Source organism: Scyliorhinus canicula, chromosome 5, assembly GCF_902713615.1.
Source record: "Scyliorhinus canicula chromosome 5, sScyCan1.1, whole genome shotgun sequence".
Taxonomy (NCBI): Eukaryota; Metazoa; Chordata; class Chondrichthyes; order Carcharhiniformes; family Scyliorhinidae; genus Scyliorhinus; species Scyliorhinus canicula.
The window spans coordinates 5,936,078-6,008,166 of NC_052150.1; positions in this window are offsets into that span (position 1 = coordinate 5,936,078).

The following is a 72,089-nucleotide window of genomic DNA, read 5'->3' on the forward strand; positions in this document are numbered from 1 at the left end:
TATAATGGCCATTATGATACAAAGCCAGGTTGAAAATAAGATAATTTTATTAACCTTGTACCAGATTATCAGCTACTTTTGCGTGTTTGAAATTTAATCATGGATTCCAATTTGGTGGGATAATAACATTCAAAAACATCCACGATATCAAGAGAAAATGTGCTCTCTACAATAGATTAGGATTATTTGAACCTGTGGGTTTCAAATTCATTGCACACTACTCCTCCTCATTTGCATCGTGAATTGTTTCGGGAAGTATGCAGTTAATCAGCTCCTGTAAAATCTTCATTCAGGCTATCGTCAATCAGTGTTTAAACACACTCATCTGCTATTTTTTACAAAGTCCTGTGGGGAATACGTACGCCTGGGAAAAGAGGTACACCAGTTTGGGAATGGAATGGCAGTGGAAAGGAAAACACAAAGAGGTCGATTTTAACTATTGGATGCGAATTGGATGCGAAACCAGAATTCTGCAGTTCAATGCAAAGAAAAATTTACCTCAGCATAAAACACCGGCTCAAGCCTTTGCTGCTAATGGGGTTAGTTCAAATTGACCCCAAAGTCCACTTCCCTGGTTGACAAACATTGTAGTTGAGGGTGATAAATATTTTGCACTGGTAGTTAAATATTATGTCACATATAAACATAGTTATTCATAAATACTTTTCTAGCCTTGCCTGACTCAGTTGGTGGAACTCTCAACTCTGATTCAGAAGGTTGTGTGTTCAAATCCCACTCCAGTGCCCTGAGCACAAAAATCAAGGTTGACACTCCATTGCATTGTGTCTGTCCAGTGAGATGCTAAACAAAAGCCCCATCTGCCCTCTGTGGTGGACATGGCATTATTCCCAAGTGGAGCAAGGGAGCCATCCTTTGTGTCCTGGCCAATATCTACCCCTCAATCAATGTCACAAAAAACACGTTGTGACAATAATTAAGATTATTATAATTGGGTGATTATCACATTGCTGTGTGTGGGAGCTTGCTGTGCACAAACTGGCTGCTGTATTTCCTGCATTGTAACAGTGATGTTACTTCAACACTCCATCAATGGCTGAAACGTGTTTGCGATAACCAGTGGTTGCGAAAAGCGCGATAGAAATGCAAGTTGTCAATGTTGCTGAAGTCAAATGTCGTTTCAGATGTTTGGAGAGTGCCCACAGGAAGTGTGGGGTATCGAGCAATAACTTTCCCCGTGCAGAGCCCCGCTCAACGTATCAGAAAGCCACTAGGGGGGAGGTGCAATGCTTTTTTTGTTGATTAAAATGAGTGAATAGAAAAGAACGGGGCGTCCTATTGCCTGATGTGGCACACCTGACCAGCTAAACTCTGGAAACCATTCCCAAGACTTATCCGTTTCGAGGCACTATATATAATTGTTCTGTGAGCTGTATATAAGTGACTCTTATTCAGTGGGCGGCACAGTGGCGCAGTGGTTAGCACTGCTGCCTCGCGGTGCTGAGGTCCCGGGTTCAATCCCGGCCCTGGGTCACTGTCCATGTGGAGTTTTCACATTCTCCCCGTTTCTGCGTGGGTTTCACCCCCACAACCCAAAGACGTGCAGGGTAGGTGGATTGGCCACACTAAATTGCCCCTTAATTGGAAAAAAATAACTGGGTACTCTAAAATTTAAAAAAATAACTGGCTGTCATGCACAAAACAATTGGGCCAGTGCTTAGATATCCATTATAAACAGCTCATCATCCCCTGAAAAATGGGTATTATTCCATTTAGTTACCAGTAAATGAGTTGAGAGAATGGAATTCATCACTGGAGATGGAGCTTTGATTTTCTTTTGTTCAACACAAGAGGTTCAACACCGCTTTAAGAGCTGCACCGCTTTAAGAGCTGATGCCTTGTGTTTGGAGCATTAGGGGATGAGCAATAACCTTGTAATCCTTTGTCAAAACAACATACTACAATGCAAATTTAGATTTCCAATGGTGTTCCTAATTAATTAGCGATATTTATTCATTTGGTTTGGCTCTAATGGCCATAATGATGCAAAAAAGGCCAGACTGAAAACAAGATAATTTTATTAACCTTGTACCAGATTATCAGCTACTTTGCACGTGTTTCAAAGACCTTTAAATATGGATTGCTATTTGAAAGGATAACATTCAAAAACATTAAAGTTAGCAAAAGAAAATGTGCTTTCTAAAATACAGTCAGATTATTTGAACCTATGGATATCAATTTCATTGTATCTCATCCCTTATCTCACTCTTTGTATTGCAAATTGTTTTGTAAAGTATGAACAAAAGATGATACCCGGACAAACCAAATTGGATGACATGAATGTACAAAGGTGTAAAAGTTTGGGAATGATGTGACAGTGGAAAGGAAAACACAAAGGGGATGATTTTAATTGATCCATTTGGGTGGAAAACTGATTGGGCAATGACTGGGGACCAAAACCATTGCTGTTGTTTGGAAAATTTGAAATCAACTCCAAAGTGTACTTCTTTCTCAGGCAGTCATAGCAATTGATGATAAATATTGTGTGGAAGTCTGAATCTAAATACTAGTTAGATATTTTGTCAGCTGTGGTTCAGTTGGTATCACTATGTCACAGAAAGCGGGATTAGACTATTGAGTTGGATGACTAGCCATGATCCTAATGAATGGCAGAGCAGGCTCGACGTGCCGAATGTCCTCCCGTTCTACTCTCTCTGTCACCCCCTTGAAATAAGGGCCAACATTCCATTTGCCTTCCTGATTATTTGGTGCAGCTTTGTGTTAGCTTTCTGTGCAGCTCCTGGGGGTCTATCCTCTGCTCCTACTTTCCCCTCGGGATTTTTATAGAATCACTGCAATGCAGAAGGAGACCATTTGGCGCATTAAATCCAATCCGACCATCTCAAAGAGCTCCCCACCCAGGTCTATTTGCTCATCCTTAGTAACCTACCCTGCACTAAGGGACAATTGATCGTGGCCAATCCAACTAACCTGCACATCTTTAGACTGTGGGAGGAAACCAGAGAGCCCGGAGGAAACCCATGCAGGCAGGAAATTTTCACAGTAATTTCATTGCAGTGTTACTATAAGCCGACTTGTGACAATAATAAAGATTATTATTATTATTGCAAAGGGAGAGTGTGCAAACTCCAGTCACCCAAGACCAGAATTGAATCTGGGTCCCTGGCATTGTGAGACAGCAGTGCTAAACACTATGCCACCGTGCTGCCCTTAACAATGGCACCCAACATTTTTGCCTGCACCCAAATGGATTCTACAACATCCGAGTCTCGACCGTCTCTCAATCTGTCCTCATTTAAAAGCGCTACCCCACCACCTTTTCCTTTCCTCCTCTCATTTCTAAAGGTCAACTATCCCTGAATATTAAGTTCCCAGTTTTGATCCCCTTGTAATCATGTTTCTTTAATGACAACGAGATCATATCCATTCATCTCGATTTGTGCCGCCAGTTCGTTTACCTTATTCTGAATTCTTTGAGCATTAAGCGACAAAAGGTTGCCTTTTTGTCATTTTTTATACCCTTAACTTTCTTTGTACTGTGGTCCTATTTGCCTCTCGCGCTTGATTACCAGGGCTACCATTTTTACATTTTACTGTTCTTTATTTAATTACTGTCCTAGCTTCTCTTTCCCTTGTCACCCAGCTTAGATTCGCAGCCCCTGACGCTCTAGTTTAAACCCTCGCAAACCACACTCAGAGCTCTTCCGGGGCAGGTGTGACTTGTATAAGAAGGACGGGTTGCATCTAAACTGGAGAGGCATAAATATCCTGGCCGCAAGGTTTGCTAGTGTCACACGGGAGGGTTTAAACTCGTATGGCAGTGGGGTGGGTACCGGAGCAATAGGTCAGAAGGGGCAGCACGGTAGCATGGTGGTTAGCATAAATGCTTCACAGCTCCAGGGTCCGAGGTTCAATTCCCGGCTGGGTCACTGTCTGTGCGGAGTCAGCACGTCCAACCCCGTGTGTGCATGGGTTTCCTCCGGGTGCTCCGGTTTCCTCCCACAGTCCAAAGATATGCGGGTTAGGTGGATTGGCCATGCTAAATTGCCCGTAGTGTCCTATAAAAAAAGTAAGGTTAAGAGGGGGGGTTGTTGGGTTACGGGTATAGGGTGGATACGTGGGTTTGAGTAGGGTGATCATTGCTCGGCACAACATTGAGGGCCGAAGGGCCTGTTCTGTGCTGTACTGTTCTGTGTTCTGTGTGAAAGCATGGAGGGAGAACTAGGAAATAGGGCCAGTATGGCTCTGAGGCAGACAGGGAGATATTACTGAAAACAGCGGGTCTGGTGGCCTGAAGTACATATGTTTTAATGCAAGAAGTATTACGGGTAAGGCAGATGAACGTAGAGCTTGGATTAGTACTTGGAACTATGATGTTGTTGCCAGAGACCTGGTTGAGGGAAGGACAGGATTGACAGCTAAACGTTCCAGGATTTAGATGTTTCAGGAGGGATAGAGGGGGATATAAAAGGGGTGGCCGAGTTGCGCTACTGGCTAGGGAGAATATCACAGCTGTACTGCGGGAGGACACCTCAGAGGGCAGCAAGGCTATATGGGTCGAGATCAGGAATAAGAAGGGTGCAGTCACAATGTTGGGGGTTTAATACAGGCCTCCCAACAGCCAGTGGGAGATAGAGGAGCAGATAGGTAGACAGATTTTGGAAACGAGTAAAAACAACAGGGTTGTTGTGATGGGAGACTTCAACTTCCCCAATATTGACTGGGCCTCGCTTAGTGCTGGAGGCCTGGACGGGGCAGAGTTTGTAAGGAGAATCCAGGAAGGCTTCTTAAAACAATATGTAGACAGTCCAACTAGGGAAGGGGCTGTACTGGACCTGGTATTGGGGAATGAGCCCGGACAGGTGGTAGAAGTTTCAGTAGGGGAGCATTTCGGGAACAGTGACCACAATTCAGTAAGTTTTAAAGTGCTGGTGGACAAGGATAAGAGTGGTCGTAGGGTGAATGTGCTAAATTGGGGGAAGGCTAATTATAACAATATTAGGCAGGAACCGAAGAACCTAGATTGGGGGCGGATGGTTGAGGGTAAATCAACATCTGACATGTGGGAGGCTTTCAAATGTCAGTTGGAAGGAATTCAGGACCGGCATGTTCTTGTGTGGAAGATGGATAAATACGGGAAATTTCAGGAACCTTGGATAACGAGAGATATTGTAGGCCTCGTCAAAAAGAAAAAGGAGGCATTTGTCAGGGCTAGAAGGCTGGGAACAGACAAAGCCTGTGTAGAATATAAGGAAAGTAGGAAGGACCTTAAGCAAGGAGTCAGGAGGGCTAGAAGAGGTCACGAAAAGTCATTGGCAAATAGGGTTAAGGAAAATCCCAAGGCTTTTTACACGTACATAAAAAACAAGAGGGTAGCCAGGGAAAGGGTTGGCCCACTGAAGGATAGGCAAGAGAATCTATGTGTGGAGCCAGAGGAAATGGGCGAGGTACTAAATGAATACTTTGCATCAGTATTCACCAAAGAGAAGGAATTGGTGGATGTTGAGTCTGGAGAAGGGTGTGTAGATAGCCTGGGTCACATTGAGATCCAAAAAGACGAGGTGTTGGGCGTCTTGAAAAATATTAAGGTAGGTAAGTCCCCAGGGCCGGATGGGCTCTACCCCAGAATACTGAAGGAGGCTAGAGAGGAAATTGCTGAGGCCTTGACAGAAATCTTTGGATCCTCACTGTCTTCAGGTGATGTCCCGGCGGACTGGACAATAGCCAATGTTGTTCCTTTGTTTAAGAAGGGTAGCAAGGATAATCCAGGGAACTACAGGCCGGTGAGCCTTACGTCAGTGGTAGGGAAATTACTGGAGAGAATTCTTCGAGACAGGATCTACTCCCATTTGGAAGCAAATGGACGTATTGGTGAGAAGCAGCATGGTTTTGTGAAGGGGAGGTTGTGTCTCACTAACTTGATAGAGTTTTTTGAAGAGGTCACAAAGGTGATTGATGCAGGGAGGACAGTGGATATTGTCTATATGGACTTCAGTAAGGCCTTTGACAAGGTCCCTCATGGTAGACTGGTACAAAAGGTGAAGTCACGCGGGATCAGGGGTGAGCTGGCAAGGTGGATACAGAATTGGCTAGGTCATAGAAGGCAGAGAGTAGCAATGGAAGGGTGCTTTTCTAATTGGAGGGCTGTGACTAGTGGTATTCCGCAGGGATCAGTGCTGGCACCTTTGCTGTTCATAGTATATATAAATGATTTGGAGGAAAATGTAACTGGTCTGATTAGTAGGTTTGCTGACGACACAAAGGTAGGTGGAATTGCAGATAGCGATGAGGACTGTAAGAGAATACAGTAGGATTTAGATCGTTTGGAGACTTGGGCGGAGAGATGGCAGATGGAGTTTAATCTGGACAACTGTGAGGTAAGGCATTTTGGAAGGTCTAATACAGGTTGGGAATATACAGTAAATGGTAGAACCCTCAAGAGTATTGAAAGTCAGATAGATCTAGATGTACAGGTCCACAGGTCACTGAAAGGGGCAACACGGGTGGAGAAGGCATATGGCATGCTTGCCTTCATTGGCCGGGGCATTGAGTATAAGAATTGGCAAGTCATGTTGCAGCTATATAGAAACTTAGTTAGGCCACACTTGGAGTATAGTGTTCAATTCTGGTCGCCACACTACCAGAAGGATGTGGAGGCTTTAGAGAGTGTGCAGAAGAGATTTACCAGGATGTTGCCTGGTATGTGGGGCATTAGCTATGAGGAGCGGTTGAATAAACTCGGTTTATTCTCACTGGAACGACGGAGGTTGAGGATCAACCTGATAGAAGTCTACAAAAGTATGAGGGGCATAGACAGAGTGGATAGTCAGAGGCTTTTCCCCAGGGTAGAGGGGTCAATTACTCGGGGGCATATGTTTAAGGTGCGAGGGGCAAGGTTTAGAGGAGATGTACGAGGCAAGTATTTTTACACAGAGGGTTGTGGGTGCCTGGAACACGCTGCCGGAGGAGGTGGTGGAAGCAGGGATGATAGTAACATTTAAGGGGCATCTTGACAAATACATGAATAGGATGGGAATCGAGGGATACGGACCCAGGAAGTGTAGAGGATTTTAGTTTAGACAGGCAGCATGGTCGGCACAGGCTTGGAGGGCCGAAGGGCCTGTTCCTGTGCTGTACTTTTCTTTGTTCTTTGTTCTTTTATTCAAACAGTCGCCCACGACCATCAGTCCTCGTCCTGCCCATGTGTAACCAACCCAATTTGTGCTGTTCCCACCTCCCCAGAACCGGCCTCAATGTCCCAGGAATCTGAAACCTTCCCTCTCACACCATCTCTTCAGCCACGTATTTGTGCACTTTATCTAGTTATTCCTGGATGGAATAGCACGTGGCACTGGTAGTAATCCTGAGATCAGTGCCTTTGAGATCCAACTTTTCAACTTTCTTCCAAACTCCCTATATTCAACTTTTAGGAACTCAGCCCTTTTTTAACCTATGTCGTTGGTACTGATGTGTACCACGACCACTGGATGTTCACCCTCCTCCTCCAGAATGTCATGCAACCGTTCCGAGACATCCTTGACCCCAACACCAGGGAAGCAATTTACCTTCCTGGAGTCTCATTTCCGGCCACAATTGAATCCCATTACAATCGAATATCGTATAACTATTGCATTCCAAAACTTTTTACTCGTCACCTCTGGAGCAGAACCAACAGTGATGCCACGAGTTTGGTTGTTGCTGCTTTCCACTGTGAGGCCATTCCCCTCAACAGTATCCAAAGCGGTAGATCTGTTTTGCAGAGGAATGGCCACAGGAGATTGCTGCACTGCCTGCCTAGCTCTCTTGCTCTGTCTAGTGGTTACCCATTCCCTTCCTGCCTGTGGAGTCTGGGCCTGTGGTGTGACTACCTCTCAATATGTGCTATCCACAACACTTTCCGCCTCGCGGATGCTCCACAGTGTCCCTCACCACTGCTCCAAAACCGGAGCTGCAGTGGAGACACTTCCTGTACACATGCTGGCCCCGGGCACTGGAAATGTTCCCGGCTTCCCACATGGAGCATGAGGAGCACGCTCCAGCTTGGAGCTCTCCTGCCATGATTTACCCCTTTGAACTAAACCTTTGGACAATGCTGAGGGGGTAAGTGCTATCTTTTTGGTAAGATCCTAAACCGAAGCCACATCTGACTTTTCAGATGAACATAAACGATCCCTTTGCACGAAGAGCAGGGGAATTATTCTTGGTGTCCCTCAATCAGCATGACAAACATAAATCTGGTCATTATCGCATTGCTGTTTGTGGAATCTTGCTGTGCGCAGATTGGATATCAGATAAGCTACTTTACAATGCTGATGACATTTCAAAACTCCTACATTGGCTGGAAAGCAGTTTGGGAGGCCGAGTGGTCATGATGCAAGCCACGCATTCCTCTCACAGTCCAGAAGTAACGTAAAGGATGTTATAAAGGCCAAGTTTCCTTAACAGCAGTTACTAAAACAAAGAAAACCATTCATAAAAATATTGATGCTTTAAAACAATCTGATAAAGTAGAGAAAGTGTCCAACACGTGAACTAATGATGTTCTAAATAAAACAAAATGACCTTCCTAGAAAAGAGAAAGAAGTTCAGCGTGAAACAGGCAGCGTTTTAAATGAATATGGGGTTGAATTTGAGGCACATGTTGGGAAATTTGGATACGGAACTTCGTACTACAAATAAATCTTTTTTTTCTGGGTATAGTTGTAGCGGTCGGGCTTGTGGAGGAGGGGCAACTGTTGTGTTGGTGCCAAGGATCAGGTGTGTCATGATTCTTCATGAAATGAGACTTCTAATACCATGGGAATTAAGTCTCACGAGACATTGGGATCAGTAAACCGGCCACAATCGGCATGACCAAGCCGCGCTTGCGTAAGTAGGCCTTCAACCAATAAGGCCTTCTCACCCAGGATCTACCGGCCACCCGGCATCTAACAGCCTCCCCAGGGAGTCCCCAGCTGGATGTCCACGTATAAATGTAGACCAGGCGGAATGGCCCCTGGAGGATCTCCCAGGCCATCGGAGGCCCCTGGGTGGTCAGGGATAGGGGAGGATGGCCCCCTGGACCTCCTCCTCGAACGTGGGCACCTTGGAACTGCTCACCTGGCACATTGGCACTGTCACCTTGGCAGGTGGGGTAACACCCATGTGCGTGGGGATGACATTGTCCATGAAATCACTTTAAAAGTTAAAGAGAAGATCATTGTTGAGGCTGTCAATGTTGTTGTGACACAATAATGGTCTGACTGCAGAGAGACTCTTCAAAGAAGATGGTTGAATTATTTTGTGTGCACAGTATCGGTCTCCTGATTTAAGGAAGGATGTATATGCGGTGGAAGCAGTTCAGAGAAGGAATACCCAGGTTGTCTTGTGAGGAAAGGTTGGAAAGGCTAAGCTTGTATCCGCTGGAGTTTAGAAGAATAATAATTGACTTGACTGAGGCAGATAGGATCCCGAGAGGTCTTGAAAGACTGGATGTGGAATAGATGTTTCTTCATGTGGGTGAATCCATAGCTTACAGTCACTGTTTAAAAATACGGAGTCATCCATTGAAGACAGAAATTAGAAATTTGTTTTCTCCCAGAGGGTTGAGAGTCCTTGGAAATCTTGTTTCTTGCCCGAAGCCAATAAATTGGATATGGGCCTTCTGACGTTTTTCCTCCCAGCGAGCAGTGAGTCGCTGGGATTCTATCCCTCAGGAGGCAGTGGAAGCAGGGTCATTGAATGTTTTTAAGGTCGGGTAGACAGATTCTTGATATACAAAGGGGTTAAAGGTTATCGGAGGTAGGCGGGAGGTTACAGTCAGATTAGCCATGATCTTATTGAATAGTGGAGCAGGCTCGAGGGGGCGAATCGCCTCCTGCTAATTCCTACTTGTATGTTCTATTTTGGTATTTTCTGATGCGGAGCACCTAAATATTTTTAAGTCAACATGCATTCTGCCTTGAATCAATTCCATGGCTGTTAAATCATTCCTTAGTGATTGTTTTCCTATTTAATTCTTGATCAATTGTATGGCTTTAGGCTGCGGTTGATTAGTCCTATACTAAAACTTAATGGAGTATGCTCATAACAACTTGAATTCGCATAATGTCTTTAATGTAGTCAACATCCTCAGGCAATTGGCATATATTTCCCGATCATATTTTTCCCAAATTTCACAGAATGTTTTATAGAGTGGAAGGAGGCCGTTCGGCCCATCGTATCTGCACGGGCTGCCCGAACGGGCAATTACCTTTGTGTCATTCTGCCACCTTCTCCCCATATCCCTACACAGTTTTTCCTCTTCAGATAACAATCTAATTCCCATTTGAGGATCTCAATCGAATCTGCCTCCATCACTCTCTCAGGCAGTATCTTACAGACCTTAACAACTCGCTGCGTGGAAATGTTTCCCCCTCATGTTGGTGTTGTTTCTTTGCCAATTACTTTAAGGGCCGGATTGTCCCATCCCGTTGTGGCCAACGTTGATCCCGTTACGCCGGGTGTATAGTGAGAGAGGGCAAAAATGGGACTTGTGCCCGGGGCCAACCAGTTTGCCATTAACCCGGCTCGCCCCCGATGGCGTCATCAGGATTTTGCCCAGAAATGGCAAGAACGCGATTAAAGCTAATTTGCATTCATTTTAATCTCATTAGTGAGTTCAATGTCGAATGCAGTGGCCTCCCGGGAGTCACTCGCCCCCCCCCCCCCCCCCCCCCCCCCCCCCCAGCGAGACGTTGCGCAGGTTTCATTTACCACTCCTCTAGTAGTAGTAAAAACGAGGACCTGCAGCATTGGCCACCGAGGGGAAGTGAGGACGTGAGTAGCTGTCTCCAGTTACTGGCATGCAGCTGAAGGGCACCAGAGCTGATGCACCAATGCTGTGGGGGGGGAGGGGGGGGGGGGCAGCGCTTCAAGGAGCTGGAGTTGTTTGGTGGGCTGGAGGGACCCTGGTTGTGGGGGGGGGGGGGGGGGGTCACGCTGAGCTGAGGATGGGGGTTCAGGTATGTGAGGCATTCAAAACATCTATAACTCATGTGGAGATCCATACCAGAGCCAGACACAGCTACAGCTTGTCTGTCCCACCAAACGCTCCCTGCTGCATCCTGTCTCATGAAGGTCCATTTCACCCCCCTTGACGGTGACTGGCCTCGAACTTCACAGCTGAAGGTTATCTCAAAGGGAAGGCCCGTCTTGTCAGCTGTGATAGCACTTCACGGTCCACGAACTCTGATGCGTCTCTTCAAAAGAACAGGTGGCCTGTCTGAGAGAATGATTGGTGGACTGGATGTACAGCAACCTCTGATGCCCGGGTCCTTTTTGAGTCTGAACGCGTTGCTCCTTTGTCCAGTTATGAGTTTGCTTGCGAGCGAGCTTGACATGCAAATACAGAGCATCAAAGGTATCCTGCTGATAAAGTCCATCCTGATGATATTATTGTTCACTGTGTATGGTGAGTCAGAGGCATGGGTTGGCACCGAGTTGGAATAGAGAGTTTATTGAGGGTCTGGAAGGGGTATTAGGGGGGCATGGGTAAGCGCCTTTGAACTTACCTTTTAAGAATTTCACAAATCCAAACTATGGTTCACGACCCCTCTGACGGGTTATCCCGAAACTGGCCGGACTCCACAAAGTTTGCCTGGGGTTTAGGAGATGTCTTCCCCGACAGTGGAGCTGGTCAGCTTGTGAATCTAGGCAATGGGATCATGCTAACACTCCTATTCCCTTGCCAGTGACATCAGGAAGGGGAAAACCAGGTTGTGACCGCCATTGTTATATGTATCCAGAGTCTTCCAACTCTGTGAAAATTTGGGCCAATATTTTTCTCATTTTTGACTGTGATATTATGAACATTCTTGTTTTTTTCCCGAAATGTGTTTAAGTGGGAAGTCAAAGCAATGTGAGATATCAACTTAGGGACTACGGCATCAGCTAATTTAAAAAAAAAACCTGCTTAAACTGTTTAAGTGCTCCAACATTAAATATAGTCTCAGTAGTATTGCTTCATAAGCCAGTCTTAATACATCCCAGTCGCGTATACTGTCCCTCTAAAAGATCAATTTAAAAGGATTTACACTGCTTCATTCCACTCTCAAGGTTTACTTTAGATTGAAACAGAATTGTTAACTTGCTGTAACATGTGGAAGAGAGGCCAAAAATAATTCCATCAAAATCCTTCTCCAAAAGCAATTTAACCAAATCATTAAAGTCTATAATTTCCATTTCCACCTTTTGTGGCAGAACATTGAAGTTCTAAGTGCTGCAGTTCAAGCATTGACTATGATTGTTAAATAGAACATGGCCATCACGCTTATCCTCCGAAGCTTAACGATTTGCCAAGTCCACGTGACAAGATTTGGAACATATTCATTTATTTATTAGAATCTCTTTTTTTTTGGTAGCAGCGACATTGGCATTTTCTTTTCTCTCTTGGTTTTCTGTTATCGTTGGAAAAATTCTCCCAAAGGTTCTCCCTCTCACCTCTTGAAAGGAAGTCATTCGAAGCCCCAAATTGTAATTCCTCTTCCGCCAATGGAATGGTGAAGTTATCAGACAGACTTCTATCAAATGGCTATTTCTCAGCCCTAATCCCATCTTGCCCTGCTTAGAGCAATCTTGTAGAAGCAAAACAAACCTAAGCATTCCGACAAAATAAAATCAATCACGTGGGAACCAGTTAAATTACCTCCTTGTGTTTCCTGCTGCATAATAACCCTGCAAACAATTGCTTCAGTGTCAATAACCGTGGCCACTGTTCTAACATTTAGCTCAGTTAGCTGGATGGCTGCTTTGTGAGACACCAAGCAGGGGTTCAATTCCCCTGCCGGCTGAGGTTATTTATGAATGCAACACCGTAGCACAGTGGTTAGCACAGCTCCAGGGTCTCAGGTTCGATTCCTGGCTTGGGCCACTGTCTATGTGGAGTCTGCACGTTCTGCCCGTGTCTCCATGTGTTTCCACCGGATGCTCCTGTTTCCTCCCACAGTCCAAAGGTGCGCAGGTTAGGTGGATTGGCCATGACAAATTGTCCATAGTGTCCAAAAAAGGTTCGGTAGGGTTACTGCGTTACGGGGATGGGTGGGGTTGTGGGCTTATGTAGGGTGCTCTTTCCAAGGGCTGGTGCAGACCCGATGGGCCGAATGGCCTCCTTCTGCACTGTAAATTCTATGATGCTATGACCACCTTCTCAGCCTTGCCCCTCGCCTGAGATGTGGTGACCCTAAGGTAAAGTCACCACCAGCCTATGTTCCTCTGGGACTGTGGTGACCTTTGCATAATTTACATTAATTGGTACACCCACAATGCTGTTAAGAAGAGAGTTCCAGGATTTTGACCCAGTAACAATGAAGAAATGGTGATATAATTCCAAGTCAGGCTGGTGTGTGACTCAGGGGGAACTTGCAGGTGATGGTGTTCCCAAGTGTTTGCTGCCCTTGTCCTTCTAGGTTTTTGAGGTTCTAGCTTTGGGATGCATGCAGATAATTTGCTTCTACTCGTGAATATAGCAGGAGCTATCTTGGCTGCACGGTAGCATAGTGCTTAGCACTGTGGCTTGTTGCTCATTCTGGGTGAGTGTGCTTAACACTCGATTTGGCTCTGTTTCGTTATTTAGCTCTGGAGTCGCCAGGTATCGTTAAGATACCGCCACAAGTTTCAAGGTCAAGTTCAAAGCAATAAAACCATACATCAATTAGTAAGTTCAAACAAATGAGTTTATTATAATACAATTATAATCTACCCATGCACAGGCTAAGATGACTAAACTATTCCTGCCACTAAATAAACCAATACTTATCTTAAAGGGAACTGCCGGATCAGGGGACAAGGCCACTTGCTCTGCACTGGTCTGCAGACTTCAGGTTGGTACGGGTTAAAAAGGGGTCAGGAGTGTCTATCTCTGGTAGCGATCATTGTGAGACACATACTTGCTGGCGGCTGCTGTCCCAAACCTCTCCTCTCTCTCGGTCAAGGTCTTCTTCGGTAAAAGGCTGGTCGAGGGGGCTGGTCCAGAGAGGAGGGCTGGTCAAGAAGAACGAACTAAGTTCGGGACCTGTCTTTTATAGGTCCTAGGGCTTCGCGCCCTTTTGGGCCATCCCTCTACCTGCTGGGAATCGATTGGGTCACTTCCCAATCGATTTGTTTGAATCTCCCCAATACTGAGGCTGTCCCTCGGCTACTGGGCGGGCCTTCAGGTGCTTTGTTTTCGAACCCCGCAGGTGCCGGGGTGTCTGGTTTCCCATACACTGTTGCAATCACTTCCCTATTTATAGAACATAGAACATAGAACGATACAGCGCAGTACAGGCCCTTCGGCCCTCGATGTTGCACCGACATGAAAAAAAAACTAAAGGCCATCTAACCTACACTATGCCCTTATCATCCATATGCTTATCCAATAAATTTTTAAATGCCCTCAATGTTGGCGAGTTCACTACTGTTGCAGGTAGGGCATTCCACGGCCTCACCACTCTTTGCGTAAAAAACCCACCTCTGACCTCTGTCCTATATCTATTACCCCTCAATTTAAGGCTATGTCCCCTCGTGCTAGCCACCTCCATCCGCGGGAGAAGGCTCTCGCTGTCCACTCTATCTAACCCTCTGATCATTTTGTATGCCTCTATTAAGTCACCTCTTAACCTTCTTCTCTCTAACGAAAACAACCTCAAGTCCATCAGCCTTTCCTCATAAGATTTTCCCTCCATACCAGGCAACATCCTGGTAAATCTCCTCTGCACCCGTTCCAAAGCTTCCACGTCCTTCCTATAATGAGGCGACCAGAACTGTACGCAATACTCCAAATGCGGCCGTACCAGAGTTTGGTACAGCTGCATCATGACCTCATGGCTCCGGAACTCAATCCCTCTACCAATAAAGGCCAACACGCCATAGGCCTTGTGTCCATTGTCCCTGGGATCGTACCATTGCTATGTTAACAATCCCGGAGAGTGCCTCATTAGTATGCGGAATGTTCGTTTCGGTGCTGTCTGCTCCCTTAGCAGACAGAATACATATTGGCTTGGTGCAGCCTGCTTGTGCTGCAAACTTTGTCCATTTTAACCTGCAAGCTTTGCGTTCCTCCATTTTGTATTGAGGGAATGGCCAACTTCGGTGGCTACAGGCTTCATAGCACCAGGGTCCCAGGTTCGATTCCCTGCTGGGTACTGTTAGGTGAATTGGACGTTTTGAATTCTCCCTCAGTGTACCCGAACAGGCGCCGAGTGTGGTGACTAAGGAATTTTCGCAGTAACGTAATTGCAGTGTTAATGTAAGCCCACTTGTGACAATAAAGGTTATTGTTATTATCTAAGCAAACCATTCCCTTGTAGTACATGGCTGTAGTCACACAAAATAGTCTAACTTGTTTTTGATATGAAAAAAACTCCTACATAGACATTATGGTCTTGGCTTTCGTACTTGGTGGTGTGTCTGCTGGGACACTATACCATTTCTATCTCCTAATGACAGCAAAGCCCAGTGTTAAAGTACAATAATAAGAAGAATCTTTATTAGTGTCACAAGTAGGCTTACATTAACACTGCAATGAAGTTACTGTGAAAAGCCCCTAGTCACCACCCTCCGGCACCTGTTCGGGTACACAGAGGGAGAATTCAGAATGTCCAATTCACCTAACAGACCCAATGGGCCGAATGGCCTCCTTCTGTTCTGCAAATTCTATGATGATTCTACCATAATTCCGTAACTGACATTAAAGTAATCAAAATGAGTCTAAGAGCGGGCATCCTGCGGACTTCAATCATTGGGCCAAGCTTCTGTTACAGCCAGCCAATTTATTGGCCTCCTTTAGCAAGAAAGAATATCCCTCCTGCACTATCCACAAAGGGCAGGTAATAATGGACAATGATCATGTGGCCTGCACATGTTCTTTCCTCTGATGCTGTTCAGTTGATGAACAGAAACAGGCTCAACTTCAGGTAACTTATCTACAATCAGAGAAACAATATGTGAATGTTTTTTTTATATTGGCAGTCCCCATGACGATTATTTATGCTGAGAGATGATAAACATGCACTCAAGGCTGGTGTTGCCATGTCATAATACAAGGATAAAACCGATGGATAGGTACAATGAGGTACGTGCTTCTACCAGTTGAAAATACCATTGGCATCCTCCAAGAGAAACCTAGATTCCTGGACAGGGTAGATATACCCACGGTAAAGCCGGGCTATTTCTCCACAGTTATTGTAACCTACCATATTCTACACCACAGAACACCACGGCCTCAATTTTAAAGCCCCCAATCTCACATTACCTGTCAGAAACCAGATAGAGCTACGTTAAAATGGGATAACTACTTCTATCCTGCTCCAATGTGACCACAGCAATTTAAAATTGGAGAGAATAGGTTTTCAGAATTTTCTATCAAGTTTGCCACCTCCAGAGCTCCGGAAAGATTGCATTTCGAACGGCACAAGAATTTCTCTCAAACATTTATTCGGGGAATGTATTGAGTGTTGTTCCTAATGGAGAGGGTCTGACATGTTGTGATGACCTTCTCATTTTGATCTGAAAGGTCAGGTGTCAGCCTATTTATGGCCCATTGAGTGTTTACATTCTAAACAATGTTTTAGAATACGTATAGGTTTATATTCCTTTTGCAGGAAGTTGCTACTGAAAGCTGACAAAATGGATAGAAGAATGAAGGATTGTATCCGTGGCAGGAGAAGGAAAAATTGAAATTTCAGTTCAAATATGCCAGCATTTATTGTCCATCCCTAATTAACCTGGAAGTTATGAGTCAACCACATTGCTGTGGGTCTGGAGTCACATGTATGCCAGACCGGGTAAGGACAGCAGATTTCCTTACCTAAAGGACACGAGTGAGCCAGATGGGTTTTTTCGCCAATGGTTTCATGGTCATCATTAGACTTTTCAATTCCAGATATTTTATTGAGTTTAAATTCCATCGCCAGCCATGGTAGGATTTGAACCTGGGTCCCCAGAGCATTATTCTGGGTTGCTGGATTACTACTTCAGTGACAATACCACTATTCCACCGCCACCCCATATCAGGGGCTAGATTCTCCCGTCGGCGATGGGCTGGAGAATCCAAATTCCTGACAGAATCGGGAGCGGCGCCGCTTTCGTGATGCTCCGCCCCCTCCAAAGCGACAACATGCCACGTATCCATGGCTTCAGGTCAATGCCTGAGGCCTGCCCCCGATGCTCCTCCCCCAACCGGCCGAGTTCCGGACGGTGTGGTCTCACCCGTCGGGAACATAGCGCGGCGGCTGCGGATTCAGTCCAGCGCCGCCACAGTTGAGGGAGGGCCAAGACGCGGGTAGGAGGGACAGTATGTGGAGATGGAGGCACTGGTGGGGCGGTTCGGGACGTGTGAGACGGTCGAAGGAGGGGACTATTTCGCGGGCTGTGTCCGCGAGCTGCATCCACCATGAAGCACAGCGCGACCGCTACAGGTTGTCGCCGCGCACATTCGCGGCCACGGACCCGGCAATTCTCCAGGCCATATCGGCAGCTAGGGCCAGGTGCTCTACCCTGCCTTCCTGCTAGCCCCCAGCAAAACGGGGGATCGGTGGCCGTTTTGCGCCAGTTTTCCGCCACCATTCCCACGCCGGCGTGGGGACATAGCCCCATAATCGGAAAATCCAGCCCAGAAGTCCAAGTGTCTGGATGTTATCTTCCAATCTAAACGGATGGAAAAGTTTGAGCAGTATGTGCCCTCATTTGTGTCCATTATGTGTTCATGACAGTGGACTCCCGATCAGGAATGTGAAGCTGACAAATTCTCCCACTTTGAGGGCAGTGAGCAAACTGTAATCAGAACAGCAACAACAGGACCAACGACAGAAGCATCAATTTAACTGTCACAATTTACTTTGTATATCACATTAGAGTTTAACATTTTGCATTTATTTTATGACATCCAGTGACAGGAATCCTGCCATTTAAATAATTTTGCATATGGTTCATTTTCCATTGCAAAAACTGCCTCTGCATTCCACGATAAAAAAACTCAGTACAATTATCGGAAAGGAGTATAGATGGAGCTCTTACTCAGACAGTGAGCAGGAAGGGATCGGGCAAAGTAATGCTTAGGATTCCCAAATCATTTCAAAGATGTCTGGGTCACAGTGCGAGTGAAATTGATGACATGGAAATCAGAGCCCAGAGAAACATTTATAATAAGATTCTGAAACATGCACTGAAAGTGGTAATATCATTTCCTTTCTGGAAAGCAGCCACAAGAGTCTTCTCCCCTCCGTCTAAATCAACCAAGTTATCTCTGCCCAGAAAATGTCCACTTACCCTTCTCTAATTTGCATCTGGGAGCTACATGAACTTCTTTTTTTCGAAGTACAGCTTGACAAGCCTTTTAATTTATTGATTTATTTTTTGCATCCTTAGGTCTTTGCACCATGTCATTTCCAGAGCATGTCAGCCCACAATCTTTGCTTTCAGCTGCAATTTCAGCAACTTCCTTTCACAGACTAAATAAACACGAGAGAATAAGTTGGACTGAACAGCGAGGGGTGATTAAAACTCAAGGCTAGCCAACATCACTGACCTCTAAATGCTGGGGACTGAATTCCGTAAGGTGTTAGTGTTAACATTTCACCGTTGATTTTGGTTATCAGTAAAGAAGACATCTTTATGCAGTGGCTGTAACTGGAATACTACTTTCCACAACAAAAATAAATCCCTTTTTCTTCGCAACAGCAAATTCGAAGATCTTGTCAAAATTGGCCTTCCCCATGACCTAACAATCACTCGTTATTTCTGGCAGCGTACGAAACAATTCCACGGTAAACATTCTATTCATTATTCCCAACGGATTTTATCTTTCGTCTTTCGACCAAATTTCCGAAGACCACGTGAATAAGTGAGAAAATGCTTCTTGTACTAATGGCTATTGAGCTATATATGTAACTGAGTTCAGTAACAAGGCAGCTTGTTTAATTCAGTCTCAGTCCTCAACAGCAAGGAATAATCAATGCAGTTTCAGAGCACAGGTTCCGATTGGGGCATTTGGGGAAGCGAGGGGCATTATTATATTGGCCATTAATTTAGTAACTGGAGTGTCATGCTCGCTGAAATTAGCCACATGAGGTCCTTTTGGACAAAGTTCCCCACTGGGAACGCCAGGTTTGAATTTTCTGTTGTTGTTAGGCTAATACTCAACCTCTTGAGTTTTAAATTGTTTGGAGAATCTTTGCAGCATTCCTATTTTTCTTTCTATTAAATAAATTTAAAGTACCCAATTCATTTTTTCACCGATTAAGCGGCAATTAAGCTTGGCCAATCCACCTACCCTGCATATCTTTGGGTTGTGGGGAGATGCCCATGCAGACACGGGGGCAATGTGCAAACTCCACACGGACAGTGACCCGGGGCCGGGATTAAACCCGGGTCCTCAGCGCCGTGAGGCAGCAGTGCTAACCGCTGCGCCACCGTGTCGTCCATCTTTGCACCATTCCCGGTCAAAGAATAAAAGGCGTGTCAGTTGGAGGAATATGAGTCCACACCCAGTGTGTACCTTATTGCCATGGGTCGTTTAGGAGATCAGCATACAGCGGTCCAGATCTTCCAGTCTCCAGATCATCGGAGACTGGACACATGACCCAAGACACCAAGGAAGGTCCAACTTAGTGATCTGTGGAAATTCACACGGAAGTTTCGCCCCTGACAGGCAATTCCCCTACTCCCTGGCATTCCCCCTAAAACACTCATACTAAACCCCGACTCCCCAATTGTCCATGCAACTACCCCTTCATCTACCCAACTACCCCCCACTGACCAACTCTGACCATACACAACCATTCTTCCACCAATCTGGCCTGACTAGTTGCCAATCTGAGTACCACCTAAACTTACCTGACTACCCTGACCCACCAACCACTTTGCCAACCTACCACCCCATCTGTCAACCTTCCTACCCACCTGCCACCCTATTCACCTACCACCATACCTACATATTTAGCACTATGGCTTCACAGTTCCAGGGTCCCAGGTTCGATTCCCGGCTTGGTCACTGTCTGTGTGGAGTCTACACGTTGTCCCCGTGTCTGCGTGGGTTTCCTCTGGGGGCTCAGGTTTCTTCCCACAGTCCAAAGATTGTGCAGGTTAGGTGGAGTGGCCATGCTAAATTGCCCTTTGGTTAGATGGGTTGCTTGGTTACAGGAATAGGGTGGATGTGTGGGCTTAAGTTGGGTGCTCTTTCCAAGAGCCAGTGCAGACTCGTTGGGCTGAATGGACTCCATCTGCACTGTAAATTCTATGTCTATACCTACCTCCCTCACTGACCTACCCAAGCCCACCACTTTACCCATTTACACATTCATCCACTCACCTATTCACCCATTCACTAACTTCGGTCTGGGCATTTAAACTTACCTAACTGCAGATCGTGCTTAAGAAAGTGTCTTTTCTTGCACCCAACACGACAGCAATTCCAGTCTCCGAGTAACTGCTTCAACGCTTTGAAGAGGTCATTTTGATCTTTGAGCAACAGGACAATGTCATCCTTTCTCAACAATTCCCTAAGCGATGAAGAATTTAGAGTGAAATTGGGAATGTCTGGAGACAGGAAACTAAATAGACCTCGACATCTTCAAGGATTGTCCTCATCCTGAGAGGTTGGCTAGACCTTAATATCTTTTATTGTATTTGGGTCAGGACACATGTCAGCACTGGAATAAATAGAACTGAAGAAATTGACTTTCTGCACCTTGATTATGCTTTTCAGACTATTGAAATCCAATCCTTCATTACTTGCCGTTCACATCAATAAGTGCAGACTATGAACATGTTCACGCTTTGTTCTTCCCACAACATCTATGTCATTTGCAATGCAGATGCACCTTGGCACGGTGCATGTAATGCGGTCCATTTGAGCTTGAAACAGAGCCTGACTAACAGATAGCCCCATTGAAAAGAATTGAAAGTAGTATCATTCGAATGGGGTATATTATGATCTCCCGACCAGACCCCAACAGTGGCTCGGATACTGGAGAGAAACCCCAATATTGTATTTTAATTGCCTAAGACTGTGAGGAAAGGACACTTTACTCCAGGATTTGGTGAGGTGCAAAGAGAGGGAAGAACTGGGAATGTGCGCAAGGTGTTGTATATTTTATATCTCAGATCTATGCAGCAATGCCACAAACAGCTTATATGTTTGATAGGAAATTTATTGTTAGTGCTTCAAAATGTCTGCATCCTTCTTTTGGCTCGAGGTACCAGCTTTCCCCAGCTTTGTTCACTTTTCCCCAAGTCTGTGCCCAAGCCTAACTCGTCAAGCACAGTGAGCATCAACAGCAAGCAGACTCACATAATCAAACGTAGAGCAATTAAACACTGCACAGGGTATGGCAGTTGTGGGTCCTCCATGGTATCCAGGAGAAGCACAATTGCATAACGTGCAACAAGGCAATCGGGCCGGACAATTCCCTTGCTTAGATAGCAATTGGCTATACTCTAAAACATCAACACTCAAGAGTGTACTCACCTAAGGGTGAGGGCACAGGCATAGTGTGAAAATTGAATGGTGGGTGATTATCTGCAGAGCCAGTCGAAAGAGACAAGACTCAGGGATGGAGGGAAGTCTGGAATTATTCTGGCCATTCGATAGATACTTAGGACTGGAAAGCTATGAAGTGAACGATGACAGTGATTCAGTGAAGGGTGGTTCTGAGTAACACGATAGCACTGTGGAGAAGATGCAAACCTAAGGGTGGAAAATCAGTTCAATCACAAGGATGGGAGATTGGGAGTCATGGAGAATTCGATAGTCAGCGAAAACGAATGCCTAATGCTATTCGATTTGATTTGATTTAGTGTCACATGTACTGAAGTACAGTGAAAAGTATTTTTCTGCGGCCAAGAGAACGTACACAGTATGTACATAGCAGACAAAAGCATAATTAACGAAGAGGATTGACAAATGTAAATCGACAAACAGTGATTGGTTACAGTGCGGAACAAGGGGCCAAACAAAGCAAATACATGAGCAAGAGCAGCATAGGGTGTCGTGAATAGTGCTCTTACAGGGAACAGATCAGTCTGAGGGGGAGTCGTTGAGGAGTCTAGTAGCTGTGGGGAAGAAGCTGTTCCTATGTCTGGATGTGCAGGTCTTCAGACTTCTGTACCTTCCGCCTGATGGAAGGGTCTGTAAGAAGGCAAAGCCTGGGTGTGAGGGGTCTCTGATAATGCTGTCTGCCTTCCTGAAGCAGTGGGAGGTGTAGACAGAATCAATGTGGGGGTGGCAAGCTTGTGAGATACGTTGGGCTGAGTTTACCACATTCTGCAGTTTCTTGCGATCTTGGACCGAGCAGTTGCCATACCAGGCTGTGATGCAGCCGGATAGGATGCTCTGTATCGCACATCTGTAGAAATTTGTCAGAGTCGATGCAGACATGCCAAATTTCTTTAGCTTCCTTAGGAAGTAGAGGTGTTGATGGGCTTTCTTGACTGTTGCATTAATGTGAGTGGACCAGGACAGACTGTTGGTGATGGTGACTCCCAGGAGTCACTATCGACTGTCTCCACTTTGGAGCCATTGATGCAGACGGGAGTGTGTTGTGCTGTGCTTCCTGAAGTTGATGATCAGTTCCTTGGTCTTTCCAACGTTTAGAGAGATTGTTTTCAGTGCACCATGCAATCAAGTGATTTATCTCCCCGCTGTAGTCTGATTCGTCATTGTTTAAGATACGGCCCACCATAGTTGTATCATCCGCAAATTTATAGATTGAATTGGAGTTAAATCCTGCCACAGTCATGTGTGTATTGGGAGTACAGTAGAGGACTGAGCACACATCCTTGTGGATTTCTAGTGCTGAGGACTATTGTAGTGGAGGTGCTGTTGTCTATCCTGATATATTGCAGTCCGTTGGTGAGGTAGTCGAGGATCCAGCTGCACAGGCAGGGGTCAAGTCCAAGATTGCAGAGTTTGGTTATTAGTCTTGTCGGGATAATGGTGTTGAAGATGGAGCTGTAGTCAATAAACAGCAGTCTGATGTAGGTGCCCTTGTTGTTGAGGTGTTCGAGTGTTGATTGTAGAGCCAGGGAGATGGAATCTGCTGTGTACCAGTTGCGGTGATAGGCAAACTGCAGTGGATCGAGACCGTCTGGGAGGCTGGCAGTGATCCGTCTCATGACTAGCCGCTTGAAGCATTTCCTGATTACAGATGTCAGAGCCACCGGTTGGTAGTCATTGAAACAGGCTATCTTGTTCTTCTTTGGTACTGGTATTATGACAGTCTTCTTGAAGGAGGTGGGGACCTCAGAGCGGAGGAGTGAAGTGGTGAAGATATCTACGAATACACTCGCCAGGTTCGTGGAGGTTGCGCAAGATACAGAATGAAAGACAGTGAACAGGTAATGGAAATAGTTTGTGATTTTTCTAGTCAAGAACCAGCACAGAAGTTATAGACTGAGTGGCCTCCTTGTGTGCTGTAAATGTTTCTGATTCTTCCCATTTTACTATTGGCTCAGAAAGATTGTTCACAGGCATGTTTTATACACAAATCGAATTAGGTACATGAATGTATTTCCTCAACGTCTCCGTCCCCAGCTCTCAGGTATTTTACATTTCATTCCACTAGACTTGGCACTTTCAAAATTGTTGTGCTGACATTGGTTCTCTTTGTAAAGTTTACATCTCAAGTGATGCAGACTCTTTTGTTCTTTATAGAAGGAGGCTATCTTTAGCAATGGCCACTGATCCATGGTTTAATGTCGATAATCAAGCAATAGCCCCCACCTACCCCTCTCCTCGCCAGCAGTTGTGATGAGGACATCATGGAGATCATTGGCTAGCAGACCATACAACGCCAAGGGGATACTGAACATTGTGGAGGCAACAATTCTGCTGGTTTCTGTGAGAATAATCCTATTTGTTCACTGTGAAAACGATTTTCACTGTTTTCAGGGCTGGAGTGACGTTTGTGCTGATTTTAAAACATTGCCTGTGTTCTCAATGGTACAGTAACATGCTTAACAATGGACGTGCTATTAGAATTCTCTGCATATGAAGGCAACACGGTGATGCAGTGGTATGGATTGGCTACGCTAAATTGCCCCTGAATTGGAAAAAAAGAATTGGGTACTCAAACTTTATATTAAAAATAAATAAATAAAAATAAATGTCTGCATAATACTATAGACAGAGGCTTCCAAACTTTGACAATGTATGAGAGATAACACCCCAGGACTCGACAGTGAAACAGTAGCAGTTTGTTAGGCGTTAAATGTGATATCCTCACTGCTGCCAACACATCGCAGTGTTAACATGTAGATGTCCAACATTACGGTCAGTTAAACTCAACCTTCCAGATCATCTCTTCCCTTCTGCTTTCTATCGTAACCTTCTTACAGTAAGAAGTCTCACAACACCAGGCTAAAGCCCAACAGGACTCACCTGATGAAGGAGCTGCGCTCCAAAAGCTAGTGATTCCAAACAAACCTGTTGGACTTTAACCTGGTGTTGTAAGACTTCTTACTGTGCTCAACCCAGTCCAACACCTGCATAACGTTCTTGCAACAGTGCTCCCACTGAAGCTGACCTAAAAGGCTTTCATGTTACTTTTTTCAAGGTCTTCACTCTTGATTTTACGTTGGGTATCTTTAGGTCAGTGTGCCAAAGAACAAAAAGTCTCCACAGCACAACCTCGGAACGCAACATAAACCATGGGGCGGGATTCTCCGCTCCCCTAGCCACCTGTTTCTTGGCCGCGCGCCATTCGCCGGTGGCAGGATTCTATCTTCCCGCCGCTTGTCAATATTGTAACACACTTGCCCCATTTTAACAGCCCCACTCCGCCATGAAACCCATTGGCAGGGATGCGCACCCAGCAGGAAAAGTGAATCATAACGATTGGAGTATTGCGGCCATCTCATCGAACAAAACATGCAGAATAGACAAAACATGTAGAAGTCTCCATGACAAGATTAGGACCATCCATTCAGCAGTATTTTCCATGATGACAGATTCAGCCTTACAGATGTGCTGATCGACAGATATCTCATGGTTCAATGCACCCGAAGAAGCTTCCAATTACCCACAAAATCGAGTCTCCGATTCAAATTGGAATTTGAATGCAACTGCACATGAGTAACTTCTCCAACAATTTGTGCCATTTTTTTGAACAGCGAGATCCAAGTCTTGATAGAGGAAGTGAGTAATTCGTACCCACCACAGCGGAATTCTACGATCCTGAGGCTGATTGTTGACGCCGTTGTAAATGGCGGAACGCTTTACAGCGGCATTGTCTGGCCCTGAGGATCAGCAATCCTGTGCTGCCCAGGGTACCAGTGCAGCATTGGAGCGCTTCACACAGCTCCAGCTGGCGATACGGGTGTCAGCACGGCCGGCGCGAGTTTTCGCATCGCGCCATGGCCGGCACGAGTTCGCGCATGCGTGTGGGTTGCCTTCTCCACGCTGGCCCCTTGGCAACATGTCGGAGCCCTACAGGGGCCCGACGCGGAGGAACATAGGCCATCCCCGGGATAAGCCCGCCCGCCAATCGGTAGGCCCCGATTGCGGGTCAGGCCACCGTGGAGCCCCCCCCCCCCCCTTCCCCGGAGTCGGATCTCCCCTCCCACACACCAGGACAGCTGCCCGCAGCATGAATGCCAAGGTCCCGCCGGGTAGGACAACACGCAAATGGCGCCGGCGGGACTCGGCTGAACTCAGCTGGCATTCGGCCCATCGACCGCGGAGAATTGCCGTGGGGGGGTGTTGAGAATCGCTGGGGCGGTTGGGGGTGCGGCCCAGGGTCAGAGAATCCCGCCCAGGGTACGGGACTGTTACCATCCCAACTAATACAGGACAAAGTCAGAACCCAAAGTGAAACCTGGCTTGGTGGATTCTAACTTCTTTTGTTCTTTGTGAAAGTTACTGAATAAATTCACAGGGATCTGTCGATGAACTTTTACCACAAAGAATGAAACATTTATTAAACAAGAAAAATTAACAATATCCTCCCAGGTGAAAAGTTTGCAAAGATCTCAATACAAACACAAGAAAATGATCCATATGTTCTTGATTCCTTCACCCCAGCTATATCTTTACGGGCATATACAAATTTGCAAAGATAAAACTATTTACCATACCTATATTATACTCGAATATTCAGGTTAAATGTGGTAAATGTAAAATAACTGGCAAACTGTGGTTAAACACACAACACTCCAGAGTAAATGACAGATGCAATCCAAGCAGATTCTGTTGATTTCTCAGCAACTCACCCAGATATTTGTCACACTGTGAGTCAACCAGACTCACTGAAATTCTGTCTTTCTCTTGAGGATTTCCAGTTTCCAGAACTCGCCATGGAATTCTCTCCCACTTGGACAGCTTCAACAAGGATCCACCTCCAGGGTTTCAGTCTATCCTTCCGAGATTCCTCTCCCCTGCATCCCCAAGTACATTCAAGCTCCAACATCCAAGCACACATTCAGATCTTAGGCCAAGCTGAATACCACTGCTCCAAAGGATCCCTTTGCCCTCATGGCCCATAGCAAGGGGTCACCAACCTTCAACTGCCTTCTTGGACCTCCAGGACTCCTCTTGAGCCCACTTCATTACAAGTCCGCTTCCCGCATCTCTCACTCGATAACGTGGAGACATTTTCTCTGCTCCAGCCGTTTACCAAGATTTTCTTTGGGGGCTTCTTTCTGTCCCACTCTTTGGCTTCAGACCTTTTCCCAATACCCCACACCATGCCCTGCACCCTCAGACACCTTCCACCTGATGGCGCTCCAGTTCAGGTTACCTGGCCTGCAGCTTCATGCATTTTATTTCTTTCTGCACAGGTTTGTAGGACCTTCCGCAGCCAAAAGAAAGTTAAAAAAACCCAAACTGCCCTTCGGAGGTCATCTCTCGGCGGGTCTAGGACAACTCATCGCGGCCGACTCATCGCCGCCGACTCACCGCCGCCGACTCAGCGCCAGCCCAACTCATCGCCAACCCAACTCATCGCCAGCCCTCAATAATAATAAAAACAAATACATAACAAGTAATTACCGACTAACTAGATCCACAAATTACTCAATTACCAACGCAACGCCTCTTCATACATTGTATGTGATTTTGAACTCGCGGCATTTAGTGCAATCAAAGAAATATTTCCAAACGTAGAATTAAAAGGGTGCTTCTTTCACCTTAGTCAAAATATGCAGAAGCACATTGCGGCTTCGGGTCTAACTTCTCGTTACAATAACGACAGCAAGTTTTCGTTACAAGTCAAGATGATACTGGCTCTTGCATTTGTCCCTGTCGAACATATAGATTCCTATATTGATGCCTTAGTTGACGAATTATCTACAGAGCATTTGCCAATCCTGATTTGGCTTGAAAACAATTATATAGGTCGGTCAAACAGACGCGGAAATAGCAGACGTGCCCCACTCTTCCCAATGGAAATGTGGAATTTGTATGTTCGAACTTTAAAGACAGAACCAACAACCACCCAGAAGCAGCAAACAGAAGACTACAAATGGAATTAGGGATGGAACATCCTACAATATGGAAATTCATTAATGCACTCAGAAAAGTTCAAAAAGGACGAGACTGTTATTTGGAATTGCTTATAGCTGGCAGTGCACCACCAGCAAAATTAAAAAGATACCTAGATACTGATAACCGCATTCTTAGGATAGTCCAAAATTTTAATGAAAGGATTCCTATTGAATATTTACGCGGTATTTCTCATAACATAAAATAAGTCTTTTCACCTCCATTAATTTTTATTGAGCACACCATGAATTTCAATTTTTAGTTGGGCTGGCGATGAGTTGGGCTGGCGATGAGTTGGGCTGGCGATGAGTTGGGCTGGCGATGAGTTGGGCTGGCGATGTGTCGGCGGCGATGAGTCGGCGGCGATGAGTTATCCCAATCCCCTCTCGGCTGGCGTACGTACAGAAGGCCCAATGTTTATTGCAAGGTAAGTACTTGCGTTTCATCGCAGATACCATAACTATTAATAATCTAGAGGCCCAAATAGTCATTAATAATTAATTATTATTATATCACCTCATCAAGATTCATGAGGACAGGGACCGAACTTGCAGGGGGACATCACTCTCTGAATGAGAGGGTGGGGAGTTGGATAGGGTACAGTGTGTGTGAGGGTGGGGAGTTGGATGGGGAGTAGTGTGTGAGGGTGGGGAGGTGGATAGGGTACAGTGTGTGTGAAGGTAGGAAGTTTGGATGGGGTACAGTGTGTGTGATGGTGGGGAGTTTGGATGGGGTACAGTGTGTGTGCGTGGGGAGTTGGATGGGGTACAGTGTGTGTGTGAGGGCGGGGAGTTGGATGGGGTACAGTGTGTGTGTGAGGGTGGGGAGTTGGATGGGGTACAGTGTGTGTGTGAGGGTGGGGAGTGGGATGTGGTACAGTGTGTGTGAGGGTGAGGAGATAGGATGGGGTACAGTGTGTGTGAGGGTGGGGAGTGGGATGGGGTACAGTGTGTGTGAGGGTGAGGAGATTGGATGGGGTACAGTGTGTGTGAGGGTGGGGAGTTTGGATGGGTACAGTGTGTGTGTGTGGGGAGTTTGGATGGGGTACAGTGTGCGTGAGGTAGGGGAGTTGGATGGAGTACAGTGTGTGTCTGTGAGGGTGGGGAGTTGGATGGGGTACAGTGTGTGTCTGTGTGTGGGGAGTTGGATGGGGTACAGTGTGTGTGAGGGTGGGGAGTTTGGATGGGGTACAGTGTGTGTGAGGGTGGGGGGAGTTGGATGGGGTACAGTGTGTGAGGGTGGGACGTTGGATGGGGTACAGTGTGTGTGAGGGTGGGGAGTTGGATGGGGTACAGTGTGTGTGTGAGGTAGGGGAGCTGGATGGGGTACAGTGTGTGTGAGGGTGGGGGGAGTTGGATGGGGTACAGTGTGTGAGGGTGGGACGTTGGATGGGGTACAGTGTGTGTGAGGGTGGGAAGTGGGATGGGGTACAGTGTGTGTGTGAGATAGGGGAGTTGGATGGGGTACAGCGTGTGTGTGAGGGTGGGGAGTTGGATGGGGTACAGTGTGTGTCTGTGTGTGGGGAGTTGGATGGGGTACAGTGTGTGTGAGAGTGGGGAGTTTGGATGGGGTACAGTGTGGGTCTGTGAGGGTGGGAAGTTGGATGGGGTACAGTGTGCGTGTGAGGATGGGAAGTTGGATGGGGTACAGTGTGTGTGTGTGGGGGGAGTTGGATGGGGTACAGTTTCTGTGAGGGTGGGAAGTTTGATGGGGTACAGTGTGTGTGTCAGGGTGGGGAGTTGGATGGGGTTGTGTGTGTGTGAGGGTTGGGAGTTGGATGGGGTAGTGTGTGTGAGGGTGGGGGGTTGAATGGGGTACAGTATGAGTGTGAGGGTGGGGAGTTGGATAGGGTACAGTGTGTGTGTGAGGGTGAGGGTGGGGAGTTCGATGGGACACAGTGTGCGTGTGAGGGTTGGGGGTTGGATGTGGTTCAGTGTGTGTGTGAGGGTGAGGGTGGGGAGTTGGATGGGACACAGTGTGTGTGTGAGGGTGGGGGGTTGGATGGGGTTCAGTGTGTGTGTCTGAGAGTGGGGATCTGGACGGGGTAGAGTATGTGTGGGGGTGGGGAGTTGGATGGGGCACAGTGTGTGTGTGAGGGTGGGGAGTTGGATGGGGTACAGTGTGTGTGCGTGAGTGTGGGGAGTTGGATGGGGTGGAGTGTGTGTGGGGGGTGGGGAGTTGGATGGGCTACAGTGTGTGTGTGAGGGTGGGGAGTTGGATGGGGTACAGTGTGTGTGAGGGTGGGGAGTTGGATGGGGTACAGTGTGTGTGTAAGGGTGTGGCGTTGGGTGGGTCACAGTGTATGTGAGGGTATGGACTTGGATGGGGTACAGTGTGTGTGTGAAGGTGGGGAGTTGGATAGGGTACAGTGTGTGTGTGTGAGGGTGGGGAGTTTGAAGGGGTACAGTGTGTGTGAGGGTGGGGAGTGGGATGGGGTACAGTGTGTGTGTGAAGGTGGGGAGTTGGATAGGGTACAGTGTGTGTGTGTGAGGGTGGGGAGTTTGAAGGGGTACAGTGTGTGTGAGGGTGGGGAGTCGAATGCGGTACAGGGTGTGTGAGGGTGGGGAGTTGGATGGAGTACAGGGTGTGTGTGAGGGTATGGAGTTGGATGGGGTATAGTGTGAGTGTGAGGGTGGGGAGTGGGATGGGGCACAGTGTGTGTGTGAGGGTGGGAAGTTGGATGGGGTACAGTGTGTGTGTGAGGGTGGGGAGTGGGATGGGGTACAGTGGGTGTGAGGGTGGGGAGTGGGATGGGGTACAGTGTGTGTGAGGGTGGGAAGTTGGATGGGGTACAGTGTGTGTGTGAGGGTGGGGAGTTGGATGGGTACAGTGTGTGTGAGGGTGGGGAGTGGGATGGGGTACAGTGTGTGTGTGAGGGTGGGGAGTGGGATGGGGGTACAGTGTGTGTGTGAGGGTGGGGAGTGGGATGGGGTTACAGTGTGTGTGTGAGGGTGGGGAGGTGGGATGGTGTACAGTGTGTGTGTGAGGGTGGGGAGTTGGATGGGGTACAGTGTGTGTGTGAGGGTGGGGAGTGGGATGGGGTACAGTGTGTGTGAGGGTGGGGAGTTGGAATGGGGTACAGTGTGTGTGAGGGTGGGGAGTGGATGGGGTACAGTGTGTGTGTGAGGGTGGGGAGTGGGATGGGGTACAGTGTGTGTGAGGGTGGGGAGTGGGATGGGGTACAGTGTTGTGTGAGGGTGGGGAGTTGGATGGGGTACAGTGTTGTGTGAGGGTGGGGAGTGGATGGGGTACAGTGTGTGTGTGAGGGTGGGGAGTTGGATGGGGTACAGTTGTGTGTGAGGGTGGGGAGTTGGATGGGGTACAGTGTGTGTGAGGGTGGGAAGTGGGATGGGGTACAGTGTGTGTGAGGTAGGGGAGCTGGATGGGGTACAGTGTGTGTGTGAGATAGGGGAGTTGGATGGGGTACAGCGTGTGTGAGGTAGGGGAGTTGGATGGGGTACAGTGTGTCTGTGAGGGTGGGAAGTTGGATGGGGTACAGTGTGTGTGAGGGTGGGGAGTTGGATGGGGTACAGTGTGTGTGAGGGTGGGGAGTGGGATGGGGTACAGTGTGTGTGAGGGTGGGGAGTGGGATGGGGTACAGTGTGTGTGAGGGTGGGGAGTGGGATGGGGTACAGTGTGTGTGAGGGTGGGGAGTGGGATGGGGTACAGTGTGTGTGTGAGGGTGGGGAGTTGGATGGGGCACAGTGTGTGTGAGGGTGGGGAGTTGGATGGGGTACAGTGTGTGTGTGAGGGTGGGGAGTGGGATGGGGTACAGTGTGTGTGAGGGTGGGGAGTTGGATGGGGTACAGTGTGTGTGCGTGAGTGTGGGGAGTTGGATGGGGTGGAGTGTGTGTGTGAGGGTGGGGGGTGGGATGGGGTACAGTGTGTGTGTGAGGGTGGGGGGTGGGATGGGGTACAGTGTGTGTGTGAGGGTGGGGAGTTGGATGGGGTACAGTGTGTGTGTGAGGGTGGGGAGTGGGATGGGGTACAGTGTGTGTGTGAGGGTGGGGATTTGGATGGGGTACAGTGTGTGTGAGGGTGGGGAGTGGGATGGGGTACAGTGTGTGTGTGAGGGTGGGGAGTGGGATGGGGTACAGTGTGTGTGTGAGGGTGGGGAGTGGGATGGGGTACAGTGTGTGTGTGAGGGTGGGGAGTTGGATGGGGTACAGTGTGTGTGTGAGGGTGGGGAGTTGGATGGGGTACAGTGTGTGTGTGAGGGTGGGGAGTTGGATGGGGTACAGTGTGTGTGTGAGGGTGGGGGTGGGATGGGGTACAGTGTGTGTGTGAGGGTGGGGAGTTGGATGGGGCACAGTGTGTGTGTGAGGGTGGGGAGTTGGATGGGGTACAGTGTGTGTGCGTGAGTGTGGGGAGTTGGATGGGGTGGAGTGTGTGTGGGGGTGGGGAGTTGGATGGGCTACAGTGTGTGTGTGAGAGTGGGGAGTTGGATGGGGTACAGTGTGTGTGAGGGTGGGGAGTGGGATGGGGTACAGTGTGTGTGTGAGGGTGGGGAGTTTGAAGGGGTACAGTGTGTGTGAGGGTGGGGAGTGGGATGGGGTACAGTGTGTGTGTGAAGGTGTGGAGTTGGATAGGGTACAGTGTGTGTCTGTGAGGGTGGGGAGTTTGATGGGGTACAGTGTGTGTCTGTGTGTGGGGAGTTGGATGGGGTACAGTGTGTGAGGGTGGGGAGTTTGGATGGGGTACAGTGTGTGTGAGGGTGGGGGGAGTTGGATGGGTACAGTGTGTGTGTGAGGTAGGGGAGCTGGATGGGGTACAGTGTGTGTGAGGGTGGGGAGTTGGATGGGGTACAGTGTGTGAGGGTGGGACGTTGGATGGGGTACAGTGTGTGTGTGAGGGTGGGGAGTGGGATGGGGTACAGTGTGTGTGAGGGTGGGAAGTGGGATGGGGTACAGTGTGTGTGAGGGTGGGGAGTGGGATGGGGTACAGTGTGTGTGTGAGGTAGGGGAGCTGGATGGGGTACAGTGTGTGTGTGAGATAGGGGAGTTGGATGGGGTACAGTGTGTGTCTGTGAGGGTGGGAAGTTGGATGGGGTTCAGTGTGTCTGTGTGTGGGGAGTTGGATGGGGTACAGTGTGTGTGAGGGTGGGGAGTGGGATGGGGTACAGTGTGTGTGAGGGTGGGGAGTGGGATGGGGTACAGTGTGTGTGAGGGTGGGGAGTGGGATGGGGTACAGTGTGTGTGAGGGTGGGAAGTTGGATGGGGTACAGTGTGTGTGTGAGGGTGGGGAGTGAGATGGGGTACAGTGTGTGTGTGAGGGTGGGGAGTTGGATGGGGTACAGTGTGTGTGTGAGGTGGGGAGTTGGATGGGGTACAGTGTGTGTGTGAGGGTGGGGGGTGGGATGGGGTACAGTGTGTGTGTGAGGGTGGGGAGTGGGATGGGGTACAGTGTATGTGAGGGTGGGGAGTGGGATGGGGTACAGTGTGTGTGTGAGGGTGGGGAGTGGGATGGGGTACAGTGTGTGTGTGAGGGTGGGGAGTGGGATGGGGTACAGTGTGTGTGTGAGGGTGGGGAGTGGGATGGGGTACAGTGTGTGTGAGGGTGGGGAGTGGGATGGGGTACAGTGTGTGTGTGAGGGTGGGGAATGGGATGGGGTACAGTGTGTGTGTGAGGGTGGGGAGTTGGATGGGGTACAGTGTGTGTGAGGGTGGGGAGTGGGATGGGGTACAATGTGTGTTTGAGGGTGAGGGTGGGGAGTTGGATGGGACACAGTGTGTGTGTGAGGGTGGGGAGTGGGATGGGGTGGAGTGTGTGTGAGGGTGGGGAGTTGGATGGGGTACAATATGTGTGAGGGTGGGGAGTTGGATGGGGTACAATATGTGTGAGGGCGGGGAGTTGGATGGGGTACAGTGTGTGTGTAAGGGTGTGGCGTTGGGTGGGTCACAGTGTATGTGAGGGTATGGACTTGGATGGGGTACAGTGTGTGTGTGAAGGTGGGGAGTTTGAAGGGGTACAGTGTGTGAGGGTGGGGAGTGGAATGGGGTACAGGGTGTGTGAGGGTGGGGAGTTGGATGGAGTACAGGGTGTGTGTGAGGGTGGGGAGTGGGATGGGGTATAATGTGCGTGTGTGGGTGGGGAGTTGTATGGGGTACAGTATGTGTGTGAGGGTGGGGAGTTGTAGGGCTACAGTGTGTGTGTGAGGGTGGGGAGTGGGATCGGGTACAGTGTGTGTGTGAGGTGGGGAGTTGGATGGGGTACAGTGTGTGTGAGGGTATGGAGTTGGATGGGGTATAGTGTGTGTGTGAGGGTGGGGAGTGGGATGGGGCACAGTGTGTGTGAGGGTGGGAGGTTGGATGGGGTACAGTGTGTGTGTGAGGGTGGGGAGTGGGATGGGGTACAGTGTGTGTGAGGGTGGGAAGTTGGATGGGGTACAGTGTGTGTGTGAGGGTGGGGAGTTGTAGGGGTACAGTGTGTGTGTGAGTGTGGGGAGTGGGATGGGGTACAATGTGCGTGTGTGGGTGGGGAGTTGTATGGGGTACAGTATGTGTGTGAGGGTGGGGAGTTGTAGGGCTACAGTGTGTGTGTGAGGGTGGGGAGTGGGATGGGGTACAGTGTGTGTGTGAGGTGGGGAGTGGATGGGGTACAGTGTGTGTGTGAGGGTATGGAGTTGGATGGGGTATAGTGTGTGTGTGAGGGTGGGGAGTTGGATGGGGCTACAGTGTGTGTGAGGGTGGGAGGTTGGATGGGGTACAGTGTGTGTGTGAGGGTGGGGAGTGGGATGGGGTACAGTGTGTGTGAGGGTGGGGAAGTTGGATGGGGTACAGTGTGTGTGTGAGGGTGGGGAGTTGTAGGGGTACAGTGTGTGTGTGAGTGTGGGGAGTGGGATGGGGTACAATGTGCGTGTGTGGGTGGGGAGTTGTATGGGGTACAGTATGTGTGTGAGGGTGGGGAGTTGTAGGGCTACAGTGTGTGTGTGAGGGTGGGGAGTGGGATGGGGCACAGTGTGTGTGAGGGTGGGGAGTGGGATGGGGTACAGTGTGTGTGTGAGGGTGGGGAGTGGGATGGGGTACAGTGTGTGTGTGAGGTGGGGAGTTGGATGGGGTACAGTGTGTGTGTGAGGGTGGGGAATGGGATGGGGTACAATGTGTGTTTGAGGGCGGGGAGTTGGATGGGGTACAGTGTGTGTGTGAGGGTGGGGAGTGGGATGGGGTACAGTGTGTGTGAGGGTGGGGAGTGGGATGGGGTACAATGTGTGTTTGAGGGTGGGGAGTTGGATGGGGTACAGTGTGTGTGAGGGTGAGGAGTTTGGTGGGGTACAGTGTGTGTGAGGGTGGGGAGTGGGATGGGGACAGTGTGTGTGTGATGGTGGGGAGTTGGTTGAGGTACAATGTGTGTGTGTGAGGGTATGGAGTTGGATGGGGCACAGTGTGTGGATGAGGGTGGTGAGTGGGATGGGGTACAGTGTGTGCGTGTGAGGGTGGGGAGTTGGATAGGGTACAGTGTGTGTGTGGGTGGGGAGTGGGTTGGGGTACAGTGTGTGTGTGAGTGTGGGGAGTTGGATGGGGCACTGTGTGTGTGTGAGGGTGGGGACTGTGATGGGGTAAAGTTTGTGTGTGAGGGTGGGGAGTTGGTTGAGGTACAGTGTGTGTGTGTGAGGGCGGGGAGTTGGATGGGGTACAGTATGTGTGTGAGGATGGGGACTGTGATGGGGTACAGTGTGTGAGGGTGGGGAGTTGGATGGGGTACAGTGTGTGTGAGGGTGGGGAGTTGGATGGGGTACAGTGTGTGTGTGAGGATGGGGAGTTGGATAGGGTACAGTTTGTGTGAGGGTGGGGAGTTGGATGGGGTACAGGGTGTGTGAGGGTGGGGAGTTGGATGGGGTACAGTTTGTGTGAGGGTGGGGAGTTGGATGGGGTACAGTGTGTGTGTGAGGGTGGGGAGTAGGATGGGGCACAGTGTGTGTGTGAGGGTGGGGAGTGGGATGTGGTACAGTGTGTGTGTGAGGGTGGGGAGTGGGATGGGGTGCAGTGTGTGTGTGAGGGTGGGGAGTGGGATGGGGTGCAGTGTGTGTGTGAGGGTGGGGAGTGGGATGGGGTACAATGTATGTGTGAGGGTGAGGAGTTGGATGGGGTACAGTGTGTGTGTGATGGTGGGGTGTTGGGTGGGTCACAGTGTATGTGAGGGTATGGACTTGGATGGGGTACAGTGTGTGTGTGAAGGTGGGGAGTTGGATAGGGTACAGTGTGTGTGTGTGAGGGTGGGAAGTTTGAAGGGGTACAGTGTGTGTGAGGGTGGGGAGTGGGATGGGGTACAATGTGCGTGTGTGGGTGGGGAGTTGTATGGGGTACTGTATGTGTGTGAGGGTGGGGAGTTGTAGGGCTACAGTGTGTGTGTGAGGGTGGGGAGTGGGATGGGGTACAGTGTGTGTGTGAGGTGGGGAGTTGGATGGGGTACAGTGTGTGTGTGAGGGTATGGAGTTGGATGGGGTATAGTGTGTGTGTGAGGGTGGGGAGTGGGATGGGGTACAGTGTGTGTGTGAGGTGGGGAGTTGGATGGGGTACAGTGTGTGTGTGAGGGTGGGAGGTTGGATGGGGTACAGTGTGTGTGTGAGGGTGGGGAGTGGGATGGGGTACAGTGTGTGTGAGGGTGGGAAGTTGGATGGGGTACAGTGTGTGTGTGAGGGTGGGGAGTTGTAGGGGTACAGTGTGTGTGTGAGTGTGGGGAGTGGGATGGGGTACAATGTGCGTGTGTGGGTGGGGAGTTGTATGGGGTACAGTATGTGTGTGAGGGTGGGGAGTTGTAGGGCTACAGTGTGTGTGTGAGGGTGGGGAGTGGGCTGGGGTACAGTGTGTGTGTGAGGTGGGGAGTTGGATGGGGTACAGTGTGTGTGTGAGGGTGGGGAATGGGATGGAGTACAATGTGTGTTTGAGGGCGGGGGAGTTGGATGGGGTACAGTGTGTGTGTGAGGGTGGGGAGTGGGATGGGGTACAGTGTGTGTGAGGGTGGGGAGTGGGATGGGGTACAATGTGTGTTTGAGGGTGGGGAGTTGGATGGGGTACAGTGTGTGTGAAGGTGAGGAGTTTGGTGGGGTACAGTGTGTGTGAGGGTGGGGAGTGGGATGGGGTACAGTGTGTTTGTGAGGGGGAGAGTTGGATGGGGTACAGTGTGTGTGATGGTGGGGAGTTGGTTGAGGTACAATGTGTGTGTGAGGGTATGGAGTTGGATGGGGCACAGTGTGTGGATGAGGGTGGTGAGTGGGATGGGGTACAGTGTGTGTGTGAGGGTGGGGAGTTGGATAGGGTACAGTGTGTGTGTGGGTGGGGAGTGGGTTGGGGTACAGTGTGTGTGTGAGTGTGGGGAGTTGGATGGGGCACAGTGTGTGTGTGAGGGTGGGGACTGTGATGGGGTAAAGTTTGTGTGTGAGGGTGGGGAGTTGGTTGAGGTACAGTGTGTGTGTGTGAGGGCGGGGAGTTGGATGGGGTACAGTATGTGTGTGAGGATGGGGACTGTGATGGGGTACAGTGTGTGAGGGTGGGGAGTTGGATGGGGTACAGTTTGTGTGAGGGTGGGGAGTTGGATGGGGTACAGTGTGTGTGTGAGGATGGGGAGTTGGATAGGGTACAGTTTGTGTGAGGGTGGGGAGTTGGATGGGGTACAGGGTGTGTGAGGGTGGGGAGTTGGATGGGGTACAGTTTGTGTGAGGGTGGGGAGTTGGATGGGGTACAGTGTGTGTGTGAGGGTGGGGAGTAGGATGGGGCACAGTGTGTGTGTGAGGGTGGGGAGTGGGATGTGGTACAGTGTGTGTGTGAGGGTGGGGAGTGGGATGGGGTGCAGTCTGTGTGTGAGGGTGGGGAGTGGGATGGGGTGCAGTGTGTGTGTGAGGGTGGGGAAGTGGGATGGGGTACAATGTATGTGTGAGGGTGAGGAGTTGGATGGGGTACAGTGTGTGTGTGATGGTGGGGTGTGGGTGGGTCACAGTGTAGTGAAGGTATGGACTTGGATGGGGTACAGTGTGTGTGTGAAGGTGGGGAGTTGGATAGGGTACAGTGTGTGTGTGTGAGGGTGGGATGTTTGAAGGGGTACAGTGTGTGTGAGGGTGGGGAGTGGAATGGGGTACAGGGTGTGTGAGGGTGGGGAGTTGGATGGAGTACAGTGTGTGTGAGGGTATGGAGTTGGATGGGGTATAGTGTGTGTGTGTGAGGGTGGGGAGTGGGATGGGGCACAGTGTGTGTGTGAGGGTGGGGAGTGGGATGGGGTGCAGTGTGTGTGTGAGGGTTGGGAAGTTGGATGGGGTACAGTGTGTGGTGTGAGGGTGGGGAAGTGGGATGGGGTACAGTGTGTGTGTGAGGGTGGGGAGTGGGATGGGGTACAGTGTGTGTGTGAGGGTGGGGAGTGGGATGGGGTACAGCGTGTGTGAGGGTGGGGAGTTGGATGGGGTACAGTGTGAGTGTGAGGGTGGGACGTTGGATGGGGTACAGTGTGTGTGTGAGGGTGGGGAGTGGGATGGGTACAGTGTGTGTGAGGGTGGGGAGTGGGATGGGGTACAGTGTGTGTGAGGGTGGGAAGTTGGATGGGGTACAGTATGTGTGTGAGGGTGGGGAGTTGTAGGGCTACAGTGTGTGTGTGAGGGTGGGGAGTTGGATGGGGTACAGTGTGTGTGTGAGGGTGGGGAGTGGGATGGGTGCAGTGTGTGTGTGAGGGTGGGGGAGTGGGATGGGGTACAATGTGTGTTTGAGGGTTGGGAGTTGGATGGGGTACAGTGTGTGTGAGGGTGAGGAGTTTGGTGGGGTACAGTGTGTGTGAGGGTGGGGAGTGGGATGGGGTACAGTGTGTTTGTGAGGGGGAGAGTTGGATGGGGTACAGTGTGTGTGTGATGGTGGGGAGTTGGTTGTGGTACAATGTGTGTGTGTGAGGGTGGGGAGTGGGATGGGTACAGTGTGAGGGTGGGGAGTTGGATAGGGTACAGTGTGTGTGAGGGTGGGGAGTGGGTTGGGGTACAGTGTGTGTGTGAGTGTGGGGAGTTGGATGGGGCACAGTGTGTGTGTGAGGGTGGGGACTGTGATGGGGTAAAGTTTGTGTGTGAGGGTGGGGAGTTGGTTGAGGTACAGTGTGTGTGTGTGAGGGTGGGGAGTTGGATGGGGTACAGAATGTGTGTGAGGATGGGGACTGTGATGGGGTACAGTGTGTGAGGGTGGGAAGTTGGATCGGGTACAGTGTGTGTGTGTGAGGGTGGGGAGTTGGATGGTGTACTGTGTATGTGTGAGGGTGGGGAGTTGGATAGGGTACAGTTTGTGTGAGGGTGGGGAGTTGCATGGGGTACAGTGTGTGTGAGGGTGGGGAGTTGGATGGGGTACAGTTTGTGTGAGGGTGGGGAGTTGGATGGGGTACAGTGTGTGTGAGGGTGGGGAGTTGGATGGGGCACAGTGTGTGTGTGAGGGTGGGGAGTGGGATGTGGTACAGTGTGTGTGTGAGGGTGGGAAGTTGGATGGGGTACAGTGTGTGTGTGAGGGTGGGGAGTTGGATGGGGTACAGTGTGTGTGTGAGGGTGTTGATTTGGATGGGGTGCAGTGTGTGTGTGAGGGTGGGAGTGGGATGGGGTACAATGTGTGTGTGAGGTTGAGGGGTTGGATGGGGTACAGTGTGTGTGTGATGGTGGGGTGTTGAATGGGGTACAGTGTGTGTGAGGGTGGGGAGTGGGATGGGGCACAGTGTGTGTGTGAGGGTGGGGAGTGGGATGGGGTACAATGTGTGTGAGGGTGGGGAGTTGGATGGGGTACAGTGTGTGTGTGATGGTGGGGAGTTGGATGGGGTACAGTGTGTGTGTGAGGGTGGGGAGTGGAATGGCGTACAGTGTGTGTGTGAGGGTGAGGAGTGGGATGGGGTACAGTGTGTGTGTGAGGGTGGGGAGTGGGATGGGGTACAGTGTGTGTGTGAGGGTGGGGAGTTGGATGGCGTACAGTGTGTGTGAGGGTGGGGAGTGGGATGGGGTACAGTGTGTGTGAGGGTGGGGAGTGGGATGGGGTACAGTGTGTGTGTGAGGGCGGGGAGTGGGATGGGGTACAGTGTGTGTGTGTGAGGGTGGGGAGTGGGATGGGGTACAGTGTGTGTGAGGGTGGGGAGTTGGATGGGGTACAGTGTGTGTGTCAGGGTGGGGAGTGGGATGGGGTACAGTGTGTGTGAGGGTGGGGAGTTGGATGGGGTACAGTGTGTGTGTGTGAAGAAGGGTATTGGGGTGAAAGAGGGTATTTGGTGATGGAGAGTGCTGGGTGAAGGAGGGTCAGGGTGAAGGAGGGTTCTGGGGTGATGGAGGGGGCAGGGTGATGGAGGGTGTTGGGGTGATGGAGGTGTTGGGTCATGGAGAGTGCTGGGTGATGGAGGGTGTTGGTTGATGGAGGGGGCAGGGTGATGGAGAGTGCTGGGTGATGGAGGGTATTGGGTGATGGAGGGGGCAGGTTGATGGAGGGTGTTGGGGTGATGGAGGGGGCAGGGTGATTGAGGGGGCTGGGTGATGGAGGGTGCTGGGGTGAAGGAGGGGGCCGGGTGATGGAGGGTGTTGGTTGATGGAGGGGGCAGGGTGATGGAGGGGGCCAGGTGATGGAGGGTGTTGGGGTGATGGAGGGGGCAGGGTGATGGAGGGGGCAGGGTGATGGAGGGAGCCGGGTGATGGAGGGTGTTGGGTGATGGAGGGTGTTGGGTGATGGAGGGGGCAGGGTGTTGGAGGGTGCTGGGGTGAAGGAGGGGGCAGGGTGATGGAAGGTGTTGGGGTGATGGAGGGGGCAGGGTGAAGGAGGGTGCTGGGGTGAAGGAGGGGGCAGGGTGATGGAGGGGGCAGGGTGATGGAAGGTGTGTGGTGATGGAGGGTGCGGGGTGATAGAGGGTGTGGGGTGATGGAGGGGGCAGGGTGATGGAGGGTTTTGGGGTGATGGAGAGTGCTGGGTGATGGAGCATGTTGGGTGATGGAGGGTTTTGGGGTGATGGAGAGTGCTGGGTGATGGAGGATGTTGGGTGATGGAGGAGGCAGGGTGATGGAGAATGTTGTGTGAAGGGGGGTCAGGGTGATGGAGAGTGCTGGGGTGAAGGAGGGGGCAGGGTGATGGAGGGGGCCGGGTGAAGGAGGGTGCAGGGTGATAGAGGGTGTGGTTTGATGCCTGTCCAAACTCTCACCCTATGGGCTTCAGGATGGAATGAGAGTTGTGAGAGTTTAGATTACATTACTTCTGAGATATATGGATCGGGAATGCCCATTCGGCCAACATGCTGAAAGTCCTATTGCAGGAGACTTCAGAGGTCTGCACTGCCCTTCGTTGAGGTCCAAGTTGACCCTTGTGTTTAGGGAATGTTCTCAACACAAGTGTACAATTCACCAATGGGAGCTTGAAACTCGCTGGTGAAATTGATGACAAAGGATCACATGATCCATTGAACGGATGACAAGAGCCCCTTTGTCTTGCCACAGGAGGCCCCACATGTCAATATTCACTGGTGTGGGGGGAAGTGGGTGAGTTGGAAGTAATGGGGGAGTAGTTGAGCTAAAATTGGGCACATTGTTTAATATGCCTGGAGCACTGGACAAATACTGTGTACATTTTTCTGTGAAGATATTAGGCAATTGAATGAGGGCACTAAAAGGCAAGGAAAATGTGCAAAGTAATGGAAGAAGCCTCTCTGATTCTATTAATCGAGCTTTTCAATGAATGTTGTCCATGCGGGTGAGATACGAAGACTACTATCATTCAATTACAGCTCAGACAGTTAACAAGGACCATTTTAGTTGTGAATCTTTCACTGCCTCACTGAAATGGAAAATTAATTTGATCTTATTCCTGTAAGCTGAGGCTAAACTTTTAGAAAAATAACAGGGAGTGAAGGTTTGCAACTCCGCATAAACTGTGGGCATTATAAATGCAGGCAAGAAGCAAACAAAAAAGTTCTGATCCTCAGTTTTGTTTTCACATGCCTTAATGAGCATTCACAAAAGTCAATGAGATGGCATAATTCAACAGCAAAAAAAAAATGCACGTCTCTTGAGAAATAATTCAATTTCTTGATTAAAGTCCTTGATGGACCGACAATGCGCACATGAACGCTTAGTCTTAATTGTTTCGCCAACAAAAGTGTCGACACTCATTGAAGACAAAAAACTGGTTGAATCTTATCAAATCCCTGCAGTGCAGAAGGAGACCATTCAGCCCCTCACGTCTGCACCGGCCCTCAGAAAGAGCACCCTACCTAGCCCCACTCCCCTGCCCGGTCCCCGTAACCCCCACCTAACCTTTGGACACACTCAGGGGCAATTTAACATGGCTAATCGACCTAACCTGCACATTTTTGGACTATGGGAGGAAACCGGAGCACCCGGAGGAAACTATGGCGGTGACATGGGAAAACTCCACACAGTCAGTCACCCAAGGCAGGAATTGAACCCAGTTCCCTGGTGCTTTAGGCAGCCGTGCCACCCATTAAATGCGTCTCATTTTCATGCAGTAAGACCTCAACTTAAATGTCTACCTTTGGATAACTGAACGGAACAAATGTAATTGAAAAGGAACATTAGGTAGGTTTTCGACAAATCTCTTCTTACAACAGGCTACAAGAAGTTTATGTAACAATTTAAACGTTGCCATGCTAACTGACTTGAAAAGTTCGCACTGCAGCAGGTATAACATCTGCTGCCCTGTGATTCATTTGAATGTGATTTTGTATGTTTCTGTCGGTTCTGTATTAACCATATGTTATCGACACTTTAATGACAGGAACGATTGGCAGTGAAGTAATGTGAACACAAGCTGTTGTAAAGTACAGGATGGCAGGTTGGAAAAGACATTCTAGAGTCGTGTGTGATGTAGGGGGCGAGGAGGAACCAGTCCTTGTGGAGCTTCAGGGGGTTAAGTTAGCATTCCCGACACTGAGGGTCGCTTACGTGGAAGGGCAGATCAGAAAAGTGGCTGAAGAGGTCAACGCGTACATGTTCCTCTGAATTTCCCATTGTTTAACTTCAATGACAGGAAACTGATTTCTGATTTCCATGTCTGACTGTTCGATTGGTTATCTTATTGGATGAGGATTCCTGGAAGCAGCATCAACTTATAAATAGGGAGACAAAATTTCACCCAGAGGGTGGTGGGAGTCTGGAACTCGCTGCCTGAAAGGGTGGTGGAGGCGGGAATCCTCATAACATTTAAGAAGCATTTAGATGTGCACTTGCGATGCCAACCAGACAAGGTGAACATCTCCCCCCCCCCCCATCTCGAGCCACCCACCAGTCCCTGACGGGTCCCTCCCTCTGCAGCCAGGTAGTGACAGAGGAGCCAATGGGCACAATACCTCCCTCCTCGTCCTCCCTCAGTGTCCAAGGTGCCAGGTTCCCACTTGTCAGGATCTACACTATTATCGCCTGCTGGATTCACCGCTGTCGGAGGTGGCAGCATACCGGGTGGATAGAGCATCTGGCCTCACACCGGGTAATGAGTGGTTAGCATGTTTCCGCAGGCTCTGGGCAAGAACCTGATGGGAGCCAGTAGAGTGGGCTGGGAAACACGCCAGGGGTTTGACATCCGGTGAGAATTCAAGTCTGATCCCCATGCCCGATTCAACAGATTATCCAGTCTGGAGCTAGCAGCCCTGGAAAGGCGTCCCCTGCCGATCTGCCCTCTCAGGTTGGTAGAAAAAATCCAATGGCCACTATTTCAGAGAAGAGGGGAGATCTCCCTGGTGTTCTGTCCAATATTTATCCCTCCAAGACCATCACAAAAACAGATTGGCTGCCCATAATGGTTTTGCTGTTTGTGGGAGCTTGCTCTGTACAAATCACCTGCTGTATTGCAGCAGTGACTATTGGGGCAATTCTACCACCATGATGCACCTGTCGCCGATCTGGGTATGCCAGGCCCACCATGAGCCACCCGACTCACTCCAACAGCACGATCTTGATCTCGCCCTCACTGGCTCATTTAACTACCTGGAAGCCGCATCCCCCCCCGGGGTCAACGGCCCTGCATGCAAGACCTCGCCCGTCAGGGTGCCACTTAGCAATGTTTTCCACAAATGTGGGCCAGGCAAATTAGTACCTCTGAGGGTTTCGCCATTCGAGACCCCTGGATGGTCAGGGACAGGGCAGGGTAATACCCTGGCACTCACCCTGGCACCCAGAAACCCTGACACTGCCCGCCTGGCACCCTGACCGTGCCACCAAACGTTTCAGGGTGCTATAGTAACTTTCAGGGTGACAGAGTGGCAGGGTGGCAGTGCAAAGATGCCGAGGTGGCAGATTGACACTGCCAGGGGACGGATTTGATGAGGGGGGGGCGGGGGGGAGTCCTTCCCATGGAGGGGTAGAGGGGGTTTCCGAGGGGTCTCAACAAGGTTGGGAGGGGGTGAAGGGGGGTCCAGAATGTGTGAAGGGGCCTGAAAGGTTGAGGGTGTAAGGATTGGGGCTGTCATTCACAATCACCCTACAGTTTGGCATCGGTAGGGAGAAGCTCCCGGACGCCCGGAACACCGGCAGAATGCCGGTGAATAGTGAGGTGATCCCGTCCCTGAGTCGGCTGAGAAACAAAGAACAATACAGCACAGGAACAGGCCCTTCAGCCCTCCAAGCCTGTACCAGTCATGATACCAACCTTTGCCAAAACCCTCAGCACTTCCTTGTGGCTTATCCTTCTATACCCACCCTAATGTATCTGCTTCCACAACCTCCCATGGCAACGCGTTCCAGGCACTCACCACCCTCTGCGTAAAAAAACTGCCTCTCACATTTCCTCTAAACTTTGCCCCACGGACCTTAAACCTATGCCCCATGGTGACTGACCCATCCACCCTGAGAAAGAGTGCCTCCCCATCCACTCTATCCATGCCCCTCATAATCATGTAGACCTCTGTCAGGTCACCCCTCAATTTCTAATGAAAACAGTCCGAGTCTATTCAGCCTCTCCACACAGCTAACACTCTCCAGACCAGGCAACATCCTGGTAAACCTCTATTGCACCCTCTCCAAAGCCTCCACATCCATCTGGTAGTGTGGAGACTGGAATTGTGCGCAATATTCCAAGGGCGGCCTTACCAAGGCTCTGTATAACTGTAGAATGACTTGCCAGTTTTTATACTCGATGCCCCATCCAAAGAAGGCAAGCATTCCGTCTGCTTTCTTGACTACCTTGTCCACTTGTGTTGTCACATTCAAAGATTTGTGGACCTGCACGCCCAGATCTCTCTGACTTTCTATATTCCTAAGAGTTTTGCCATTTACAGGATATTTCCCCTCGATGTTAGACCAACCAAAATGCATTACCTCACATTTGTCATTTTTCTGCCCAAGTCTCCAACCTATCTATGTCTTTATGTATCCTCTGACAATCCTTAACGCCATGTGCCACTCACCAACCTTGGTGTCATCTGTGAACTTACTAATCAGACCAGCTACATTTTCCTCCAAATCGTTTATGTTCACCACAAACAACAGAGGCCCCAGGACAGATCCCTGGGGAACACCACTAGTCACAACCTTCCATTCAGAAAAACACCCTTCTACTGCTACCCTTTGCCTTCTGTGGCCGAGCCAGCTCTGTATCCATCTTACCACCTCACCTCTGATCCCGTGTGACTTCACCTTTTGTACCAGTCTGCCATGAGGCACCTTGTCAAAGGCTTTACTGAAGTCCATGTAAACAACATCCACTGCCCTCCCCTCATCAATCATCTTTGTCACTTCCTCAAAAAACTTGATCAAGTTAATGAGGCACGACCTCCCTTACACAAAATCATTCTGTCTATCGCTAATGAGTCATTTGTTTCCAAATGGGTGTAAAGCCTGTCCCTGAGAATTCTCTCCAATAATTTACTCCTGACGTGAGGCTCACCGGCCTAAAAGCAGACTTTCACTTTTGTCTGCTGAATCGCGTCCAAAGCCATTTTTGGTGAATCGCAGCCTACATTTCTGAAGGTATTTATTGGTTGTATAAACACTTTGGGACACCCAGTGAAAATGAAAGGTGATATATGAATGCAAATATCTATTTTACACTGAAATAAACAACTCAGTCATTGGCATTACCTGCTGGTGGAGATATAAATGTTGGATGGGGCTGAGAAGGAGTGAGTTTTTTGGGTGATTTGGTTTTGATTCCGAAATCGTGCCCAGCGCCGGGTTCACGCCAAATCGCAATACTCCATCGCCTCGACAGTGGCGTCAATGTGTTGCACTCCACACGTACAGGAAACGCGTTGGCATATCATTAACGGGCCTGACACTGTAATCTCCAGGGAGTCCGTGATTCTCCGCTTCCACTGGGGCGAATTCCCGACGGCGAGATTAACTTGTGCTTTTAAAAATCATGAAACAGGCACCGTTGCTGCTGAGGGAGAGAGTGGGGGTATGGACAGTGTCCAACATCACCATAGTTTGCAGAGTAGAGGGGTGGGGGTCAGGAGGTGGGCTGTGGGGTTCAGGATGGACGGGCACGGAACACCACTGTCGCAGCTTGCAAGGCAGCCATGCAGCTGCGCACGCCATTGACTGCCCACCCTGAACTTAGCGCTAGGGGTCGTACGGGTGCCCCCCAAGGCCACCCCCCCCCAAGGTGCCATCTGGCTCCAGCCGTCCCACCAATGGGATGGGCGTGCTCCAGCACAACCAGTGCCATCTTGTTGGCTGGAATGAGTGTGTGTGGGGAATGGAGTGCTAATTTGCAGCTGCAGCTTGTCAGCCTCTCGAGTTTCAATCCCGACCCTGGCGAATCCCGCGCCGTTTTCGAATCGATCGCGTTCCATGTGGCGCCGGTGCTAGCCCCTCAACGGTTGCTGGATCGTTGCGGCGCCAGTTTTTCTGTCATACAACTCCACAAATCCTGCCCCAGCGTCAACACTTAGTCTCAGGAACGGAGACTCCGCACGTATATTGATTCTCAATATTTGCTTACATTCCGTTATGTTATAGCTGAAATAAACTTAAAGAGCAACAAACAGTCAGAAGGGAAAGTAATACTTCTGCATGGCTACATTTGAAGTCGAACAACTTACATTCCAGTCCATTATCTTATATTTGTACCCCATTGTTAACTTTATTTTTGGTTCATTGTACGTATTTAGTGCAATATTGAAGTTATCTCGTTCAGATGGTTCCCAGTAGGGATTTGGGAACTGATAGAATTTCATCAGTATTATTCCCTTCTTGAGACAGCTCATGGCTGACATCAAATGATGAAAGGGAATCAGCGTGAGTTCTAAGTATTGCCTACAGGGGAAGATGCTTTTGTCTTTTATTCCGTTTGAAACACTCCCTCTTTGCTTTCTTCTTCAAACAACATTTTCAGGTGCTAATCACCAATTAAAGCAAAGCAGCATTTCTAAGTTAACGCCACTAAACCAATGTGTGTTGGTAACTCCTGCATTATCACTGCCAATGGAAGAAAGGATTAATTCCTCTTGACAGGCTTGGTAAATAAATGAAAACGAGTTCTTTGGCAGCAATAGTTAAGGATTTTATAGAAAAATCTAAATCATGCAACACATATTAATATGCATTAACATACCAGCAGGCGCAAAAGGACATTATGGTAAACAATTTAATGAGATTTTTGCCGAAGGTTTCCCTTTCACTTGGGGAGCATGAAATAATAATAATCTTTATTAGTGTCACAAGTAGGCTTGCACTGACACTTTAATGAAGTTACTGTGAAAAGCCCCTAGTCGTCACACTCCAGCGCCTGTTCGGGTACACAGAGGGAGAATTCAAAATGTTCAATTCAACTAACAGCACGTCTTTAAGGATTTGTGGGAGGAAACCGGAGGAACCAGAGGAAACCCCCGCGGACACGGGGAGAACGTGCAGACTCCGCACAGACAGTAACCCCAGCCGGGAATGGAACCTGGGATCCTGGCGCTGTGAAGCAACAGTGCTAACCACTGTGCTACCGTGCCGCCCATGTTTCAGGCTGTGCAGGGGAGGGTGGGTGGGGGAGCTCCAGTCACAATAGCCATTTTATTCTTTTTGTGTATAAATTTAGGGTACCCAATTCATTTTTTCCAATTTAGCGTGGCCAATCCACCTACCCTGCACATCTTTGGGTTGTGGGGGAGAAACCCACGCAAACACAGGGAGAAAGTGAAAACTCAGTGACCCGGGGCCGGGATCAAACCCGGGTCCTCGGTGCCGTGAGGCAGCAGTGCTAACCACTGCGCCACCATGCCGGCCCCCAATAGCCATTTTCATGATGTGCGAGTTTTGACAGTTCCACTGGGGAGTGTCACCATCCCAACAGATCCTCTCCTGACATCGATACAAGAATGTCAGCACGGGTCACAGGATAGCAATTAGAAACAGGGGCACAGACTTATACGCAGTATTGAAGTTGCATTTACATAGGCGTTAAGTAGTTGGTGCTTTGTCCAAATGCTGGTTAGCCACTTAAAGGACCAGCCCACAACAACACAGGACGCTGCTCAAAAACTCAACAGTCCACCTTCAATGTTGATTGAAAGACATGCAGCAATTTGTGGTTTCAACATTTGGGAGATAGACTTAGCGACCCATTGCTATCCTAATGCTGCCAAGGGGCTGGTTTAGCTCACCAGGCTAAATCACTGGCTTTGAAAGCAGGCCAGCAGGCCAGCAGCACGGTTTGATTCCCGTAACAGCCTCACCGGAATGTGGCGACTAGGGGCTTTTCACAGTAACTTCATTGAAGCCTACTCGTGACAATAAGCGATTTTCATTTCATTTCATTTCAGAGGTCCTTGCAAGAGAGACCCCTCAATATTGTGGTGCAGTGGGGGCAGCGTCCTTCAAAACCTCCCGCAGGCCAAATCTATTTTTTACGGGGAGATGTTACAGGCACTTGCTGCGAACTTGATGAAGTTTGAATAATGGATCACATAACGGTTCTAACTTGGATGCGAGAGCTCAAGTGTTACAAGGTCAGGGATTGAATTCTGCAGATAATTCAGTCATTAAGCTGAGTCAGCAACAACGACCGGCAGTTTTAGAGTATCTGTACCAAAGCATTTCACTGGAGCATTATCAACCAATCGGCATGGGTTTCAAGGAGCATCTTTAAAGAAGAGAAAGATTTTCTTTCTAAAGAAAGACAGAACGTTGGCGAGGTTTCGGGAGAGAAATCCAGATCTGAGGGCCCAGATCTTTGGAAGAAGTAGCAACCAATGGTGGAGCGATTAAAAGCAGAGATGCTCAAGAGAAAGCACGGAAAGGTTGGTTTGGGATGAACCTACTGTGTACCTGAGAAGAAATTAAATAGCTGGAGAGAAATGATGACCCTGTACCTGTGCTTGAATGACAATTTTTAATGAGATATTAAGGATTAAAGGTGGCAGCACGGTAGCACAGTGGTTAGCACTGTTGCTTCACAGCGCTAGGGACTCGGGTTCGATTCCCGCTTGGGTCACTGACTGTGCAGAGTCTGCACGTTCTCCCCGTGTCTGCGTGGGTTTCCTCCGGGTGCTCCGGCTTCCTCCCAGAAGTCCCGAAAGACGTGCTTGTTAGATGATTTGGACATTCTGAATTGTCCCTCTGTGTACCCGAACAGGCGCTGGAGTGTGGCAACGAGAGGCTTTACACAGTAACTTCATTGCAGTGTTAATGTAAGCCTACTTGAAATGAAAAATGAAAATCGCTTATTGTCACAAGTAGGCTTCAATGAAGTTACTGTGAAAAGCCCCTAGTCACCACATTCCGGCGCCTGTCCGGGGAGGCTGGTACGGGAATTGAATCGTGCTGCTGCCCTGCTTGGTCTGCTTTAAAAGCCAGCGATTTAGCCGAGTGAGCTAAACCAGCCCCTTGTGACAATATAGATTATTATTACACCTCCAATTGAAATTCCTGTTTGGGGTTGAATATATATTGACAACATTTAAATAACAGTTTAGGCAGCTGCGATGGTTACATAACAGTCACTGCACTTCATAACTGTTTAATTGACTGAGTCTCTTTGGGACTTACCGAGATTGCAAGAGGGCCTGTAGAAATGCAACTTCTTTGCAATAGTTTTCCTGTTGCTTTGATTTCATCCATGATCAAAACAAGTGGTAGCATAAGCAATATTGTCCACTGATACCCACCGTACATTGTCACGTGCACAAGGCACTTGATCACTTACCTACATAAAAACATTCATTCATTTTATGGCTTTTAGCCCAAGAGGCTGGATAAAGCAATCGGAATAATTTGCAGACTATGAGAACTGCGCTATTGCACGTGGGATGCATTAAGTTGAGTGTATAAATAATGTTCTCAATTTTCAATTTGTGACAAGGCAACATACTTTCAGATGAAGGGGATGAGTGCTCAGATTGACCCCGGCAAGAGAGAGACCATTCAAATTAAGATCTAAAGTCAATCAGAATATTGTCATGCAGAGAAAACTCTCCCCGGGCATAAACCAACATAGCATTTAGTTACCCGAATGCTTGACCAGATTGGCCTGCCTCCAGACCTGCTGGCACATGTGTCTACATGCACACATATACATACATATATATGTGTATGTACGCACGGTCATGTAGGAAGTTGTTGCACGTTTTACTATGGGCGTAAAACGCGTTTATTGGAGTGTATTAACACGCCTCCGTATTCGACGTGTGCTTAACACTACTAGGCTCTGTTCTATGTATTTATTCAGCTCTGGAGTCGCCAGGTGCCGTATAGACACCGTCACAAGTATTCCAAGGTCAAGTTCAAAGTAATAAAGACGATACACCGATTAGTAAGGTTCAAACGATCAATATTTATTATACAGTTATAATAAATACTCATGCACACACTAAGAGACTAAGCTATAACTAAACGTAAGTGATCAGAATACTTATCTAACAGGAACAGGCAAGGTCAGAGAACGAGGCCTTCGTCCTGGTCTTGTACTGCAGCCTTCAGCAAGCGTTCTGGTACTGGGGGTCTAGTGGGCTTGGATCGCGTAGCGAGCGTTGAACTTACGGTTTCGGCGGCTGGTGCTCAACGGCTGGAGTCAGGATGCAAGATGTCTATCAGGGCCGGAGCACGGGTTTAACAGACCGGGCTATGTGGGGAATTTGCCTTTATACCCCTCTCTAATGTCCTTGCCCCCTTCTAGGCGGGCTCTACCTTTCGGTACCGATTGGAGCGTTTCCAAACGGTTACCTTCGAAATCCTCCAATGCGAGGGCCTTCCTCGGTGTTGGGGGGTGGTTTCGATATTCGTTACTCTGGTGCCATCCTGTCTGTGCAACCAATTAAGTGTTACATTGAGATGGAAATGTTGCCATTGTTCGTGCCTGGATCTGGGCTGCCTCATCAGAATGCTAAGCGCTTTGCCATTAACACCTTTGGCTTGGAGATCTTGCACCTGGCCAGAAACTGGTTTGCTGCTTGCAAAATGCTAATTAGTTGAGAGCAGACTGTCTGTTCTCACTAAACAGGCTTTTCCTTCTGTCTTCCATTTTACTTTGGCTCAGTGTCCATTTTGCGTGGCCAGCATGGCTACAAAGTAGAAAGGAGGACAGTTAGTCTTTGTTTGCTTGTATGTCCGAGAGCAGAGGTTGGTCTCCAGTGGTCCTGGACCCCCTTTCCACTAGGCCAAGACCTTGCCCCATCAAACGGGTGTGGGGTAGTTGGCGTGCAACAACCACCCCACTTTAAAAGAACTCATCTTCCGCCCCTTAAATTGACGACAGCGAAAGGAGCGCGTGGCAAGCGGGGCCACCCCACCCACCTGCTTCTCAAACCACCGTCTGTCCCGCCAGTCACGCACTGAACACCTCAGTCACCAGAGAACTCATTGTTATTGTGTAAGTAAATCATCCCCGACTCCAAGGGACTGCCAAAGGATAAGGATCTATGTGTGCACGTATATATTACATGAGGCAGAGCGGAGCCAACAGTGCGGGTTCAATTGATCCGGAGCCATAACACAAGCAAAATTAGATTTTAGATAAAATACTCAAGGTCCTTGGCTGAGCCCCAAAAAACTACAGTCACCTGGTTTGTAACTTTAACACAAGTAACCTTTTATTGTCTACAGTATTATAAATAAACGGACAGAAATGTAACTGACCATCTAATCCCCCTTTCCCAGCCTCTCCCCCCCCCCCCCCCCCCACGCTTCCTAACTACCCCCACTCCCTACACACAGACACAGACAAACAACACAGGGGGAAAGGGTGGTTGAAAGGTAAAGAAAATATTAATAAACTAAAAGCATAAAGATCTTTGATAATATCGTCAACGTATGTTCTGACACCTGGAATTCCACCTACGATGTGTTCCATTGCCCTTTGGAAAAATGACGATGCTGAAATTATGCCAAATGGCATTCTTAGACAACAGTGTCACCTGAAAGGAGTATTAAAGGTGCACAGCTTTGTGCTTTCCCCATCCAACTTGGGTTTCCAAAAACCCTGTGACGCATCTCGTTTTCTAAAACATGTCACTCCTGACATCTCACACGCGATTTCCTCTCTCTTTGGAATTGGATAATGCACTCCTTTGATGTTCAGGTTGAGATCTATGGCATCCATACAGATTCTTAGGTCGTTATTTGTTTTTTTTAATGTAGACCGCACAGAGTTCTCCCAATCTGTTGGCTCTTCAATGCGTTTCTTTCTAGCTCATTCTTTAGTCTATCCTTTAATGGAGCTGGTACATGCCTTGGTATGTGTATGACTGGTTCTGCATTCTCTTTTAGTTGGACTCGATAAGTGATTGGTAAAGAGCAAGGGCTGGGGAGACTGGTGGGGGGTGTCCAGGTGGCGTCCAGGGGGGGCACTATTGTCCGTCCGGGCTCATGCGCGGCCGGCACCATGTTGTACGCCGCGACCGCTGAAGGTCATGCGCTGCCATGCGCATTCGCGGCCATGCGCATGCGCGGCCATGAACCTGGCAATTCTCCGGCCGTATATTTTAAGTGCCGCAGCTGATAGCCCCCCAACAAGCGGAGCATCAGTGTGGCGTGGCGCCAACGTTTTCATTGTAAAACTAGACACTTCCTCCGGACATAGCCTCAAAATCGGGGAATTTGGCGCAAATCTTTCCAAATGCTGGACATTGCCTTTGCAAATGTCTGTTGCCGCATCACTTGCATAAAATGGAGGTTTCAGTCAGTTGCTTAATGTGAGGTTCTGACTGTCTCCGACAATGATAAATCTTTAAAGCTCTTCTTTTCACATACAACGGTGGTTTAATTCACTGCCTTGAATCTCAAAATTTCCTACCAATTCCTGGATTTAATTGATTAATATAATTTATTTATAGCTCAGAACAAGAAAAACACCTTTAATAGATGTTTTGCAGATTGCTCAGTGCTGCATTAACAACCGATTGGGTTGGCGTTGACATAACGGCGTCAGCAACTTGCAATATTCATGAAAGGCTTCTCATGGCAAAGTTCTAATAAGTGATGTAGCTGACAGGTTTTGAACAGTCAGCAATACTGCAGTGTGAAATTCCTCATGTTACTCTCCTCGAACCTTGTGATTAGCTACAGTCAATGAGAGTAATACATTGCTCCACCGTCTCCTTGTTTACCTGAATGTCACACACACACACAATTTACAGTGCAGAAGGAGGCCATTCGGCCCATCGAGTCTGCACCGGCTCTTGGAAAGAGCACCCTACCCAAGCCCACATCTCCACCCTATCCCCATAACCCAGTAACCCCACCCAACACTGACGGTAATTTTGGACGTGTAGGCTGCCAGCTACCATTTCATTTTTACTTCCACAGTGGTGGTATTTCCTCCACTGGGCATCAGAAAATATAATTCTACAATTCATTGCTGTAGCCAACATCCCACCTTTGAGCACCCTCTCAGGAGCAGGTAAGAGTGTGGATGGGAACTGGCCATTCAAGAATAATTGCGGCTCTGATCTGCTGTGGCTAGTAACAAACAATGAATTAGATTGATGGCCCGAGCAGCATTCTACACAGTTTGTGTCCATTCTGAAATGTCAATCCTTTCAGCCTCCCAATTTCGACGTTGATTTCCAAACTCCTGAATGAATGGTAAACTTTCCTTCTCGAGAATCACCTCCGTGCAGCATCAAGATGGTATAAGGAATATCTCAGCCTCCAAACAAGAGCTCTGAGTGTCACGAGTATGTATCAATAACTTGGCAGTGTCCATGGGACAACCCTAGGCCACCTGCGGAAATTCTGGGTGCAATTCAATCATCTGGGGACTCAGTACTAAGGCAGTAGCGGGAACGTGGAGTGTTTCCCGCTGGGGAGACCAGCATAAAAATACACCAAATCTTCTGGCCTCAACCTCATTAATTCTGCAACTGGTGTTTGTGCCATGTTCCGTGGCAGGGCAGCCCGATGGCACATAATCCACCGTCCTATCTAGGCGCCCGATTGAAAATTCACCCAATGTCACTGAGCCATGATTGAACAAAGAAGGTGCACCTCCTGAAAATGAAGATGGATCTCTGGCAGCACTCCGGGATCAGAACATAGACATCCTGAGAAAGCAGGTGGATATCAGGGAACATTCTGAGGCTGGAAGATGGACCCCCTCCAAGATACTGAATCTGGAAGATCCACCTGTAGATGTGCTCCCATCCAATACTATGGTGCTCCGGTGTCCAGGTTACCAATGGTCTCCAGCCTGAACTCCAAAGTCCATCCCAGGCATTGTTCAGGTGAGTTCCCAAATCTGCACGCCTACGTTTAAAATATTTCGCACTGCCATGTTTTCTCACTGGCGGCGTGGAAAGACAGGTGTGGGTGGGCGGATCTTCACCCTTCGTGGGATGCAAATTAGTTTCATGCCGGCCTCCAGAGGGTTTCCTGATCCGTCATGGCAGGCACCAGCAGAAGATCCCGCTGTAAATGCACATCGGCTTCAAAGCGATTTTAGCGCCTCCCCTTCTCCACAGCCCACCATTGAACCTGCGGCTGCCAGTAAGGGCTTGGGAGAATCCTGCCCTCTACCTCATTCCATCAGGGTGGATACGTGGGTTTGAGTAGGGTGATCATTGCTCGACACAACATCGAGGGCCGAAGGGCCTGTTCTGTGCTGTACTGTTCTATGTTCTATGTTCTATCGGCAGTAAGTGACTGAGTTGAAAGAAAGCTTCAAGGTTGCCTCTGAAAATTATTAAATTTAGACGCCTGCTCATTACTCCTGAGAAACATTCCAAAAGCTGTGCTCACGGTTCCTCTTTGCCTTTTCCCAGGCCCCGGAACATCTTCCTGGTAGAGCAGAACAATTTAGTTTTCTCAACAGTAGTTTTCTCTGATCCCTTCCAGACATAAGGGCATCACAAATTTTGGTCAAGGTGTAGCTATTCGGGCAGCACGGTAGCATTGTGGATAGCACAATGGCTTCTCAGCTCCAGGGTCCCAGGTTCGATTCAGGCTTGGGTCACTGTCTGTGCGGAGTCTGCACATCCTCCCCGTGTGTGTGTGGGTTTCCTCAGGGTGCTCCGGTTTCCTCCCACAGTCCAAAGATGTGCAGGTTAGGTGGATTGGCCATGATAAATTGCCCTTAGTGTCCAAAATTGCCCTTAGTGTTGGGTAGGGTTACTGGGTTATGGGGATAGGGTGGAGTTGTTGACCTGGGGTAGGGTACTCTTTCCAAGAGCCGGTGCAGACTCAATGGGCTGAATGGCCTCCTTCTGCACTGTAAATTCTATTATACTTTTTGAAAGAATCGTTATTTCTCACAAGGAAAAAAGAAAATCTTATTTCATAATTGGTCAATTAGTTGAAGGTAAATGCTTGGTTTTCCAAAATTTTTAAAATCCCTATGAGCTTGTGCATATGCATATTCCCTGGTCCCTGCTTGCCCAATGTGCAGAGGTGTGTAGCTCTGGAGGCGTTTTTCTCTCCAATATTTGGTAAAGTTATAGTAAAACAAAGGGACGTTTCTGATGGACCAATCTCTGCCCAGTGGGTAAGTCATGTATCCGGCTTCTTCTCTTAACGAGATCATTCTGTGTTCTTCCAGAACCAACTTTAATTGTACTCTTAGTTTTATTGCAGCATGTGTCCCAGTAAGAAATCCGCAATAATTTGACAGTTTATGACTACATATAGCTGTAGCACAGTGTTGTGAGTGTTAAATTTAAAGATATGGATTCTCCGTCGGTGGGATCCTCGGCTTTGCCGGCAGTGCACTTCCGCCCGCGGATTTTCCGACGGCCTGGGGGTCCCCACAATGGGAAAACCCCATTAGCCGACTGCCCGGACAGAGAAAGCCGCTGCCGGCTTTGGAAAACGGGTGCGGCGGGACAGAGAATCCCACCCAATTTATTTTCACTTCTGCTTTTCTGAAAGGTTGTCAGCAACCACAACAAATACCTGTATCTTAAACAAAGACAATGTCACCCGATCTGTCTGATTGCTGTCATAAGAAAGATGTCCTGTTGCCTGATGCATTTTATTTTAAGTTTCAAGGTTGCTGATGTCTTTCCATTTCAAAACCAAACATGTTTTAATGGCTTTCTCTATTGCCTTCCTCTTCCCATTTCTTATCCTATTCCTTAATTGACCCTCTGGGATGAAAACGGCTCGGCAAAGTGCTGTTCATTAGTTAAACTGACCTTCAACTCCAGAACCGCATACAAGTCCATTATTATTTTCAAATATAGTCAGGTCTACATGAAGGCAATTTTGCTGACAATATAATTCCGATTTATGAAAGGAATTGAAAATCACCATTCACAGCCACTCTCATTAATACAAGGCCTGACGCAGCACACAATTAATTAGTTATGCTGAATTGGAGTTAATCTCTAATAACTATTCAGCTGACATAAGTGAACATTTTATTAATTATATTGGAGCTGATCCTGCTGAATGAAATACTGTCATTATTAATGTAAAAATGACCCAGAAACTTATGACGAAGAATTGCGAATCATTGCAAATTGCTGGACACTCAAAAATAGCATCTCGCCACTAACCTACCTATAATTTTCACAAGGTTACTCAATTTGTATGTTAACCAGCCATTAACTTCCTGACAGAAAGTGCAGTCTAATGCTTGTTGGCACAAATACCCTTTAAATTATGTGATGGTCAACAATGGCAACCAATCGTCCTCTCACCCATCAGTGGAAATCGTACATGGAGAGTGTCATCCCTTCAAGTTGTGAAGTATTTTCATAGAATTTACAGTGCAGAAGGAGGCCATTCGGCCCATCAAGTCTGCACTGGCTCTTGGAAAGAGCACCCTACCCAAGGTCAACACCTCCACCCTATCCCCATAACCCAGTAACCCCACCCAACACTAAGGGCAATTTTGGACACTAATGGCAATTTATCATGGCCAATCCACCTAACCTGCACATCTTTTGGACTGTGGGAGGAAACCGGAGCACCCGGAGGAAACCCACGCACACATGGGGAGGATGTGCTGATTCCGCACAGACAGTGACCCAAGCCGGAATCGAACCTGGGACCCTAGAGCTGTGAAGCAATTGTGCTATCCACAATGCTACCATGCCATCCTAAGCTCTTCAGAAGCTCTTGCAAATGTCAAATGCAATTTTTAAAAAAATATTTAATGTACTTTTCCTTTCAGCCGCTTTTCTCTCTCTCCCAGTGCAAACATTCTTTCCCTCGCTCTATTTCTATTTCTGTACATGATTTGTGATGTGGAGATGCGAGCGTTGGACTGGGATGGGCACAGTAAGAAGTCTTACAACACCAAGTTAAAGTCCAACAGGTTTGTTTGAAATCACTAGCTTTCAGAGCGCAGCTCCTTCATCAGGCGAATGAAGAGGTGGTTACACAAACACATGTATCGACAAAACCAATGATGCAAGACGATACTTTGAATGCGAGTCTTTGCAGGTAATTAAGTCTTTACAGGCCCAGATGGTGCGACTGGACAGAGGGATGATTACAGGTTAAAGAGGTGTGAATTGTCTCAAGCCAGGACAGTTGGTAGGTTTTGCAAGCCCAGGCCAGGTGATGGGAGTTAATGTAGTGAGATATGAATCGGTTGAGGCCGTACTCATGCGAGCGGAACTTGGCAGTCAGTTTCTGCTCGCCGATTCTGCGTTGTCGTGCGTCCTGAAAGCCTTGGAGAATGTTTACCTGAAGATATGGAACTCAGTTCCTTGTTTCTTCTTTACTACTCACCCAAAGCATTAATCACTGCACATCAAATTGGGTAGTGGCAGTACTAATGAAGTCTTGGAATGATTTTCTATCTGAAGAAAGAGGATGAAGGAAAAGGTCACACATTATGTGGTAAGGCCCAAACTGACTTAAGGCACATTGCCAGAGAGGAGGGAGATATCTTTTCAACAGGGAAGAATCAATCGCTGATCATGTTTATGAAACAGCAACTGAAAGACAGAGCCCCAGTCAAAATTGTGGTAACGTATTCACTGGGACATTGAAAAGCTTGACTGGAGAAATATTTAGAGATGGGTAATTGCCTGTTTGAAAAAAAAACTGTCTTTTTAAAAGTATTTTTCGCTAAATGTTTAGCTAATTCTATTGATATTACAGTTTCATGCCTTGAAGGGGCTGTCTGGGTTATTTTTATTATTTGATTCAGAGCCTGAACAAAGGTCCTTCAAAGCATGGTTGTGATTGCTACAATTCATCTATATTTTGTTTTTCAGGACAATAGCAGCTTTTGCTCTCTGGCGTCTGCTAATCACAGTTATTGACTTGACAGTCTAATGCCAGGAGAGGGAGGTAATTATTACCGGTCCTCCAATTACCCAGAATTTCATTGGTAGGTCTCTGATTAGTGGTACACTTGTATTTCTCCCAAGGAATGTAGCTGCTGGGAGATGATTGAACTCATTCAAGAATCGATCATATTCAATCTCTTATAATAAACTAAAATGATGGATTTCTACCCAATAAGCAGATGATAGATGATTTTTCCCTCAAATTCCAATTTCTCCACAGTTGGAAAAAGGCCAAGGATTTCACTAATACTTCGAAGATAACCCTCTAATCTTTAATAGAGTTCAGATTTCTTGCCCAATCTGCCCACAGTTCTCAGCAGCCAGACAGGGATGAGCTTGCAGAATTTTGAATTCCTCGCAAACTAAATGCTTTCTTCATATTACACAAGAGGGAACTAAAAAAATCCTCTCCTGGAGTTCTGTGCCCGGCAGAAGGTGCTTGGCGATTATTTGCTGCACTAAAGGACTAGTTTTGATTCTGTGCCCGTGGGAGGAACCAAGCCCCAGAGCCTACCTGAGCTGGAATGATTATTCCCTGTGCTGCTGCCATTATTCTTGTCTACGCATTGGCCAACTGAGCCAACCAGACACTGGCTGAACAATCATTGAATCATAAAATGGTGCAGCATGGAAGGAGGCCATTCAGCTCATCATGTCTCTAGCTCTTTGAACAAACTATCTAATTTGTTCCATATGCTTGATCTTTCCCCATAACTCTACATTTTGTTCCATGTCAACTATATCACCAATGCCCTTTTCGAAAGATCCGGCTGAATCCGTCTTCAATGGATTTTCAGGCAGCACATTCCGAATCGTAACAATTTACTCTGAAACCTCTTTTATTTTCCTCGTTTCTTTTGGACTTATGTCTGGTTCCTTTGCCAGTTAAACTGAATCTGGGTCCTCCAGTCGGTGTTCTTCAACTGGAGGGGTTTCCCTTTATCTACTGTGTCAAAACCCTTCAGGATTTTTAATACCTGCATCAAATCTCCTATTGACCTTCCCTGCTTGAAAGAAAACTATCCTAGCTCCTCTAGTCTCTCCACCTGAAAGAAGCTCCTCATCCCTGGCAGTGCTCTAGTGTGGTGAATGTATAACATATAAATCCACACGGTATATTGCTGTGTCCCAGTGGGCTCCATCTGTGAGCCGTTGCGTGGCTCTGCCCACAGGGGGAGATGAGGAGCTTGTACAGGGCTCTGCCCTAGGCTCCACCCCCAGCAGGAAGTATAAAGTGCTGCGGTCTTACGAGCCCGCCTTCAATTCAGTTAGTCGCAGGCAGGCTCAGTTGTAAGTCAATTGAAGCCACAGTTTACTTCACTCATGTCTTTGAATGAATTGATGGTCGCATCATCTAGTAAATCTCTTCCACACCCTCCTCGAACATTCTTCCTGAAGTACAATGCCCGGAATGGACACAATGCTCTGTCTTAACTGTTGGTTTAGAAAGGTTTAACATAAATTATTTGCTTTTGTGTACTGTACAACTTCGCCTGAATAAATTTGCTCATATTTTCTGGGTGTATAACACAAACATACAAACATCGAAAATAGAAGCAGGAGGAGGCCAAGGAGGAGGCCATTCGGCCATTCGAGCCTGCTCCACCATTCATTATGATCATGGCTGATCATCAAGTTCAATACCCTGATCCCGCCTTCACCCCCATATCCCTTGATCTCTTTAGCCCAAGAATTATATCTAAGTCCTTCTTGAAATTACACAATGTTTTGGCCTCAACTACTTTCTGTGGTAATGAATTCCAAAGATTCAGCACTCTCTGGGTGAATGAATTTCTCCTCACCTAAATCCTAAAAGATTTACCCCTTATCCTCAAACTATGACCCTTAGTTCTGGACACCCCCACCATCGAGAACATTCTTTCTTAATCCACCCTGTCTAATCCTATTAGAATTTTGGAGCTTTCTATGAGATCCCCTCTCATTCTTCTAAACTCCAATGAATATAATTCTAACCAACTTTGTCTATCCTCATACGTTAGTCCCCCCATCCCAGGAATCAGCCTGGTAAACCTTTGCTGCGCTCTCTCCATAGCAAGAACATCCTTCCTCAGATAAGGACACCAAAACTGCACAGAGTACTCCAGGTGTGGACTCACCAATGCCCTATACAATTGCAGTAAAACATTCCTCTTTCTATATTCAAATCCTCTCGCTGTGAAGGCCAACGTACCATTTGCCTTCTTTACAGCCTGCTGTTACCTACGGGTGTACTTTCAGTGACCGATGCACAAGGGCACAAAGGTCTCGCTGAGTATCCACCACTCTCAATTTACACCCATTCAAATTATAATCTTCCTATTTTTGCTACCGGAGTCGATAATACTGCATCTGTTATGCATGTGCCCACTCACTCAGCTTGTTCAAATCCCACTGAAGCATCTCTGCATCCTCCTCACAACTTACCCTCCCACCCAACGTTGTGCCAGCTGCAAATTTGGAGAAAATTCATTTATTTCTCTTGTCCAAATCATTAATATATAATGTGAACAACTGGGGTCCTCACACGATCCCTGTGGTACCCCACTAGTCACTGCCTGTCAATTGGAAAAAAAAACTCATTTATTCCAACTCTTTGCTTCTTGTCTGCTAACCAGCTTTCAATCCATCTCAAGCCACTACCCGTAATCCCATGTGCTTTAACTTCACATAGTAATCAGCAATGTGAGAAAATTTGCTTGGATGAGTGCGTGTGGGCAGTGGAGTGCTACTAAGCAACTGCAGCTTGTTGAAAGCCTTCTCTACTACTGACGTTAGGCTCACTGGTCTGTTGTTCCCTGTTTTCTCTCGACCTTCAGTTTTGAATAGCGGGCTTTATTAGCTCCCCTCCAATCTGCAGCAACCATTCCAAAGTCCAAAGCTCATGGTTCAATGCACCCACATCCCTGGTGCCACAACTACCAACGGTTTCCCGCCCAAGTTGGTTTACCTAACCTGCCTGCACCGCTTTGCAATTCTAATACATCTCATTTGGTGCGTTGTAGCCTGAGCCATTTCTCACACTCTAGTCAAGGTAATTTCTGCCTCTGCTAGTAATACTTTCTGCATACGGAGGTTATTCTTTCTCTCAACATATCGTTGCATGTTGATCCAAATCCACACTGCTGGGCCAACTTCCTACACAGTGCCATGAACACTGCGATTGATTCCCTTGGGTTTCTCATTGTTGACTTAATTGCTATTACTGCATAATGGGCGGCACAGTAGCACAGTGGTTAGAACTGTTGCTTCACGGCACAAGGGACCCGGGTTTGATTCCTTGCTCGGGTCACTGTCCGTGCGGAGTCTGCATGTTCTCCCCGTGTCTGCGTGGGTTTCCTCTGGGTGCTCCGGTTTCCTCCCACAAGTCCCGAAAGTCGAGCTGTTAAGTGAATTGAACATTCTGAATTCTTCCTCCGTGTACCCGAACAGGCGCCGGAATACAACAACCAGGGGATTTTCACAGTAACTTCACTGCAGTGTTAATGTAAACTTACTTGTGACAATAAAGATTACCAAAAAAAAATAATCACCGGCAGTTATGGGTTGCAATGTTTCTTGACTAATGCAGCAAGCTGCTCAGAGGTTTTTTTCTTCGGGGGCCTCTGGAGACAGGGCCGGCTCAAGGCACCGGCAACTCGGGCAGTCGCCCGGGGCGCCATGTGCTAGGGGGCGCCAGAGACTCGGGTCCCGCGCATGCGCAGTTGGGCCGGTGCCAACCAGCGCATGCGCGGTGGCCGCCCTCCCCCAGGGCTGCCCCCCCCGGTCCGCCCCCTCGGTCTGCCCCCCCCCCTCGGTCCGCTCCCCCGCCCCCACCCCTCGGTTCCCCTCCCTCTCGGTCCCCCTCCCCTTCGGTCCCCCCCCGCCCCCCCCCCCTCGTCCCCCCCCGCCCCCCCTCCTCGGTCCCCCCCCGCTCCCCCCCTCGGTCCCCCCCCCCGCCCCCCATCCCTCGTCCCCCCCCGCCCCCCCCCTCGGTCCCCCCCGCCCCCCCCCTCGGTCCCCCCCCGCCCCCCCCCCTCGGTCCCCCCCCGCCCCCCCTCAGTCCCCCCCCCCCTCGGTCCCCCCCCCGCCCCCCCTTCGGTCCGCCCCCCCCTCGGGTCCGTCCCCCCCACCCCCTCCCTCGGCCCCACCCCCCCGCCCCTCCTCGGCCCCGCCCCCCGCCCCTCCTCGGCCCTGCCCCGCCCTTCCTCAGCCCCGCCCCCCGCCCCTCCTCGGCCACGCCCCCCTCTTCGGCCCCGCACCCCCAAGGGCGCCGAAGTTCAGCTTGCCCGGGGCGCCAGCAACCCTAGGGCCGGCGCTGTCTGGAGATGTCAGATTTCGAACAGCATTGGAAGCCTGAGCCCCCCAGGCTATTGGAAGGATAACTTCCTCCTCTTCCTCCCTCCTCCCCGATTTCATTGACCTTAAAAAAGTATTGCAGATGCTCAACAAATTGGGCTCTACTTCAGGGACAAATTGTTCCAATTTCCCGACCAATGGCATTTTGGCACTTATAAGTTGTGACAGCAATGCTTTTTAAAAGGTGTTCAAAGCGAGGACCACTCTCTCGATTTAGAGCAGATGACAGAAAGGGTTCTTTGTCGGCAGATGGAATAGTTGTGAAGTAAAGATGACCAACTCGACAGATGAATTAACAAGGGGTGTGTTGGGGGAATGAACTATCGACAGGACAGAGACAGGAATGTTTCTGAAGTCCATGACTCCTGGACTCCAATTGTCAACTCAAATTATCAATTCCAGCTATCAAACATCGCCTCTCTGCGATTGGTCCGCTGAAGTCACATGGAGGCCAGACCAGGTAAGAAAGGCAGATTTCCCTCAGTAAAGGACATTAGTAAACCAGATGGATTTTTGCCACAATCAATTCAGGGTCACCACTGGACTTTTAATTCCAGATTTTTACCGAATTCAAACATCACCATCCGCAGTGGTGGGATTTGAACCTGGGACCCCAGAGTACTCTGGGTCTCTGGATTACTAGTCCAGTGACAGTACCACTAAGTACCTCTGAGGGTATGAGTCCCGGAACTGAGCTCCGTCGGCCCACCCCGGTTCCATCACGATGGAGGCACAAGAATCTGCCCGGCGGTCTCTGGCTTCTTGTGCGTAGCATCACCGCAAACCATCTAATTTTCAGTCAACTGTGATGCAAATTGACAGCTAAGGAAGTCATGGCCAGGTCCAAGGTGGTGTGGACGGACAGCAGAAAAATTGCATTCCGGGCAAGGTTTCCCCTGTGAGATTAATTGAATAATATACTTTAAAAAACTGATCCAGCTCTTCCGGCACAGCCATGGGGAATATAATGGAATGCAGACCGCTGGATGCACAATACGAAAAGAGGTTTTCAGGCTCCCGCAGTGCAAAATCATCTAATTTGTGTTTGTATAGATTTCTGGGACTGGAGTTTGTTAAAATAAATCAATTGATTCATGAAGGAATTGACTTTAGGCGAGACAAATGGCTCCATTTGTATGAGCTATGGCATCGTGCTGAGATATGGAATAACTAGTTATCCTCAGTGTCGCAGACCCAAGGGCCAGGCACACAATTAAGTGGATTTACTGATTGTGTAATTAAAGTTCCTGATTACTGCCGTTTAATTGGCACAGTACATGCGGAGAAACAATCTCCTCCGCATGCCCTCACTTCTGGAGGAGCGGGCAATCGGTGTTTTTGGATTCGCTAATTGAAGCCAATTAATAGGGATGTCGAAGGCAGCAACGGAATCATCATATTGATCAAACTTTCCTTTGCAGTAACCAATGAGCAATATTAACGCTGAGAAAAATATCACTAACCATTTTAATCCACCATTAATTTCTGTTCATGGTTGTTAGAAACTTGTTGTTTCTGTAATTGTAGGGACCAACTGCCTGTAGTTCCTCTCAGTCTCCTGAACAGGCCAATTGTGGCGATGTATGAGGTGGAATTTCATAGAAGTTTCATCACAACTGCGGCACCTTTACTCGAACGGATCCATGCGCTGCCTAATCGTGCAACACCAGCTCTGCTGGGCTGGGCAGACCATTCATAACAGCAGACTTCCAAAGTCACCGCTATACTCCGAAGTTGGTCATGGCAGGTGACTCCCAGGGACATAGTGGAAACGCTTTAGGGAAGTCCTCAAACCATTCCTGAAGAGGGATTTTCACAGTAACTTCATTGCAGTGTTAATGTAAGCCTACTTGTGACAATAATAAAGATTAGTTAATGGGAGTTGAAGTCGAGGTATTGGATGATGTGTACACACCTTCAAACAACAAGTCTCAGTCACCACGTGTCCTACATGTGACAGATTCTGGGATGGTTGTGAAGTTCAATGTGCCATTCTCATTTGTGAGCTTGGGCAACAACACCACCTTCAACATGATCGCACATTGGACTTCACAACCATCCCAGAATTAAGACGATAAGACATAGGAGCAGAATTAGGCCATTTGGCCCATCAAGTCTGCTCCGCCATTCAATCCTGGTGGATTTATTCATTTCATTGAACCGTGGTGGAAGCAAATCTACCTGGAGAGTGAGAAGAAGATGTTCGAACAAGTCCCCTCACACCTTACACCAAATGGTTGTATTCTGCTTTTATCAAGTTACTTCTACCTGCTAATCGATCAATGCTTTTATGAATATTGCAGATGAAGGGAAAGAGCGGTAACATTTTGCTCAGTATTCTGAATTGTTAATTGTGTTTCTCCCCGATGGAATCTGTCTGACCAGCTGATCATTTCCAACATTGTCAGTATTTATTTCAGGTTTTCAGCACCTGCAGTATTTTTCGTTTGCATTGAAGATAATCTCATTGATAGACTGGAAGGTAGCAAAGGTGGAAAGGTTGAGTGGAGTGGCAACCTTGCTGGCCACTGACGCTCCCTGTGTCAATTGGAAACAAAGACTCTTGCAGCAGATGTCACTGACCCACCTATAGACTGCAAAGGCACTTTCCCTTGCTAGCCATGTAAAAATGGTCAGTGGCATCATGTGGTCTCTGAGCAGTCTGGCCGCGGTTCCCACCGGCTCCCTGGGCTGCCTTTGTTCATTTTGTGTCACTTCAACTGCGAAATGCTCCATTTGGGGCAATTTAAAAGCAACACTAGTCATCAATTTCAATCGAGGAGCTAAGGAGCGTGCACCAAATAGTTTGTCGCTCTCCGTGCTGGAGCGAACGTTTCTCCTAGATGAGATTCTTTTACTTTCCAGTCCGTAGAAATTTCATGTACTGGCAAGTCTTATAAATGCTCTTGCAATTTTGCGGATGATGGCTTGGAATTTCCTGGAACTTCCCTGTGAATGTACACCATGAAAACAACATTGCACAATGTTCTTTCTGAGGAAAGTATCGATGCATGCAGATTTCATAATTGAAATGCTGTTGGGATGTATCAGGTGAAATCCTTTTGCCTTTATTTCCACAGCTCCAAACCACCATGTACAAGATCTCCTCATGTGTGTTGGGAAAACAAAGGTAGTTTTAAGGGATTTATATTTGTATTGGTTAACATTAGCAATAAGGCATAGTTTTATGTGGGTTTAATATAATGGGCAAAATTCTCCCCTACCCAGCGGGGCGGGGGGTCCCGGCGTAGTGGAGTGGCGCCACCACTCCAGCGTCGGGCCTCCCCAAAGGTGCGGAATTCTCTGCACCTTTAGGGGCTAGGCCCACGCCGGAGTGGCTCCCACTCCATCGACTGGTACCGTGCTATTTGTGACATCTGGCCAAAGTATTTGGCGATTAAATTTGAACCTAGAGGCAAGAAACATATGTTACAATCCCAGTTGATGTTATACCTGGACGGGACGTTCCCAGAATAGAACCCTGACTCAAAAGGCTTTTATTTTCTTTTAATGAAACATGGAAGAAGAGAGCCACAGAACCACAAATTAGTTTCAACAACAATATAAAAACATTGATTGAACATGATAATATTTAATGATACAATACACCTTTACTCCCCCTTTAGCTGAACAATGACACTTCGATTACAAAGTACATCTTAATCTACAAAGGTCTCCTTAATATAAAGTCATTTTTAAGCACACAAGATGACTGTGGGAAAATACACTCTCCAATCGGAGCCCCAAAAGAATGTTTGCAGATGTCTCCTCAGAATCCCCCGGATTGTCACAGGGGAGTTTCCAAACTCCACACCCAAAAACACACTTTAAAATCTTCTCTCACAATAACACTTCACTTTGGCAGTTTGCATTGAGAAACTCAAGCCAGGTTTTCCAAATCACATAGCTTCTGTTCAACTTTTCTGTGAATCCAGTCCAGGATTTTGCACCACCCACTTTCAGGTTTCCTCTGATCTTGTATGCCTCAATTAAGTCCCCTCTTAACCTTCTTCTCTCTAATGAAAACAGCCTCAAGTCCTTCAGCTTTTCCTCATATGATCTTCCCTCCATACCAGGCAACATTCTTGTAAATCTCCTCTGTACCCTTTCCAATGCTTCCACATCCTTCCTATAATGTGGCGACCAGAACTGCACACAATACTCCAAATGCGGCCGCACCAGAGTTTTATACAACTGCAACATGACCTCATGGCTCCGAAACTCAATTCCTCTACCAATAAAAGCTAACACACCGTACGCCTTCTTAACAACCCTCTCAACCTGGGTGGCAACTTTCAGGGATTCAGTGGTTAGCACTGCCACTTCACAGCTCCCGGGTCCCAGGTCCGATTCCCGGCTTGGGTCACTGTGAGCAGTTTGCACTTTCTCCCTGTGTGTGCGTGGGTTCCCTTGGGTGCTCCGGTTTCCTCCCACAGTCCAAAGATGTGCAGGTTAGATGGATTGGCCATGATAAATTGCCCTTCGTGTCAAAAGGGTTGGGTGGGGTTACTGGGTTACAGGGATAGGGTAGAGATGTGGACTTAGGTAGGGTGCTCATTCCAAGGGCCGGTGCAGACTCGATGTGCCAATTGGCCTCCTTCAGCACTGTAAATTCTAAGATCTATGAGCATCATCTTAAAGGAGGAAGCAGATGTGAAATGTAATCCTTCCTGAGATCACGTTATTAATGCAATCTTATACTGGCTGCTCAATGAATGGCCACCCAGTGTGAAATGCGCTCTTCGAAAGGTGAGCACTGCTGTGGAGGGTGAGAGGAGAGTAGGTGCTGAGAAAAGGGAAAGTGTGGACTGGCGCTTCCAATGTGCCCCCTCGGAGGGGCAGCCACTGTGGAGATGCTCGGGTGAGCTGCTGACTTGTAAAGAAATAACTCTGCCATGAGGGTCTGAACAGCACAGCCTTCGACAGATCTCAGTCTCCAGGTACATTGGCCTCGATGTTCATGCTGAATCGGATTGAGATTGGAGCTGAAACGTAAAGGCTGCTTTGCCAATCTGCCAACCGTGAAGCCACATGCACCATGGAAAATCCCAGTCAATTACTTCTTAATTAATTGAGGGAGGCTTCTTGATTTTTGGTGGGTGCACTTCCGACTTGCAACCATGGTCGCCGATTGAAATATCGCTCAAGGGCTCAATGATGCCGGGACACGCACCCAACATGTTATCGCATGATCCTACGCACTCCCGGGTCATGCACATGCCCGCACGAACAACTTAAAATTCTGGCCAAGGCTCTGAGAGTAAATGAGACACGATTGCAGGAGACAACAGCTCTCTCACTCTTGCCCCAACGTCTAGTGGTGCGCGCACGCTGATTTTTCATTTTTTTGTTTTACATTCCGGCATAGGCAAACAAGTGCCGTGGGGAAATTTTGGTCAAGTTATCATTGACAAGGTTGGTGCAGGTACCAAAGGAAATTTCTGTGTGATTTCTGCCCATGTGGAATCCATCATACTCTGAGCCACAGTTATGCGTCCATGCAAACACACTGAACACGGTTTGTTGCCAACAAAAAAGAGTAAACAGACCAGGTTAAATGCACGGAAAAGACACAGGAAGTATAACATTTAAAACCTACTGAGAAAAATAAATGACAGTGAAAATAGACCTTTAAGGCTGGGTATCAGGGAGACATTGGCCGTGATTCAGCAATTCCGTTGAGCCCGGTGCGAATCTGGGCGCAACGGGTGAATCGCGTGCCTATCCCAAATCAGGGCGAGATCGAGATCTGAATATCAAATTCACCAGCCGCCCAGGACACACCCGCCATGCCTGGGAGACCTTGCCAGGATGCCGTGTAGTGTTGGTCCACACAACATGGACCAGTCATATTGGCACCTGGAGGGGGGGGTCTCCCAGTCCATTGGAGACCCCCAGCTGGTAAGGGACAAGGCAGGGTGGTACTGGTACCCTGGCACTCACACTGGCACCCAGGCACCATGCCAGGGTGCCAGGCTGGTGGCCCAGGGTGCCCAGTTACCAGGTTGGCACTGCCATGGGTCAGGCCTGTGGGGCATTGCCAGGTAAAGGGGGATGAGGGGGTTTCCCGGGGGCTTCCACAAGGCAGCAAAGCCTCCGAAGTTTTCAAATTAAGTCCTTGTTATAACCCCCACAATGACCGGGAGGAACCATTGTTGATCCCCCCATGGCACTGGTGGAACACGAGCTTCCCGGGTAGGGGGCGGAGGCCTCCCAGCTGGAGCTTGTGAAAGACGACACATAAAAGCCGGCCCAAGCAGGGCCCAGAGTGGTTGGTGGTCCCAGCGAGGGCTGGATTGGGAGGGAGTTACTGCCATGGGCAGAATATTGCACATGGTTCAGTAAATCCCTGTTCCACCACCGCTGGCTTCCTCAAGTTACTGAAGTCCTCAACCTGTTTAGAGGAAAAGTTAAAGAGTTTTAAAAACGGCCCCTTGGACATCGGGAACACCGGGTTTTCCAGTGAAATTGTTGGGAAAAAACGGACACATCAAAAAGCAGAAAGAAAATGGACTCTCCAGATGGCCAGAGAAGAAATAAATTTCAGGAAGACATGTCGGGACTGGAGCAGCCGAGGGGCTGTTCTTGGGCGGCTGGGGGGTTGATGGCCTCTGTGAAGTTTTTCCTTATTAATAAATACTTTTGTATTTCTAATGAAGTCTGTGATCGTGCACCATTACACTTCCCCTTTAATGTGCCTATGTGTCGAAGGCCAATTAGGAACAAGCAAGAAATGCTGGCCTTGGGAACGAAGCCTGCACTCCATTCGCAAACATTTCTTTAAAATGGTGATCAGCTCAGCTGCTCTTTGTCAGAGCGATTTCCATTCTAATCACTATCTGGATAAGGAGGCTGCTCCTGAACAATCCCTGTGGGATTCGTATTGGGTCAATCTGAGAATTGGTTCCCATTCTCCTGTTTGAAGAACGAGTGAATTCCTGATAAGAATCTCGAATGCCAAACAGAAATCGCGTCTGGAAATGATCTGCACGCACTGCAGCTCTTTCTGTCTCTTTGCCTTTTCTCCGTGGCCCCTGTCGACATCATTTCTTCGCGACTGCAAACAAAAGCAAACTGCTTTCTGATCTCAAAAAAACAAACCTGACAATCTGCTTCTGGTAATGATGATGGAATATTAGGCCAAGAGAAAATGGAACACTCAGCATCCATAGTTCAGAGAATAATAGCTGTATTTGAATACGAGACTAAGCATAAGTGATAACTCTTGAGGTTTAAATCCTCATGGCTTCTAATGATATCTTAACTGAGACATCACTGAAGCCTAGTATTTTCTGAATTCTGTTTCCAGCATCTTGAATAATGACTTAAAAGCTGGGGTTTTAAAAATGGAGAGATCTATTTAACCTCGATTGAGTTTTCTTTGTGGCTGTGTACTCCTTGTGAAAAACCTAATGTCAGTATTCAGCAGCATAATCAGTGTTGATTTCTTAATAGATTGTTGGATGAGAGGCGTCTCATTGAACGATGAAATAGAGACATACATTTATATAACGGCTCACGGGCTCAGATTTTCCTGAAGTACTTTGCAGTTAATACATTTTTTTTTCCTTTTACACTCACTGATTTAGCGTGGAGTCAAAAACATCAGCTCTTGAATTCACGAATGGGATCCCCTGCTTTCTCTGACTTGAGAAGGGTCAGAAAATATCGAAGTTATATCAGAAACCTAGGGCGAAATTCTCCGACCCCCAACAGGGTCGGAGAATCGCCTGGGGCCGTCGAAAATCCCGCCCCCGCCGTGGCAGAGATTCTCCGCCACCCGGGAAGTGGCGGCGGCAGGAATCTCGCCACTCCGATCGGAGAGGCCCCTGCGGTGATTTTCCGGCCCGGATGGCCGAAGTCCCGCCGCTGGGAGGCCTCTCCTGCCGCTGAGGTTTAAACCACCTCTAGAACGGCGGGATCAGCAGCGCGAGCGGGCCCCCGGGGTCCTGGGGGGGCGGGGGGCGATTGAACCCCGGGGGGGTGCCCCCACTGTGGCCTGGCCCGCAATCGGGGCCCCCCGCTCAGACTCCGGGCCAGTGCCCTGGCTGCACTATTTTCCTCCGCGTTTGCCACGGCCTCCGCCGTGACTCCGCTGACGTCACTGCCGGCGCATGCGCGGACCGGCGAAAGCCTTTCGGCCAGCCCCGCTGCCGGGGGCGCCGGTTGTTTGCGCCGGTCTTCTGGTGGCAACCGCTCCGGCGCGGGGCTGGTCCCCAAAGGTGGGGAGAATTCCCCACCTTTGGGGAGGCCCGACCCCGGAGTGGTTGGCGCCACTCCCCTACTCCGGGACCCTCCGTCACGCCGGGTAGGGGAGAATGCCGCCCCTGATTGTTCAGGATATTTTGAGGGATATTGGGCGGGATTTTCCAGTCCTCCAGCAGCCTGTTTCTTGGCTACTCCTGCCGCTTGTCAACGGGATTTCCCACTTCCCATTGAAGCCATGTCACTCCGCCGGGAAACGCAAAGGCGGGGCTGAGCTGCTGTTGGGAAAAGAGAATCCTGAGGGCCGGAGAATTCCGGCCCATAGTAACAAATAACAAATCCTCATATCTTTCTCTCGACTTCGAGGTTAGAGGGGGAAGGATTAGGGGAGATGTGCGTGGAAAGTTTTTTACGCAGAGGGTGGTGGGTGCCTGGAGCACTTTGCCAGCGGAGGTGGTAGAGGCGGACACGATAGCATAATTTAAGATGCAACTAGACAGATAAATGAACGGGCGGGGAACAGAGGGAAGTAGATCCTTAGAAAATAGGCAATAGGTTTAGATAAAGGATCTGGATCGGCGCAGGCTGGGAGGGCCGAAGGGCCTGTTCCTGTGCTGTAATTTTCTTTGTTCTTCGTTCTTTGACACTTTGAAAATCATCTTCTCCATCACCATGTGGCCAGGCAGAGGGGAACTGAAGCCATGAACCACACTCACACCTCAGAAGCTGGGCTGTTTGCGTCTTTAAATAGAAACAGAAAATGCCGGAAAAGCTCCAGTGGTCGGGCAGTCTCTGCGGAGAGAGAATCAGAGTTAACGTTTCAAGCTTGATGTTGTTTTGAAAAATAAAATCATATTTAACTCCTTCACTGTTTCTCTCTCCACTCGAGGCTGCCGGGGTTAATTTTCTGTTTTTTATTTCAGGTTTCCAGTACCGGCAGTGTGTTTCCTCTGAGTTGCCGACTTGTCTCATGGCTGGACTGTTAAAGATCAGGGCTGGAATCTCCGGCCATTGCGATTCTCTGTTCCTGCCGTCAGCGCACCCCCGCCCGGGGGGGTTTTCAGCGGTGTGGGGTGGCTTCAAACCCCATTGACAAGCGGCGGGAAGAGAGAATCTCACGGCCAGCCTCCGGCACTCCTCCGAGAAACACACAACTGGGAAACCGGAGAATCCAGCCCCAGGTGATAACCATCACTCTTCTCTTCTCAAACCATTCATGGTGTGAAGCTGAAAAATCTGAAAACGAAAATACTATTTACACTTAATCAAAATTGTTGTGTGTTGCCATTGCTAAAATGGAACCCATCAAGTGCACACCAAATTGACACCTGCAAACGTAACACCGAAAATAGTCATTTCTGGGAATTTTAGCCCAGTGGGTAGAAAAGGATGAGAGGATTTCCCCACTGTCTCCCACCTCAATATTTCTTTTTTTTTTCTTTTAAATTTAGAGTACCCAATTCATTTTTTTTTCAATTAAGGGGCAATTTAGCGTGGCCAATCCACC